The 55,000-nt window shown below is 52.1% G+C and overlaps 2 protein-coding genes and 1 long non-coding RNA gene across 3 annotated transcripts; 1 reads left to right on the top strand and 2 right to left on the bottom strand.

The window, feature by feature from the left end:
• Positions 1-10,757: 10,757 nt before the first annotated feature.
• Positions 10,758-18,394, top strand: LOC144954327 (uncharacterized). The gene is made up of 4 exons (XR_013641143.1): positions 10,758-10,921; positions 12,418-12,498; positions 13,967-14,006; positions 18,042-18,394. It is a non-coding gene; the product is annotated as an uncharacterized LOC144954327 (long non-coding RNA).
• Positions 18,395-25,718: 7,324 nt separating this feature from the next.
• Positions 25,719-27,539, bottom strand: LOC144954328 (zinc finger E-box-binding homeobox 1-like). The gene is made up of 2 exons (XM_078884847.1): positions 27,428-27,539; positions 25,719-26,117 (listed from the first exon to the last, which is right to left on the bottom strand). Exons 1-2 carry the CDS (start codon positions 27,537-27,539, stop codon positions 25,741-25,743), a joined length of 489 nt encoding a protein of 162 aa, XP_078740973.1. The 3' UTR covers positions 25,719-25,740.
• A 7,533-nt stretch (positions 27,540-35,072) lies between these two features.
• LOC144954326 (uncharacterized) lies at positions 35,073-46,057 on the bottom strand. The gene is made up of 3 exons (XM_078884846.1): positions 46,023-46,057; positions 40,020-41,569; positions 35,073-37,542 (listed from the first exon to the last, which is right to left on the bottom strand). Exons 2-3 carry the CDS (start codon positions 40,675-40,677, stop codon positions 37,088-37,090), a joined length of 1,113 nt encoding a protein of 370 aa, XP_078740972.1. The 5' UTR covers positions 40,678-41,569; positions 46,023-46,057; the 3' UTR covers positions 35,073-37,087.
• Positions 46,058-55,000: the final 8,943 nt, after the last annotated feature.

Genomic DNA, 55,000 nt, shown 5'->3' with positions numbered 1-55,000 from the left:
GTGGTTGGTGGTGGTGGTGATGTGGTGGTGGTGGTGGTGGCGGCGGTGGTGGTGGCGGTGGTGGTGGTCTATGGGTCTCTGTGAGTAGTCTGTGGGTGTCTGTGTGAGGAGTCTATGAGTCTGTGTGAGTCTCTGTGTGAGTTGTCTATGGGTCTCATAGAGACCCATAGACATACAGACCCACACTCAGAGACCCACACTCATAGAGACCCATAGACACCCACAGAGACCCATAGACACCCACAGACCCACACTCATAGAGACCCATAGACACCCACAGAGACCCATAGACACCCACAGACCCACACAGACTCACAGAGACCCATAGACACCCACAGAGCCCCACACTCAGACACCCATAGACATCCACAGAGACCCATAGACATCCACAGAGACCCACAGAGACCCATAGACACCCACAGAGCCCCACACTCAGACACCCATAGACACCCACAGAGACCCATAGACACCCACAGAGACCCACACAGACCTACACAGACCCACAGAGACCCACTCACAGAGACCCAAAGACACCCACAGAGCCCCACACAGACCTACACAGACCCACAGAGACCCACACAGACCCACAGAGACCCACTCACAGAGACCCATAGACACCCACAGACCCACACAGACTCACAGAGACCCATAGACACCCACAGAGCCCCACACTCAGACACCCATAGACATCCACAGAGACCCATCGACACCCACAGACCCACACAGACTCACAGAGACCCATAGACACCCACAGAGCCCCACACTCAGACACCCATAGACATCCACAGAGACCCATAGACACCCACAGAGACCCACACAGACCCACAGAGACCCACTCACAGAGACACCCACAGAGACACATAGACACCCACAGAGCCCCACACTACAACTAAACTAAGTTTGTGTCACCAGGTGTAAGACTCCACTCAGCTGCTGTGTAGATATTGTATCAGAAGCTCAGTCACGTGACTGATATCATCATCATCACCATGTGCACATTGATAGCAGCAGACACAGACTCTGAGCTCGTGGTGACGTTGATTCTAAACGTGAGGGGAGAAACCGGAGGACCCGGAGAGAAAAATCCACACGGCGACCACCACGGGGAGAGAGACGCTGACTCCTAATACACAGCAGCGTCATCGCCAGGGTCTGGGATTGAACCCACGACCTCCTGTACACCAGGCGAGGTAGTCAACATCTCAACATCGAACCCACGACCTCCTGTAGACCAGGCGAGGTAGTCAACATCTCAACATCGAACCCACGACCTCCTGTACACCAGGCGAGGTAGTCAACATCTCAACATCGAACCCACGACCTCCTGTAGACCAGGCGAGGTAGTCAACATCTCAACATCGAACCCACGACCTCCTGTACACCAGGCGAGGTAGTCAACATCTCAGCATCGAACCCACGACCTCCTGTACACCAGGCGAGGTAGTCAACATCTCAGCATCGAACCCACGACCTCCTGTACACCAGGCGAGGTAGTCAACATCTCAGCATCGAACCCACGACCTCCTGTATACCAGGCGAGGTAGTCAACATCTCAACATTGAACCCACGACCTCCTGTACACCAGGCGAGGTAGTCACCATCTCAACATCGAACCCACGACCTCCTGTACACCAGGCGAGGTAGTCAACATCTCGGCATCGAACCCACGACCTCCTGTACACCAGGCGAGGTAGTCAACATCTCAACATTGAACCCACGACCTCCTGTACACCAGGCGAGGTAGTCAACATCTCAGCATCGAACCCACGACCTCCTGTACACCAGGCGAGGTAGTCGACATCTCCCTTGACATCGCAGAGAGTGTTGGCTTTTCTAAGAAAATAAAAGTGATGGATAATTATATTGGTGCTGTTGTGCTTCTGTGAGTGTTTCTCACCCACTCAGTCACCCACTCAGTCAGTCACTCAGTCACCCACTCAGTCACTCAGTTACTCACCCACTCAGTCACTCAGTTACTCACCCACTCAGTCACTCACCCACTCAGTCACTCAGTCACTCAGTCACTCACTCAGTCACTCACCCACTCAGTCACTCACCCACTCAGTCACTCAGTCAGTTACTCACTCAGTCACTCACCCACTCAGTCACTCACCCACTCAGTCACTCAGTCACTCACCCACTCAGTCACTCACTCGGTCACTCAGTCACTCACCCACTCAGTCACTCAGTCACTCACCCACTCAGTCACTCACTCGGTCACTCACTCAGTCACTCAGTCAGTCACTCACCCACTCAGTCACTCAGTCATTCACCCACTCAGTCACTCACTCAGTCACTCACCCACTCAGTCACCCACTCAGTCACTCACCCACTCAAGTCACCCACTCAGTCACTCAGTCAGTCACTCACCTACTCAGTCACTCACCCACTCAGTCACTCAGTCACTCACCCACTCAGTCACTCACTCGGTCACTCACTCAGTCACCCACTCAGTCACTCACCCACTCAGTCACCCACTCAGTCACTCACCCACTCAGTCACCCACTCAGTCACCCACTCAGTCACTCACTCAGTCACCCACTCAGTCACTCACCCACTCAGTCACCCACTCAGTCACTCACCCACTCAAGTCACCCACTCAGTCACTCAGTCAGTCACTCACCCACTCAGTCACTCAACAACAACCGCCACATATATACACACACAGATACACACAGACACATAGATACACACACATACACACACACAGATACACACAGACACACATAGATACACACACATACACAGATACACAGATACACACACAGATACACACACACAGACACATACACAGAGACACATAGATACAGATACACACACACACAGATACACACACAGATACACACACATACACACAGACACACACAGATACACACAGATACACACACAGATACACACACATACACAGATACACACAGATACACACACATACACACAGACACATACACACAGACACATAGATACAGATACACACACAGATACAACAACAACAACCGCCATTCGCCACTAAGTGGCGGTGACGTCACCACGACGCTTGTGCCAGGCCATGTGCACCTTGAGGCTACCACGTGAAGTGTCGAACGCCCGCTGGCAGGAGGAGGTCACGGGGCAGACCCAGCACGACGGACGGACACAATAATCCCCTTTGGGCTGGTGTAACCAGGAGGTTGCTTGCAGTACAATAATATTGACAAAATGAGCATATCAATGAGTGGTCAACAGACCACTCATTGATTGACAAAAAATTTGCATATCGATGAGTGGTCAACAGACCACTCATTGATTGGGACAAAATTAGCATATCAATGAGTGGACAACAGACCACTCATTGATTGACACAAAATGAGCATATCGATGAGTGGTCAACAGATCACTCATTGATTGACACAAAATGAGCATATCGATGAGTGGACAACAGATCACTCATTGATTGACACAAAATGAGCATATCGATGAGTGGACAACAGACCACTCATTGATTGACACAAAATGAGCATATCGATGAGTGGTCAACAGATCACTCATTGATTGACACAAAATGAGCATATCGATGAGTGGTCAACAGATCACTCATCGATTGAGACAAAATGAGCATATCGATGAGTGGTCAACAGACCACTCATTGATTGACACAAAATGAGCATATCGATGAGTGGTCAATAGACCACTCATCGATTGAGACAAAATGAGCATATCGATGAGTGGTCAACAGACCACTCATTGATTGACACAAAATGAGCATATCGATGAGTGGTCAATAGACCACTCATCGATTGAGACAAAATGAGCATATCAATGAGTGGTCAACAGACCACTCATTGATTGAGTCAAAATGAGCATATCAATGAGTGGTCAACAGACCACTCATTGATTGACACAAAATGAGCATATCAATGAGTGGTCAACAGACCACTCATTGATTGAGTCAAAATGAGCATATCGATGAGTGGTCAATAGACCACTCAAAAAATTTGCATATCAATGAGTGGTCAATAGACCACTCATTGATTGAGACAAAATGAGCATATCAATGAGTGGTCAATAGACCACTCAAAAAATTTGCATATCAATGAGTGGTCAATAGACCACTCAAAAAATTTGCATATCAATGAGTGGTCAACAGACCACTCAAAAAATTTGCATATCAATGAGTGGTCAATAGACCACTCATTGATTGACAAAAAATTAGCATATCAATGAGTGGTCAATAGACCACTCATTGATTGAGACAAAATTAGCATATCAATGAGTGGTCAACAGACCACTCATTGATTGAGACAAAATTAGCATATCAATGAGTGGTCAACAGACCACTCATTGATTGAGACAAAATTAGCATATCAATGAGTGGTCAATAGACCACTCAAAAAATTTGCATATCAATGAGTGGTCAATAGACCACTCAAAAAATTTGCATATCAATGAGTGGTCAACAGACCACTCAAAAAATTTGCATATCAATGAGTGGTCAATAGACCACTAAAAAAATTAGCATATCAATGAGTGGTCAATAGACCACTCAAAAAATTTGCATATCAATGAGTGGTCAATAGACCACTCAAAAAATTTGCATATCAATGAGTGGTCAATAGACCACTCAAAAAATTTGCATATCAATGAGTGGTCAATAGACCACTCATAAAATTTGCATATCAATGAGTGGTCAATAGACCACTCAAAAAATTTGCATATCAATGAGTGGTCAATAGACCACTCATTGATTGACAAAAAATTAGCATATCAATGAGTGGTCAATAGACCACTCATTGATTGAGACAAAATTAGCATATCAATGAGTGGTCAACAGACCACTCATTGATTGAGACAAAATTAGCATATCAATGAGTGGTCAACAGACCACTCAAAAAATTAGCATATCAATGAGTGGTCAATAGACCACTCATTGATTGAGACAAAATTAGCATATCAATGAGTGGTCAATAGACCACTCATTGATTGAGACAAAATTAGCATATCAATGAGTGGTCAACAGACCACTCATTGATTGAGACAAAATTAGCATATCAATGAGTGGTCAATAGACCACTCAAAAAATTTGCATATCAATGAGTGGTCAATAGACCACTCAAAAAATTTGCATATCAATGAGTGGTCAACAGACCACTCAAATAATTTGCATATCAATGAGTGGTCAATAGACCACTAAAAAAATTAGCATATCAATGAGTGGTCAATAGACCACTCAAAAAATTAGCATATCAATGAGTGGTCAACAGACCACTCAAAAAATTAGCATATCAATGAGTGGTCAACAACCACTCAAAAAATTAGCATATCAATGAGTGGTCAATAGACCACTCAAAAAATTAGCATATCAATGAGTGGTCAACAGAGCACTCATTGATTGAGACAAAATTAGCATATCAATGAGTGGTCAATAGACCACTCAAAAAATTAGCATATCAATGAGTGGTCAATAGACCACTCAAAAAATTTGCATATCAATGAGTGGTCAATAGACCACTAAAAAAATTAGCATATCAATGAGTGGTCAATAGACCACTCAAAAAATTTGCATATCAATGAGTGGTCAATAGACCACTCAAAAAATTTGCATATCAATGAGTGGTCAATAGACCACTAAAAAAATTAGCATATCAATGAGTGGTCAATAGACCACTCAAAAAATTTGCATATCAATGAGTGGTCAAGAGACCACTCAAAAAATTAGCATATCAATGAGTGGTCAACAACCACTCAAAAAATTAGCATATCAATGAGTGGTCAATAGACCACTCAAAAAATTAGCATATCAATGAGTGGTCAACAGACCACTCAAAAATTAGCATATCAATGAGTGGTCAACAGACCACTCAAAAAATTAGCATATCAATGAGTGGTCAATAGACCACTCAAAAAATTTGCATATCAATGAGTGGTCAACAGACCACTCAAAAATTAGCATATCAATGAGTGGTCAACAGACCACTCAAAAAATTAGCATATCAATGAGTGGTCAAGAGACCACTCAAAAAATTTGCATATCAATGAGTGGTCAACAACCACTCAAAAAATTAGCATATCAATGAGTGGTCAATAGACCACTCAAAAAATTAGCATATCAATGAGTGGTCAACAGACCACTCAAAAATTAGCATATCAATGAGTGGTCAACAGACCACTCAAAAAATTAGCATATCAATGAGTGGTCAATAGACCACTCAAAAAATTAGCATATCAATGAGTGGTCAACAGACCACTCAAAAAATTAGCATATCAATGAGTGGTCAACAGACCACTCAAAAAATTTGCATATCAATGAGTGGTCAACAGACCACTCAAAAAATTTGCATATCAATGAGTGGTCAATAGACCACTCAAAAAATTAGCATATCAATGAGTGGTCAACAGACCACTCAAAAAATTAGCATATCAATGAGTGGTCAACAACCACTCAAAAAATTAGCATATCAATGAGTGGTCAACAACCACTCAAAAAATTAGCATATCAATGAGTGGTCAATAGACCACTCAAAAAATTAGCATATCAATGAGTGGTCAACAACCACTCAAAAAATTAGCATATCAATGAGTGGTCAATAGACCACTCAAAAAATTAGCATATCAATGAGTGGTCAACAGACCACTCATTGATTGGGACAAAATGAGCATATCAATGAGTGGACAACAGACCACTCATTGATTGAGTCAAAATGAGCATATCAATGAGTGGACAACAGACCACTCATTGATTGACACATAATGAGCATATCAATGAGTGGTCAACAGACCACTCATTGATTGACACAAAATGAGCATATCAATGAGTGGTCAACAGACCACTCATTGATTGACAAAAAATTTGCATATCAATGAGTGGACAACAGACCACTCATTGATTGAGACAAAATGAGCATATCAATGAGTGGTCAATAGACCACTCATTGATTGAGACAAAATGAGCATATCGATGAGTGGACAACAGACCACTCATCGATTGAGACAAAATGAGCATATCGATGAGTGGTCAATAGACCACTCATTGATTGACACAAAATGAGCATATCGATGAGTGGTCAACAGACCACTCATCGATTGACACAAAATTAGCATATCAATGAGTGGACAATAGACCACTCATTGATTGACACAAAATGAGCATATCGATGAGTGGTCAATAGACCACTCATTGATTGACACAAAATGAGCATATCAATGAGTGGTCAACAGACCACTCATTGATTGACACAAAATGAGCATATCGATGAGTGGACAATAGACCACTCAAAAAATTAGCATATCAATGAGTGGTCAATAGACCACTCAAAAAATTTGCATATCAATGAGTGGTCAAGAGACCACTCAAAAAATTAGCATATCAATGAGTGGTCAATAGACCACTAAAAAAATTTGCATATCAATGAGTGGTCAATAGACCACTCAAAAAATTAGCATATCAATGAGTGGTCAACAGACCACTCAAAAAATTAGCATATCAATGAGTGGTCAACAGACCACTCAAAAATTTGCATATCAATGAGTGGTCAACAGACCACTCAAAAAATTAGCATATCAATGAGTGGTCAACAGACCACTCAAAAAATTAGCATATCAATGAGTGTTCAATAGACCACTCAAAAATTTGCATATCAATGAGTGGTCAACAGACCACTCAAAAATTTGCATATCAATGAGTGGTCAACAGACCACTCAAAAATTTGCATATCAATGAGTGGTCAACAGACCACTCAAAAATTTGCATATCAATGAGTGGTCAACAGACCACTCAAAAATTTGCATATCAATGAGTGGTCAACAGACCACTCAAAAATTTGCATATCAATGAGTGGTCAACAGACCACTCAAAAATTTGCATATCAATGAGTGGTCAACAGACCACTCAAAAAATTTGCATATCAATGAGTGGTCAATAGACCACTCAAAAATTTGCATATCAATGAGTGGTCAACAGACCACTCAAAAAATTTGCATATCAATGAGTGGTCAATAGACCACTCAAAAAATTAGCATATCAATGAGTGGTCAACAGACCACTCAAAAAATTAGCATATCAATGAGTGGTCAACAGACCACTCAAAAATTTGCATATCAATGAGTGGTCAACAACCACTCAAAAAATTTGCATATCAATGAGTGGTCAACAGACCACTCAAAAATTTGCATATCAATGAGTGGTCAATAGACCACTCAAAAATTAGCATATCAATGAGTGGCCAATAGACCACTCAAAAAATTTGCATATCAATGAGTGGTCAATAGACCACTCAAAAATTAGCATATCAATGAGTGGTCAACAGACCACTAAAAAAATTTGCATATCGATGAGTGGTCAATAGACCACTCAAAAAATTAGCATATCAATGAGTGGTCAACAGACCACTCAAAAATTTGCATATCAATGAGTGGTCAACAACCACTCAAAAAATTTGCATATCAATGAGTGGTCAATAGACCACTCAAAAAATTTGCATATCAATGAGTGGTCAACAACCACTCAAAAAATTTGCATATCAATGAGTGGTCAACAGACCACTCAAAAATTAGCATATCAATGAGTGGTCAACAACCACTCAAAAAATTTGCATATCAATGAGTGGTCAACAGACCACTCAAAAATTTGCATATCAATGAGTGGTCAATAGACCACTCAAAAATTAGCATATCAATGAGTGGCCAATAGACCACTCAAAAAATTTGCATATCAATGAGTGGTCAATAGACCACTCAAAAATTAGCATATCAATGAGTGGTCAACAGACCACTAAAAAAATTTGCATATCGATGAGTGGTCAATAGACCACTCAAAAAATTAGCATATCAATGAGTGGTCAACAGACCACTCAAAAATTTGCATATCAATGAGTGGTCAACAACCACTCAAAAAATTTGCATATCAATGAGTGGTCAATAGACCACTCAAAAAATTTGCATATCAATGAGTGGTCAACAACCACTCAAAAAATTTGCATATCAATGAGTGGTCAACAGACCACTCAAAAATTAGCATATCAATGAGTGGTCAACAGACCACTCAAAAAATTTGCATATCAATGAGTGGTCAACAGACCACTCAAAAATTTGCATATCAATGAGTGGTCAACAACCACTCAAAAAATTTGCATATCAATGAGTGGTCAACAGACCACTCAAAAAATTAGCATATCAATGAGTGGTCAATAGACCACTCAAAAAATTTGCATATCAATGAGTGGTCAATAGACCACTCAAAAAATTTGCATATCAATGAGTGGTCAATAGACCACTCAAAAAATTTGCATATCAATGAGTGGTCAATAGACCACTCAAAAAATTTGCATATCAATGAGTGGTCAACAGACCACTCATTGATTGACAAAAAATTTGCATATCAATGAGTGGTCAACAGACCATTGATTGAGACAAAATTAGCATATCAATGAGTGGTCAACAGACCACTCATTGATTGACAAAAAATTTGCATATCAATGAGTGGTCAACAGACCATTGATTGAGACAAAATTAGCATATCAATGAGTGGACAACAGACCACTCATTGATTGACACAAAATGAGCATATCAATGAGTGGTCAATAGACCACTCAAAAAATTTGCATATCAATGAGTGGTCAATAGACCACTCAAAAAATTTGCATATCAATGAGTGGTCAACAGACCACTCAAAAAATTTGCATATCAATGAGTGGTCAATAGACCACTCAAAAAATTTGCATATCAATGAGTGGTCAATAGACCACTCAAAAAATTTGCATATCGATGAGTGGTCAATAGACCACTCAAAAAATTTGCATATCAATGAGTGGTCAATAGACCACTCAAAAAATTAGCATATCAATGAGTGGTCAACAGACCACTCAAAAAATTTGCATATCAATGAGTGGTCAACAGACCACTCAAAAAATTTGCATATCAATGAGTGGTCAACAGACCACTCAAAAAATTTGCATATCAATGAGTGGTCAATAGACCACTCAAAAAATTTGCATATCAATGAGTGGTCAATAGACCACTCAAAAAATTTGCATATCAATGAGTGGTCAATAGACCACTCAAAAAATTTGCATATCAATGAGTGGTCAATAGACGTGGTGCTGCGAATGCGATGGCACGGCAAGCAAGCCTGAACATCAGGAGAAGGACACATTAAAATTAAATAACCCAGTAAAACATCGAAATGTAATGTAATACAACACAGAGGGTCGGTCAACACACAATTAACGCATCGCCTGGTTGATGACGTAATGTACGCTGCCAAGCCTGGTGGTGTTTCATTCTTCACCTGAGGACGGCTGCTTGCGTTGTGGCCGAAACGTCGTGGGAATTATCTTATTGTGTTTTATTTTTTATTATTTTATTATTTCCCTTCTACGTGACGACTTGACCGAAAGAACCAAGAGGATTTTTTAAATAAATGTTTTCTCCTACGACACATTAAATACGCACTACAATGACAATAGTTTAAAGCGATTTGAAGCATGTTTTTTTTTTGGGGGGGGGGGGCGAGCTTTGTGACGTCATATATGGGGGGGGGGGGGGTCAAAAATCGTTCAAAAAACGCGTGACGTCATTTATGGACGGCCCCAATGAGTAAAATATAACGTTACACACAACCGGTGACGTCATGTCGCCCCAAACGCAGCGCGACGTGACGTCACACGCCTGACTCCTCCCCCCCCCCTTCGCCTCCAAAACAAACCGCACGCGCCTCTTCTTTGCGTCGTCGCAAAACCGAGTTGGGGGCGATGACGTCACCGCAAAAAGCGCGGGAAAAATATGCAAATGAGTTGAGTAAAATAAATAATTAAAAGCGAGCGGCTGTCGCGTTAGGAATATGGCGGCGTCCCTTAGCGGATCGGAGGCGGGCGTCGATCGAGACTCGGAGTTATTCTCTTCCTCCTCGTCGCCGGAGCAGCAGAGCGGCGAGCCGAGCTCGGCGGCAGAGGCGAGGACAGATTCGGCTGCGGCTTCACAAATGAGCGGGGCGAGGGGGGGGGGGAGTTGTGGGTGGGGTTTGGTGGTAGGCCGCAGGCTTTTTGCGGTTTTCCTGAGCGGCTCTGCGGGGTGGTGTGGGGGGGGGGTTCGGAGGTGTGGTGGCGCCGAATGAATGAGCGGGTGGGTGTGTGGGTGAGTGAGGTGGGTGAGTGAGTGGCTGGGTGAGTGAGTGGCTGGGTGAGTGAGTGGGTGGTGAGTGGCTGGGTGGGTGAGTGGCTGGGTGGGTGAGTGGCTGGGTGAGTGAGTGGCTGGCTGGGTGAGTGGCTGAGTGAGTGAGTGGCTGGCTGGGTGAGTGGCTGGGTGAGTGGGTGAGTGGCTGGGTGAGTGAGTGGCTGGGTGGGTGAGTGAGTGGCTGGGTGGGTGAGTGGCTGGGTGAGTGGCTGGGTGAGTGGCTGGGTGGGTCAGTGAGTGGCTGGGTGGGTGAGTGAGTGGGTTCCTGGGTGGGTGAGTGAGTGGCTGGGTGAGTGGCTGGCTGGGTGAGTGAGTGGCTGGGTGAGTGGCTGGGTGAGTGAGTGGCTGGGTGAGTGAGTGAGTGGCTGGGTGAGTGAGTGAGTGGCTGGGTGAGTGAGTGGCTGGGTGAGTGAGTGAGTGGCTGGGTGAGTGAGTGGCTGGGTGAGTGAGTGGCTGGGTGGGTGAGTGAGTGGCTGGGTGGGTGAGTGAGTGGCTGGGTGGGTGAGTGAGTGGTTGAGTGAGTGTGTGGGTGAGTGAGTGGCTGGCTGAGTGAGTGGCTGGCTGAGTGAGTGGCTGGATGAGTGAGTGAGTGGCTGGATGAGTGAGTGAGTGGCTGGCTGAGTGAGTGGCTGGCTGAGTGAGTGAGTGGCTGGCTGAGTGAGTGGCTGGCTGAGTGAGTGAGTGAGTGGCTGGCTGAGTGAGTGAGTGGCTGAGTGAGTGAGTGGCTGGCTGAGTGAGTGGCTGGCTGAGTGAGTGAGTGAGTGGCTGGCTGAGTGAGTGGCTGGGTGAGTGAGTGGCTGGGTGAGTGAGTGGCTGGGTGAGTGAGTGAGTGGCTGAGTGAGTGAGTGTGTGGGTGAGTGAGTGGCTGGCTGAGTGAGTGGCTGGCTGAGTGAGTGAGTGAGTGGCTGGCTGAGTGAGTGGCTGGCTGAGTGAGTGGGTGGCTGAGTGAGTGGGTGGCTGAGTGAGTGGCTGGCTGAGTGAGTGAGTGAGTGGCTGGCTGAGTGAGTGGCTGGCTGAGTGAGTGAGTGAGTGGCTGGCTGAGTGAGTGGGTGGCTGAGTGAGTGAGTGGCTGGCTGAGTGAGTGGCTGGCTGAGTGAGTGAGTGGCTGGCTGGGTGAGTGAGTGGCTGGCTGAGTGGGTGAGTGGCTGGCTGAGTGAGTGAGTGGCTGGCTGAGTTGGTTCCTGGCTGGGTCGATCGATCGGCTAAGTTCACCGACCAAGGCATCTTGACGTGATCCAGCAACCCCACCGTGTGCTCTGTGTCGGTGGGTCGCAGGTGGCAGCCGAGTTGGAGGCTCTGAGAGGCCTCAATCGTTCCATCAGCTCCCTGCATCGCATGGTGGCCTCCATCAACAAGGTAGTCCGCAAGTCGCGACACCCGGAAACCCGGGTTCGATTCCCGCTCGCGGCCAACACCGCCAGTGACGATTGTCTGAGCCCGTCCTGGGCCGCCCCTAGGTCGACTCGGCCTCAAATGAGTACCTGGTGTAGCGGTGTGTAGTGAACATAGCTGGGCAACCCACCCCCTCGTGTGCCGTGCTGGCCTTCATAGGTGCTACTCGCTAACAGCACTTGCCCCTGCAGTCTGTTAGAGGCTACACGGGGGGTCTTTGTGTTGGTCAGTGGGTGAGGGAGTGTATGTGTTGGTGAGTGGGTGGGTGTGTGGGTGAGTGTGTTGGTGAGTGAGTGGGTGAAAGTGTGAGTGAGTGGGTGAGTGTGTGGGTGAGTGAGTGGGTGAGTGTGTTGGTGAGTGAGTGGGTGAAAGTGTGAGTGAGTGGGTGAGCGTGCGGGTGAGTGAGTGGGTGAGCGTGCGGGTGGGTGAGAGTGTGAGCGAGTGGGTGGATAGGGGAGTGGGTGAGTGTGTTGATGAGTGGGTGAGTGTATGGGTGAGTGTATGGGTGTGGGTGTGTTGGTGAGTGGGTGAGGGTGTCAGTGTGTGAGTGAGTGAGTGTGTCAGTGAGTGGGTGAGGGTGTCAGTGTGTGAGTGAGTGTGTCAGTGAGTGGGTGAGGGTGTCAGTGTGTGAGTGAGTGTGTCAGTGAGTGGGTGAGTGTCAGTGTGTTGGTGAGTGAGTGTGTGAGTGAGTGGGTGTGTGAGTGATTGAGTGTGTTGGTGAGTGTGTCAGTGTGTTGGTGAGTGAGTGAGTGGGTGAGTGGGGGAGTGAGTGAGTGGGTGAGAGTGTGAGTGAGTGGGCGGATAGGGGAGTGGGTGAGTGTGTTGATGAGTGGGTGAGTGAGTGGGTGAGTGTGTGGGTGAGCGTGCGGGTGAGTGTGTTGGTGAGTGTGTTGGTGAGTGTGTTGGTGAGTGTGTTGGTGAGTGGGTGAGCGTCTGGGTGAGTGTATGGGTGTTGGTGAGTGGGTGAGGGTGTCTGAGTGGGTGAGTGTCAGTGTGTTGGTGAGTGAGTGGGTGAGTGAGTGTGTCAGTGTGTGGGTGTGTGAGTGATTGAGTCTGTTGGTGAGTGTGTCAGTGTGTGGGTGAGTGAGTGTGTTGGTGGGTGGGTGGGTGAGTGTGTGAGTGGGTGAGTGGGTGAGTGAGTGTGTTGGTGAGTGAGTGGGTGAGAGTGTGAGTGAGTGTGTTGGTGAGTGAGTGGGTGAGAGTGTGAGTGAGTGAGTGGGTGAGTGAGTGGGTGAGAGTGTGAGTGAGTGAGTGGGTGGGTGAGTGTGTGAGTGGGTCAGGGGCGTGGTGGTGCTGGCCACCCACCCCCTCTGTGTGTGTGCCACAGTGCCGGTAGCTTTCATAGGCGCCGCTGCTACCACTACCACAGCACTTGCCCCTACAGCCTGTTAACAGGCTACACGGGGGACCTTTGTCTTTGTGCGCTCTGCAGGACCTTGAGGCGGTGAGGCAGAGTCACGCGCGACTTGCACGTGAGTTCCACGCGGCGGCGGTCAAAAAACTACCAACACTAAACTCGGTCGACGTCACCAGGTGTCAGACCCCCGCTGAGACCCATAGTCAGAGACCCATAAAGACTCAGAGACGCATTCATAGAGACTCACGTAGACCCACAGAGACCCACACTCATAGAGACTCACATAGACCCACAGAGACCCACAGAGACCCACCCTCATAGAGATCCATACAGACCCACACACAGAGACCCACAGAGACCCATAGAGACCCACACTCACAGAGACCCACAGAGACCCACCCTCATAGAGATCCATACAGACCCACACTCAGAGACCCACACTCATAGAGATCCATACAGACCCACACTCAGAGACCCACACTCACAGAGACCCACACAGACCCACACACAGAGACCCACACTCATAGAGATTCATACAGACCCACACTCAGAGACCCACACTCATAGAGATCCATACAGACCCACACAGAGAGACCCACACTTATAGAGATCCATACAGACCCACACTCAGAGACCCACACTCACAGAGACCCACACAGACCCACACACAGAGACCCACACTCATAGAGATCCATACAGACCCACACACAGAGACCCACACTCATAGAGATCCACACAGACCCACACACAGAGACCCACACTCAGAGACCCACACTCATAGAGATCCTTACAGACCCACACTCAGAGACCCACACTCATAGAGATCCACACAGACCCACACACAGAGACCCACACTCATAGAGATCCTTACAGACCCACACACAGAGACCCACACTCAGAGACCCACACTCATAGAGATCCTTACAGACCCACACACAGAGACCCACACTCATAGAGATCCACACAGACCCACACACAGAGACCCACACTCATAGAGATCCTTACAGACCCACACACAGAGACCCACACTCATAGAGATCCTTACAGACCCACACACAGAGACCCACACTCAGAGACCCACACTCATAGAGATCCTTACAGACCCACACACAGAGACCCACACTCATAGAGATCCACACAGACCCACACACAGAGACCCACACTCATAGAGATCCTTACAGACCCACACACAGAGACCCACACTCATAGAGATCCACACAGACCCACACACAGAGACCCACACTCATAGAGATCCTTACAGACCCACACACAGAGACCCACACTCAGAGACCCACACTCATAGAGATCCTTACAGACCCACACACAGAGACCCACACTCATAGAGATCCACACAGACCCACACACAGAGACCCACACTCATAGAGATCCTTACAGACCCACACACAGAGACCCACACTCATAGAGACCCTTACAGACCCACACACAGAGACCCACACTCATAGAGATCCTTACAGACCCACACACAGAGACCCACAGAGACCCACACTCATAGAGACCCACAGAGACCCACACTCATAGAGATCCATACAGACCCACACACAGAGACCCACACTCATAGAGACCCACAGAGACCCACACTCATAGAGACCCTTACAGACCCACACACAGAGACCCATACTCATAGAGATCCTTACAGACCCACACACAGAGACCCACAGAGACCCACACTCATAGAGACCCACAGAGACCCACACTCATAGAGATCCATACAGACCCACACACAGAGACCCACACTCATAGAGATCCTTACAGACCCACACACAGAGACCCACACTCATAGAGACCCATACAGACCCACACACAGAGACCCACACTCATAGAGACCCATACAGACCCACACACAGAGACCCACACTCATAGAGATCCTTACAGACCCACACACAGAGACCCACACTCATAGAGATCCTTACAGACCCACACTCAGAGACCCACAGAGACCCATAGAGACCCACACTCACAGAGACCCACAGAGACCCACCCTCATAGAGATCCATACAGACCCACACTCAGAGACCCACACTCATAGAGATCCATACAGACCCACACAGACCCAAAGAGACCCATAGACACCCACATAGACCCACAGAGACCCACACTCATAGAGACTCATAGAGACCCACATAGACCCACATAGACCCACATAGACCCACAGAGACCCACAGAGACCCACAGAGACCCACAGAGACCCACAGAGACCCACAGAGACCCACACTAATAGAGACCCACAGAGACCCACAGAGACCCACAGAGACCCACAGAGACCCACAGAGACCCACAGAGACCCACAGAGACCCACAGAGACCCACAGAGACCCACAGAGACCCACAGAGACCCACAGACACCCACAGACACCCACAGACACCCACAGACACCAATAGAGACCCACAGAGACCCACAGAGACCCACAGAGACCCACAGACACCCACAGACACCCACAGAGCCCCACACTACAACTAAACTAAGTTTGTGTCACCAGGTGTAAGACCCACTGAGCTGCTGTGTAGATATTGTATCAGAAGCGAGTTGGGACATCACTGATGACAGCAGCTCAGTCACGTGTCTGATATCATCATCATCATCACCACGTGACTGATATCATCATCATCACCACGTGACTGATATCATCATCATCACCACGTGACTGATATCATCATCATCACCACGTGGCTGATATCATCATCATCATCATCATCATCACGTGACTGATATCATCTTATCATCACCATCACGTGACTGATATCATCATCATCATCATCATCACCACGTGGCTGATATCATCATCACCACGTGACTGATATCATCATCATCACGTGACTGATATCATCATCACCACCACCACGTGACTGATATCATCATCATCACCACGTGACTGATATCATCATCACCACGTGACTGATATCATCATCATCACCACGTGACTGATATCATCATCATCACCACGTGACTGATATCATCATCATCACCACGTGGCTGATATCATCATCACCACGTGACTGATATCATCATCATCACCACGTGACTGATATCATCATCATCACCACGTGGCTGATATCATCATCATCACCACGTGACTGATATCATCACCACGTGACTGATATCATCATCACCACGTGACTGATATCATCATCATCACCACCACGTGACTGATATCATCATCATCATCACCACCACGTGACTGATATCATCATCATCACCACCACGTGACTGATATCATCACCACTACGTGACTGATATCATCATCATCATCACCACACAGACTCTGAGCTCGTGGTGACGTTGATTCTAAACGTGGAGAGGGGAGAAACCGGAGGACCCGGAGTGAAAAACTCCAAATACACAGCAGCAGCGTCGTCAGGGTCTGGATTGAACCCACGACCTCCTGTAGACCAGGCGAGGTAGTCAACATCTCTTAGACCACCACGATGACCATGATGATGATGAGAGAGAGACGCAGACTCCAAATACACAGCAGCAGCAGCGTCGTCAGGGTCTGGATTGAACCCACGACCTCCTGTAGACCAGGCGAGGTAGTCAACATCTCTTAGACCACCGCGATGACCATGATGATGAGAGACGCAGACTCCAAATCTACAGCAGCAGCAGCGTCGTCAGGGTCGGGATTGAACCCACGACTTCCTGTAGATCAGGCGAGGTAGTCAACATCTCTTAGACCACCATGATGACCATGATGATGATGATGAGACGCAGACTCCAAATCTACAGCAGCAGCAGCAGCGTCGTCAGGGTCTGGATTGAACTCGCCAACCTCGGTTGCTAATCTCCATCTGTTCCATCTCGCTCCCTTCTACACACCGTGGGTGGGCGGGGCTTTGTTGATGATTGCGTTGTGTTTAGTTTGTTGTTGTTGTGTGGTTTGTGTAGTTTGTTGTTGTGTAGTTGTGTTTGTGTTGTTGTTGTGTAGTTTGTTGTTGTTGTGTAGTTTGTTGTTGTTGTTGTTTAGTTTGTTGTTGTGTAGTGTGGTTTGTTGTTGTGTAGTTGTGTTTGTGTTGTTGTTGTGTAGTTTGTTGTTTAGTTTGTGTAGTTAGTTGTGTGTTTGTGTTGTTGTTGTGTAGTTGTTGTGTTTGTGTAGTTAGTTGTTGTCCGTCCCCCCCCCGTGTCCCCCGCTCAGATCTCAACGAAGGCTGGACGCTCTTCTTCAAGGGAAGCCGAGAGAGCCGCTAGCCACACTCACCACCTCACACTCACCACCTCACACTCACCACCTCACACTCACCACCTCACACTCACCACCTCACACTCACCAGCTCGCACTCACCAGCTCGCACTCACCACCTCGCACTCACCACCTCGCACTCACCAGCTCGCACTCACCAGCTCGCACTCACCAGCTCGCACTCACCAGCTCACACTCGCCCCCTCGCACTCGCCACCTCGCACTCGCCACCTCGCACTCGCCCCCTCGCACTCGCCCCCTCGCACTCGCCCCCTCGCACTCGCCCCCTCGCACTCGCCCCCTCGCACTCGCCCCCTCGCACTCGCCCCCTCGCACTCGCCCCCTCGCACTCGCCCCCTCGCACTCGCCCCCTCGCACTCGCCCCCTCGCACTCGCCCCCTCGCACTCGCCCCCTCGCACTCGCCCCCTCGCACTCGCCCCCTCGCACTCGCCGCCTCGCACTCGCCGCCTCGCACTCGCCCCCTCGCACTCGCCCCCTCGCACTCGCCCCCTCGCACTCGCCCCCTCGCACTCGCCCCCTCGCCCCCTCGCACTCGCCCCCTCGCACTCGCCCCCTCGCACTCGCCCCCTCGCACTCGCCCCCTCGCACTCGCCCCCTCGCACTCGCCCCCTCGCACTCGCCCCCTCGCACTCGCCGCCTCGCACTCGCCGCCTCGCACTCGCCGCCTCGCACTCACCGCCCCACCGCCTCACCGCCCCACCGCCCCACCGCCTCACCACCCCACCGCCTCACCACCCCACCGCCTCACCACCCCACCACCTCACCACCTCACCACCCCACCACCCCCCATCACACTCACCCCCCCTCACCCTGTCACACTCACCACCCCCTCACCCCCCCTTCACCACCCCCCCCCCTCACCACCACCCCCTCACCCTCACCACCCCTCACCTCACCCCCCCCCTCACCCTCACCACCCCCTCACCCCCCCACCAAATTTGTCCAAATATCAAATTAAATTTTTCCTTCCTCCTGTAATGCCCCATTCCTCCATTAGAGGGCGCACTTTCACCGGGAGTGTGGTGTACAGTACAGGGCTCAAGAGGGCACGTGATCTCGCAATGCATTGTGGGCCGTCGGCGCCATTTTCAGTGTTTACATTTTTCTTAGGTTTTTTTGCGGTAAAGTCGCGTAGGTAAAAAAAAATTACAATTAATTAAAGTAAAAAATAAAACAAGTTATAACCCGTAAAAAGAAAGTTTTTCACTATAAATCCTTTATATGCGTGGCGGCTAGAGTCCTCTCGTCCTCTGGCTTGAGATGGCTGCCACCTATGGGTCAGATGATTGCATGGCAGCATTAAGCAATTGGCGATTACATATAATATTTTTGTCCTAAAAAGTGTAAAATTTTGGGGAAAAAAATGTCACGAACATCGATTGTCACGCACAACGAGTCTGTGTGCAAAATGTCAGCTCGATTGGATCAGGGGAAGTGGGTTAAAAAAACGACCGAAAGATTTGCACGGTCCTAAGCAAGCAAGCGAACCTAATATAAAGGATTTTAAAAATAAAGTAAAAATCACGACGTTTCGGAGGCAACACAAGCTTCCGTCTTCAGGTGGAACCGTCACAGCACGATTGCTGTATCAAGTAAAGAGACATTCAAAGAAAACAGTCCTTGTACAAGGACACTTGTAAAGAGAAATTCAAAGAAAACAGTCCTTGTACAAGGACACTTGTAAAGAGAAATTCAAAGAAAACAGTCCTTGTACAAGGACACTTGTAAAGAGAAATTCAAAGAAAACAGTCCTTGTACAAGGACACTTGTAAAGAGAAATTCAAAGAAAACAGTCCTTGTACAAGGACACTTGTAAAGAGAAATTCAAAGAAAACAGTCCTTGTACAAGGACACTTGTAAAGAGAAATTCAAAGAAAACAGTCCTTGTACAAGGACTGTTTTCTTTGAATGTCTCTTTACTTGATACAGCAATCGTGCTGTGACGGTTCCACCTGAAGACGGAAGCTTGTGTTGCCTCGGAAACGTCGTGATTTTTATTTTATCAATTTAAATGTTTTACCTACATGGTGACTTTACCGAAACAACCTAAGAATAAGAATCCTTGCAGTCACGAAAGCTTCAAATCTAGAGTTTGTTTACATTGCCAAGTTAGATGCGGTGCCCAGTCACTTTCTCGCTTTGCCCTGTGAGCCCTTCGGCAAAATGAGCGGATCAAGGAAACGAAAAGTGGACGGTGAGTGCCAAGTGTTTAACACGGAGTGGAGGACGAAATACGTTTTCACCGAAGTCCAATCGACGGCTGTATTTGCCTGATATGCCGAGAAACTGTCACAGTGAAGTCACGTAGAATGTAAATAATAAAATAAAAATAAAACATCAAATACAATTCTCACGACGTTTCGGCCACAACGCAAGCAGCCGTCCTCAGGTGAAGAACAGGTCTGTCGGAATGACAGCGTCATTCACATCATCATCAACATCATCATCAACATCACCTACATCATCAACATCATCTTTTTTTTTTCAATTTAAAGCTTGCGTGACTGCAGGGATTCATCTTCTTGGTTCTTTCGGTAAAGTCGCGTAGAAGGGAAGTAATAAAATAATAAAATAATAAAACGTCAAATACAATTCTCACGACGTTTCGGCCACAACGCAAGCAGCCGTCCTCAGGTGAGGAACAGGTCTGTCGGAAAGACATTCAGACGCTGTCTTTCTGACAGACCTGTTCTTTACACCATTGGAACCTCATTTGCCAGTAAAAAATATGATAATTGGTTTTATACCCTTCTATCTGGCAACAAAACTGACACCTTTTTTACAAGGAGTCATGTTTGCATAGACCACAATACCTGCAGTCATAATGCAAACAAAACACACAACTCTGATGATGTTTGTGCACTGTCCTTGAAGTTGATTGGTCCACACCCGAGACAGCTTTCCTTAGAGCCTAGTCTCACATGGTCCTTGAAGTTGATTGGTCCACACCCGAGACAGCTTTCCTTAGAGCCTAGTCTCACATGGTCCTTGAAGTTGATTGGTCCACACCCGAGACAGCTTTCCTTAGAGCCTAGTCTCCACTGGTGTTGGACCAGATGACGCCAAAAGGCGCACAACTCAAAGACAGCATCACCATCAGAGTATTGAGAGCTCGGGGTAAAGCATTTACACTATGAGACATCTCCTTTACCAGCGGCAAAATACAGTAGTAGGTTTTTACCCTTTCAACTGGTACAAAACTCACACGTTTATACAAGGCATGTAAATGCTTTACCCCGAGCTCTCAATACTCTGATAGTGCGCTGTCTTTGAGTTGTGCGCCTTTTGGCGTCATCTGGTCCAACACCAGTGGAGACTAGGCTCTAAGGAAAGCTGTCTCGGGTGTGGACCAATCAACTTCAAGGACCATGTGAGACTAGGCTCTAAGGAAAGCTGTCTCGGGTGTGGACCAATCAACTTCAAGGACCATGTGAGACTAGGCTCTAAGGAAAGCTGTCTCGGGTGTGGACCAATCAACTTCAAGGACCATGTGAGACTAGGCTCTAAGGAAAGCTGTCTCAGGTGTGGACCAATCAACTTCAAGGACCATGTGAGACTGGGCTCTAAGGAAAGCTGTCTCGGGTGTGGACCAATCAACTTCAAGGACCATGTGAGACTAGGCTCTAAGGAAAGCTGTCTCAGGTGTGGACCAATCAACTTCAAGGACCATGTGAGACTGGGCTCTAAGGAAAGCTGTCTCGGGTGTGGACCAATCAACTTCAAGGACCATGTGAGACTAGGCTCTAAGGAAAGCTGTCTCGGGTGTGGACCAATCAACTTCAAGGACCATGTGAGACTAGGCTCTAAGGAAAGCTGTCTCGGGTGTGGACCAATCAACTTCAAGGACCATGTGAGACTAGGCTCTAAGGAAAGCTGTCTCGGGTGTGGACCAATCAACTTCAAGGACCATGTGAGACTAGGCTCTAAGGAAAGCTGTCTCGGGTGTGGACCAATCAACTTCAAGGACCATGTGAGACTAGGCTCTAAGGAAAGCTGTCTCGGGTGTGGACCAATCAACTTCAAGGACGGTGCAATATCATTATCAGAGTTGTTTCTTTTTGTTTGCATTTTGACTGCTTGTGTTGTGGTTATTGCAAACATGATGCCTCGTATAAAGGTGTCAGTTTTTGTACCAGTTGAAAGGGTAAACACCTACTACTACAACATTTATGCTTACACGATCCAACCCAGACAACAGCATAAAACCTATTCTTACACAACAACAACAACAACATTTATGTTTACACGCTCGCACCCACACAACAGCAACCTCCATCGCGACTGATATGGAGGGATGAGGAGGGATTGGCTGGGTGGGGAATGGGGTGAGCTTCCAGGAAGAGGGGCTCAGGATATAAACGCGTAGTGTATAGTGTAGTGTATTGTGGTGTAGTGTATAGTGTGTAGTGTATTGTAGTGTAGTGTGTAGTGTATAATGTAGTGTAGTGTATAATGTAGAGTATAGTGTAGTGTATTGTGGTGTAGTGTGTAGTGTATAGTGTAGTGTATTGTGGTGTAGTGTGTAGTGTATAGTGTAGTGTATTGTGGTATAGTGTATTGTGGTGTAGTGTATAGTGTAGTGTATTGTGGTGTAGTGTATAGTGTAGTGTATTGTGGTGTAGTGTGTAGTGTATTGTGGTGTAGTGTATAGTGTAGTGTATTGTGGTGTAGTGTGTAGTGTATTGTGGTGTAGTGTATAGTGTAGTGTATTGTGGTGTAGTGTATAGTGTAGTGTATTGTGGTGTAGTGTATAGTGTAGTGTATTGTGGTGTAGTGTATAGTGTAGTGTGTAGTGTATAGTGTAGTGTATAATGTAGTGTATAGTGTAGTGTATTGTGGTGTATAGTGTAGTGTATTGTGGTGTAGTGTGTAGTGTATAGTGTAGTGTATTGTGGTGTAGTGTATAGTGTAGTGTATTGTGGTGTAGTGTGTAGTGTATAGTGTATTGTGGTGTAGTGTGTAGTGTATAGTGTAGTGTATTGTGGTGTAGTGTGTAGTGTATAATGTAGTGTATAGAAGTGTGTGTCATAGCAGTATAGTATGAGTAGTCTATGGGTCTGTGTGAGTAGTCTGTGGGTCTCTGTGTGAGTAGTCTGTGGGTCTCTGTGTGAGTAGTCTATGGGTCTGTGTGAGTCTCTGTGTGAGTAGTCTATGGGTCTCTGTGTGAGTCTCTGTGTGAGTAGTCTATGGGTCTCTGTGTGAGTCTATGGGTCTCTGTGTGAGTAGTCTGTGGGTCTCTGTGTGAGTAGTCTATGGGTCTCTGTGAGTAGTCTATGGGTCTATGTGTGAGTAGTCTATGGGTCTCTGTGTGAGTAGTCTATGGGTCTCTGTGTGAGTAGTCTATGGGTCTCTGTGTGAGTAGTCTATGGGTCTGTGTGTGAGTAGACTATGGGTCTGTGTGAGTAGTCTATGGGTCTCTGTGCGAGTAGTCTGTGGGTCTCTGTGTGAGTAGTCTATGGGTCTCTGTGTGAGTAGTCTATGGGTCTCTGTGTGAGTAGTCTATGGGTCTCTGTGTGAGTAGTCTATGGGTCTCTGTGTGAGTAGTCTGTGGGTCTCTCTGTGAGTAGTCTATGGGTCTCTGTGCGAGTAGTCTATGGGTCTCTGTGTGAGTAGTCTATGGGTCTCTGTGCGAGTAGTCTATGGGTCTCCGTGTGAGTAGTCTGTGGGTCTCTGTGTGAGTAGTCTATGGGTCTCTGTGCGAGTAGTCTGTGGGTCTCTGTGTGAGTAGTCTATGGGTCTCTGTGTGAGTCTCTGTGTGAGTAGTCTGTGGGTCTCTGTGAGTAGTCTATGGGTCTCTGTGAGTAGTCTATGGGTCTCTGTGTGAGTCTCTGTGTGAGTAGTCTATGGGTCTCTGTGTGAGTAGTCTATGGGTCTCTGTGTGAGTAGTCTATGGGTCTCTGTGTGAGTAGTCTATGGGTCTCTGTGTGAGTAGTCTATGGGTCTCTGTGTGAGTAGTCTATGGGTATGTGTGAGTCTCTGTGTGAGTAGTCTGTGGGTCTCTGTGTGAGTAGTCTATGGGTCTCTGTGTGAGTAGTCTATGGGTCTCTGTGTGAGTAGTCTATGGGTCTCTGTGTGAGTAGTCTGTGGGTCTCTTGTGTGAGTAGTCTATGGGCCTCTCACAGGATATGAAAGTTGGCGAGCGACAACCCACCCACACCCCTACAAAGATCCCCCGTGTAGCCTTAACAGGCTGTAGGGGCAAGTGCTGTTAGCGAGCACCTATGAAGGCCGGAACGGCACACGAGGGGGTGGGTGGCCAGCACCACGCCTAGTGGCGATGTTCACTACACACCACCGCTACACCAGGTTACTCATTTGAGGCTGAGTCGACCTAGGGGAGACCCCAGGCCCGGTTCAGATAATCGTCACCGGTGGTGTTGGCTCTGAGCGGGAATCGAACTCGGGTCGCCGGGTTCGTAGCGCAGTGGAGCGCTTACCACTACACCCACCACTCCCCACAACAACAACAACCGCCATTCGCCACTAAGTGGTGGGTGAGTGAGTGGGTGGGTTAGTGGGTGGGTGGGTGAGTGGGTGGGTTAGTGGGTGGGTGAGTGAGTGGGTGGGTGATTGAGTGGGTGAGTGGGTGAGTCAGTGAGTGAGTGCGTGAGTGGGTGGGTGGGTGAGTGAGTGAGTGGGTGGGTGAGTGGGTGGGTGGGTCAGTGAGTGAGTGGGTGGGTCAGTGAGTGGGTGGCGGTGACGTCACCACGACGCTTGTGCCAGGCCAAGTGCACCTTGAGGCTGCCACGTGAAGTGTCGAACGCCCGCTGGCAGGAGGTCACGGGGCAGACCCAGCAGGTGCCACGGGTCGACTGACCGAGATGACCGAGACGACTGGCTGATGCACCACCTGTGCCCCCCTACTGTACCAACTTGCTGTGCTTTAGCCACCCGGCGCTCCGCTCGTTGTTGTGAGCGTCGCTCCTCCGCCCTCCGTTGTTGTTGGAGGGCGACTGCCTCCAACTGCCCAGTAGCGTCCTTCACGAGCCTCCTCCACTGAGGCCGATCTTGACACCGCTGGTACCAGTCATCGGCATCCTACACACCCACACACTGACCCACACACTCCCACCCAAACCCCCCCCCACCCCAACACAAACCACCATCACACCACCACCCCTACACCCCGACACAAACCACCACCCCCCCACCCCTACACCCACCAACCCCTAAACACCCCACCACCACACCACCACCCCCACCCATCACACCACCACCCCCACCAACCCCTACACACCCCACCACCACCCCTACACTCCGACACAAACCACCACCACACCACCACACCCCCACCCATCACACCATCACCCTCCCACCACCACCCCCCCAACAACCCCTACACACCCCACCACCACCCCCCCACCACCCCTACATCCACCAACCCCTACACACCCCACCACCACCCCTACACTCCGACACAAACCACCACCACACCACCACACCCCCACCCATCACACCACCCCCCCAACAACCCCTACACACCCCACCACCACCACACCACCACCACCCCACCAACCCCTACACACCCCACCACCACCACCACACCACCAACCCCTACACACCCCACCACCACACCACCACCACCCATCACCCCACCGCCCCTACACCCCACCACCGCCCCTACACCCACCACTACTTCCCCGGCCCGTGTTTCCCCTCGTGCCTCCTGAGGGTGCCCAGCTGTGTGAAGGCCCGCCCGCAGACCCCGCACACGAAGGGCCTTTCCCCCGTGTGTGTCCGCACGTGCGCCGGCAAGTTCCGCGGGTGAGCGAACGCACGCCCGCAGACCCCGCACACGAAGGGGCGTTCCCCCGTGTGCGTCCGCTGGTGGTCGCGCATGTCTGGCCCTCGGTTCGTGCCGTAGGGGCAGAGGTCGCAGCGGTGACGGGGAGCTGCACCGGCACCCGCCGAGTGGCTACGCCGGACGTGGTTTAGCAGCACGGTGCGGCACAGGAAACGGCGGTCGCACTGAGGGCACGGCACCGTGCGGACTTGGACGTAGGCATCGGCTGTGGGGGGGGGGATGGTGTAGTGTTAGGTGTGCTACATGATATGCTACATGATACACGATACGATACTACACTATACACTACTACACTACACTACTACACTATACACTACACTATACACTACACACGATACACTACACACTACTATACACTAGACTATATACTACACTACTACACACTACACTACTACACTATACACTACACTACACTACTACACTATACACTACACTATACACTACACGATACACTACACACACACTATATACTACACTACACTATACACTACACTATACACTACTACACTATACACTACACTATACACTACACACTACTATACACTATACACTACACTATACACTACACTACTACACTACACTATACTATACACTGCACTATACGATACACTACTACACTACACACTACTATACACTAGACTATACACTACACTATACACTACACTATACACTACACCACTATACACTACACTACATACTACACTATACTACTTTACACTACTACACTATACTACTATACACTACATTATATACTAGGCACTACTATACACTAAATTATACACACTATACACTACACTATACACTACACTATACACTACATACAACACTATACTATACATTACTATACACTATACACTACACTATACACTACTACACACTACACTACACTACACACCACTACACTATACACTACTACACTACACACTACACTACTATACACTACACTATACACTACTATACACTACACTACTACACACTACACTACTACACTATACACTACACTACACACTACACTACACTATACACTACTACACTATACACTACACACTACACTACACTACTACACACTACACTATACACTACACTATACACTACACACTACACTATACACTACACTATACACTACACTACTACACACTACACTATACACTACACTATACACTACACTATACACTACACTACTACACACTACACTACACTATACACTACACTACTACACACTACACTATACACTACTACACTATACACTACACTATACACTACACTATACACTACACACTACACTACACACTACACTATACACTACACTATACACTACACTATACACTACACTATACACTACACTATACACTACACTATACACTACACTACTATACACTACACTACACACTACACTATACACTACACTATACACTACACTATACACTACACACTACACTATACACTACACTATACACTACACACTACACTACACACTACACTACTATACACTATATTTTACACACGGCAGCTCACCCGGTAAGTTGACCACCTCCTCCACCTTCACCACCACCTCCTCCTCGTCCACCACCTCCTCCTTCACCTCGTCCACCTCCTCGTCCACCTCCTCCTGCTCCTGCTCGTCCATATCGGAGTCCACCCTCGGATGGGAAACATCTCCTACTCCACCCCCACCACGTCCACCAACTCCTCCACCTCCTCGTCCTCCACCTCCTTGTCCACCACCTGCTCCACCACCACGTCCACCACCACCTCCACCTCCTTGTCCACCACCACGTCCACCACCACCACCTCCTCTGCAGTCCAAACCTCCCCCGGCCGTCGTGTCCCAGCTCGGAGCGTCCTGCGGTTCTGTTTTGACGGCCAACAGCGTGAACGGTGGTGGAGGTGGTGGTGGAGGTGGTGGTGGAGGTGGTGGTGGAGTTGGTGGTGGAGGTGGTGGACTCCACTCATCGTCCACCTCCTCCACCTTTACGCCGGACCACGTCTCAAAGCTGAGCGTCTCCGCAAGCCCACGGAGAGGACCCTGTTGGTGCTGGTCTTGATGTTGTTGATGTTGTTGTTGATGTGGTTGTTGATGTGGTTGTTGTTGATGTGGTTGTTGTTGATGTGGTTGTTGATGTTGTTGTTGATGTGGCTGTACGCCACTCCCCCGGGGCTCCATGCGGACGCTGAGATCACCGAGACCGCCGTGACTGCAGAGACACAGAGACGGTCAACTAGGCCGAGACCGCCCAGACGATGGTGATGGTGGTGGTGATGGTGGTGGTGATGGTGGTGGTGATGGTGGTGGTGATGGTGGTGGTGATGGTGGTGGTGGTGATGGTGGTGGTGATGGTGGTGGTGCTGGTGAAAGTGGTGGTGCTGGTGATGGTGATGGTGGTGATGGTGGTGGTGATGGTGGTGGTGATGGTGGTGGTGCTGGTGGTGGTGCTGGTGATGGTGGTGGTGATGGAGATGGTGATGGTGGTGATGGTGATGTTTTACCCTCGGGGCTCCTCCAGAAACAACGAAAAGCCACTTCGTGTGGCCACGTGGAATGTTCGAACGCTCACTGCGGAGGAGAGGCTGCCACTCCTCTGTCGGGAGCTGGACCGGTACCGCCTGGATCTCTGCGGCATTCAGGAGGTCCGGTGGACCGGCTCTGGCTCCTGCCACCATGAGGGGTGGACAGTCCTCCACTCGGGGCAGGAGACTGCCAAACAACAGGGTGTGGCTCTTCTTCTGAACAAAAGAATGAAGTGGGCGTGGGAGCGTGGCGGTGAGGTGTGGGAAGCTGTAAGCCCCAGGCTACTTTGGGCTCGCCTTCCCATCAACCGGAGGCGAGGAGTGGTGGTCGTAGTTACTTATGCCCCCACCGAAGACGAACATCCGTGGATGGATGCAGGCAAAGCCGATGAGTCAGATGCCTTCTATGTCCTCCTGTCACAGGTGCTGGCTAAAGTGTCCACTCGGGACAGAGTCATCTTGTTGGGTGACTTCAATGCCCGAGTTGGTCATGATGCTGGCACCTGGTCTGGAGTGATTGGAAGGCATGGGCCAGATCAGCTCAATAACAACGGTAGGAGGCTGCTAGATTTTTGTGCAGCCCATGGGCTTGTAATTACCAACACGCTGTTCCGGCATCGGCGCATCCACACAACATCATGGATGCATGCCGGGTCCAAGCAAGAACATCTGCTGGACTACATAGTGACGGACCAGCGGATGCGAGCCCATGTCTTTGACACCAGGACCTACCGTGGAGCTGATCTGCCCTCCAACTATCGACTAGTCATCTGTAAGATGCGCCTGCCATTCTTCCACTCCGGTGGTGGGTGTATACTCAGGACGCCATTCCAACCTAAAGTGGCCTGGTCTCAGCTGATGAAAGTTGCAAGCGAGAATTTGATCATCGCTTGCGGCTGGGGTTGGCATCGTCCCCCACTCCTCCTGATGTCGAGGGTAAATGGGCGAGGTTTAGGACTGTGGCTCATGAAGCTGCAATGGCTGCTTTGGGTACACGGTCCAGACCTCCCCAGAGACCCTGGCTGACAGAGGAGGTGTTTTGTCTGGCTGAGAAAAAGCGACAGGCCCACTCTCATCGGCTACAGCATCCCACGTCAGAGAATGAGGAGGCTTACCGCAGCCTTCGCTCGGAGGTTCGGAGAGCCGTGAGGCGCTGCAAGGATGGGTGGTGGTCGCGGGTTGCTGAGGAGATGGAGTCTGCCTCAGTGGCCCGCGATCACAAATCAGTTTTTAATTCCATCAAAAAATTAACCTGCAGCGCCACACCTATTACCATCATTAAGGGAAAGAATGGTGATCCAATCTCCGACCCCCAGGAACAGGTTTGCAGATTTGCTGAGCATTTCTGTGAGGTCCTGGGGGAGGGAAAATCTCTCAGCCAGGAAAACATCATGGCACAAAGTGGGGATGACCCTGCTGAGGCTGCGGTGCCTCAAATATTGGATGAAGAAGTCACCCCCTGTGAGTGGCTGGCTGAGGTGCCATCTGTTGAGGAAGTACTGAAGGCGATCCAGAGTCTGAGACCAGGAAAGGCACCGGGCAGAGATGATCTCCCAAGCGAAATGCTGAGGGAGGGTGGCGTTTGTGCACAGACTGCCCTATATGACATCATAACAACAGTCTGGACCACTGGACGGGTTCCGCAGGATTGGAAGGATGCCCTGGTGGTCCCCCTCTTTAAGAAGGGGGACCGCACAGACTGTAACAACTACAGGGGCATCTCACTCCTCAGTGTGCCCGGAAAGGTCCTGGCAAGGATTATTCAACATCGCCTTGCCAGGCACGCTGAGGAGAGGCTTGCGGAGCCCCAATGCGGTTTCAGGAAAGGGCGGTCCTGCACAGATGCCATATTTTCTGTCCGTCTGCTACAGCAGAGGTGTAGGGAATTCCAACAAGACCTACATCTCTGCTTTATTGACCTGGTCAAGGCCTATGATAGGATCAGTAGGCCTGGCCCTGTTGGTGATGGTGGTGATAGTGATGGTGGTGGTGATGGTGATGGTGGTGATGATGGTGGTGGTGGTGATGGTGGTGATGATGGTGGTGGTGATGATGATGATGGTGGTGATGGTGGTGATGATGGTGGTGGTGGTGATGATGATGGTGGTGGTGGTGATGGTGGTGATGATGGTGGTGGTGGTGATAGTGATGGTGGTGGTGATGCTGGTGGTGATGATGGTGATGATGGTGTTGATGGTGTTGATGGTGGTGGTGATGCTGGTGGTGATGATGGTGGTGGTGATGGTGGTGGTGATGATGGTGATGATGGTGGTGGTGATGATGGTGATGGTAGTCATGATGGTGGTCGTGATGGTGGTGGTGATGGTGGTGGTGGTGATGATGGTGGTGATGGTGATGATGGTGGTGATGGTGGTGATGATGGTGGTGATGATGGTGGTGGTGATGGTGGTGATGATGGTGATGGTGGTGATGATGGTGGTGATGGTGGTGATGGTAGTGGTGGTGATGGTGGTGATGATGGTGGTGATGATGGTGGTGGTGATGGTGGTGATGATGGTGGTGGTGATGGTGGTGGTGGTGATGGTGGTGATGATGGTGGTGATGGTGGTGATGGTGGTCGTGATGGTGGTGATGATGGTGATGATGGTGGTGATGGTGGTCGTGATGGTGGTCGTGATGATGATGATGTTGATGGTGATGATGATGGTGGTGATGATGATGTTGATGGTGGTGGTGATGCTGGTGGTGATGATGGTGATGATGGTGTTGATGGTGGTGGTGATGCTGGTGGTGATGGTGTTGATGGTGGTGATGTTGGTGGTGATGGTGATGATTGTGCTGATGATTGTGATGATGGTGTTGATGGTGGTGATGTTGATGGTGTTGATGGTGGTGATGGTGGTGATGATGGTGATAGTGATGATGTTGATGTTGTTGATGATGTTGATGTTGTTGATGATGATGATGTTGATGATGTTGATGTTAATCTGTAGCGCCACTCACCGCGAACTCGGTTCGCACGGGCCGCCGCGTGACGTCACCGACGGGGTGGGAGGGTGCGTGGTGACGTCACCGACGGGGTGGAAAAGTGCGTGGTGACGTCACCAACGGGCTGAGGGTGCGTGGTGACGTCACCAACATGGTTGGAGGGTGCGTGGTGACGTCACCAACAGGCGTAAGGGTGCGTGGTGACGTCACCGACGGGGTGGAAAGGTGCGTGGTGACGTCACCAACGGGCTGAGGGTGCGTGGTGACGTCACCAACATGGTTGGAGGGTGCGTGGTGACGTCACCAACATGCGTAAGGGTGCGTGGTGACGTCACCGACGGGGTGGAAAGGTGCGTGACGTTACCAACGGGGTGGGAGGGTGCGTGTTGACGTCAAATGACGGGTGCGTAGTGACGTCAGGAGTAGGAGGGTGTGTAGTGACGCCACCAGAGGGGAAGAGTGTGATGACGTAATGGATAGCGCGTGACGTCACCGCGGGGAAAGTGTGTATAGTGTAACTCAATTTTAACACACTTCCCAATGAGTTATCGACTGCAAACTTCGTATATCTGTGTCGTACTGATGGTAACACGATATTCTATCATAAAAAAATTCAAAACATTTATTTTTAAATATTTTACACGCTTTTATGTAACTTAATCTGTGAGTTGTCGTGTCCAAAAATCTTGTAACTCAATTTCAACCGTATTCCCAATGTCGTACTGACGGCAAACTTGGTATAGCTGTGTCATACTGATGACAATACCATATTCTGGGTGGGTGAGTGGGTGGGTGAGTGGGTGGGTGAGTGGGTGGGTGGGTGAGTGGGTGGGTGGGTGGATGGGTGAGTGGGTGAGTGGGTGGGTGGGTGAGTGGGTGGGTGGGTGAGTGGGTGGGTGGGTGGGTGAGTGCCAGAGTGAGTGAGTGAGTGGGTGGGTGGGTGAGTGAGTGAGTGGGTGAGTGGGTGGGTGAGTGAGTGGGTGAGTGGGTGGGTGAGTGAGTGGGTGAGTGGTTGGGTGAGTGGGTGGGTGAGTGAGTGGGTGGGTGAGTGGTTGGGTGAGTGAGTGGGTGGGTGAGTGGGTCGGTGAGTGGGTGAGTGAGTGGGTGAGTGGGTGGGTGAGTGGGTGGGTGAGTGGGTGGGTGAGTGGGTGGGTGAGTGAGTGAGTGGGTGGGTGAGTGAGTTGGTCGGTGAGTGGGTGAGTGGGTGGGTGAGTGGGTGAGTGAGTGGGTGGGTGAGTGGGTGAGTGGGTGGGTGAGTGAGTGGGTGAGTGGGTGGGTGAGTGAGTGGGTGAGTGGGTGGGTGAGTGGTTGGGTGAGTGAGTGGGTGGGTGAGTGGGTGGGTGAGTGGGTGAGTGGGTGAGTGGGTGGGTGAGTGGGTGGGTGAGTGGGTGAGTGGGTGGGTGAGTGGGTGGGTGAGTGGATGGGTGGGTGGGTGGGTGAGTGGGTGGGTGGGTGGGTGAGTGGGTGGGTGAGTGGGTGGGTGAGTGGGTGGGTGAGTGGGTGAGTGAGTGGGTGAGTGGGTGGGTGAGTGGGTGAGTGGGTGGGTGAGTGGGTGAGTGGGTGGGTGAGTGGGTGAGTGAGTGGGTGGGTGAGTGAGTGGGTCGGTGAGTGGGTGAGTGGGTGAGTGGGTGAGTGGGTGGGTGAGTGGGTGAGTGGGTGAATGGGTGGGTGGGTGAGTGAGTGGGTGAGTGGGTGGGTGAGTGAGTGGGTGAGTGGGTGGGTGAGTGAGTGGGTGGGTGAGTGGTTGGGTGAGTGAGTGGGTGGGTGAGTGGGTGGGTGGGTGGGTGGGTGGGTGGGTGAGTGAGTGGGTGAGTGGGTGGGTGAGTGGGTGAGTGAGTGGGTGGGTGAGTGAGTGAGTGGGTGGGTGAGTGGGTGGGTGAGTGAGTGGGTGAGTGGGTGGGTGAGTGGTTGAGTGGGTGGGTGAGTGGGTGAGTGGGTGGGTGAGTGGGTGGGTGGGTGAGTGAGTGGGTGGGTGAGTGGGTGAGTGGGTGGGTGAGTGGGTGAGTGAGTGGGTGGGTGAGTGGGTGAGTGGGTGGGTGAGTGAGTGGGTGAGTGGGTGGGTGAGTGAGTGTGTGAGTGGTTGGGTGAGTGGGTGGGTGAGTGAGTGGGTGAGTGGGTGGGTGAGTGGTTGGGTGAGTGAGTGGGTGGGTGAGTGGGTGGGTGAGTGGGTGAGTGAGTGGGTGAGTGGGTGAGTGGGTGGGTGAGAGGGTGGGTGAGTGGGTGGGTGAGTGGGTGAGTGGGTGTGTGAGTGGGTGAGTGGGTGGGTGAGTGAGTGGGTGGGTGAGTGAGTGGGTCGGTGAGTGGGTGAGTGGGTGGGTGAGTGGGTGGGTGAGTGAGTGGGTGGGTGAGTGAGTGGGTGAGTGGGTGGGTGAGTGAGTGGGTGAGTGGGTGGGTGAGTGAGTGGGTGAGTGGGTGGGTGAGTGGTTGGGTGAGTGAGTGGGTGGGTGAGTGGGTGGGTGAGTGAGTGGGTGAGTGGGTGAGTGGGTGAGTGGGTGGGTGAGTGGGTGAGTGGGTGGGTGAGTGGGTGGGTGAGTGGGTGAGTGGGTGAGTGGGTGGGTGGTTGAGTGAGTGGGTGGGTGAGTGGGTGAGTGGGTGAGTGGGTGGGTGAGTGGGTGGGTGAGTGGGTGGGTGAGTGAGTGGGTGGGTGGGTGAGTGGGTGGGTGAGTGGGTGAGTGGGTGAGTGGGTGGGTGAGTGAGTGGGTGGGTGGGTGAGTGGGTGAGTGGGTGGATGAGTGAGTGGGTGAGTGGGTGAGTGGGTGGGTGAGTGGGTGGGTGGGTGGGTGGGTGAGTGAGTGGGTGAGTGGGTGGGTGAGTGGGTGGGTGGGTGAGTGGGTGGGTGGGTGAGTCACGTCGAATGAAAATAATAAAATAATAAAAATAAAACATAATAAAATAATTCTCACGACGTTTCGGCCACAACGCAAGCAGCCGTCCTCAGGTGAAGACCAGGTCTGTTGGAAATGTTCATTCAGACGCTGTCTTTCCGACAGCCCTGTTCTTCACCTGAGGACGGCTGCTTGCGTTGTGGCCGAAACGTCGTGAGAATTGTATTTTATTATGTTTTATTTTTATTATTTTATTATTTCCCTTCTACGTGACTTTACCGAAAGAACCAAGAAGATGAATCCCCGCATTCACGAACGCTTTAAATCGAAAACGACTGGTAGTTTACCAGTACTGTAGTTCTCATTTTTAAATCCTTTATATTAAGTTCACTTGCTTGCTTGCTTGCGCGCTTACGACCGTGCAAATCTTTCGGTCGTTTTTTAACCCACTTCCCGTGATCCAATCGAGCTGACATTTTGCACACAGACTCGTTGTGCGTGACAATTGATTTTCGTGAAAACATTTTTCCAAAATTTTACACTTTCTAGGAAAAATAAATTATATTTAATTGCCAATTGCTTAATGGTGGCAGGCAATCATCTGACCCATAGGTGGCAGCCATCTCAAGCCAGAGGACGAGAGGACTCTAGCCGCCACGCATATAAAGGATTTATAGTGAAAAACTTTGTTTTTACGGGTTAATTTTTTATTTCATCTATATTCTAACCTTTCTCCCCACGTAACGCTTTTACCAAATACCCAAAGAGTTTGAATCCCCGCCGTCACGCAAAGCTTTCAGTCCGAGATCGAAACTCAACAGCAGCATCAAGCAAGCAAGCGAGCCTTCGACACAATTCAATTAAACCCACAATCAAACCGGAACTACCTTTTATTGTGAGCAGTTTAGGCAGAGCAAAAACATCAACCGGTGGAGATCTGACCCTTGGTTTCATGGTTCTTTCGGTAAAGTCACGTAGAATGGAAATAATAAGATAATTAAATATGCTACATTCCTCTTGATATGCAAATTCTTTTGTCAAGGCGCCCTTCCCCCCTCCATCCCAGCTTAAATAGTCGCTCCAAGCCTGGTGGTGTTTCATTCAGACGCTGTCTACACGACAGACCTGTTCTCCACCTGAGGACGGCTGCTTGCGTTGTGGCCGAAACGTCGTGAGAATCGTATTTTATTAAGTTAAATTTTTATTATTTTATTATTTCCCTTCTACGTGACTTTACCGAAAGAACCAAGAAGATGAATCCCTGCAGTCACGAAAGCTTTACATCGAAAAAAGATGATGTTGATGATGTAGATGATGATGTTGATGATGTTGATGTTAATGATGATGATGTTGATGATGTTGATGATGATGATGATGTGAATGACGCTGTCTTCCCGACAGACCTGTTCTTCACCTGAGGACGGCTGCTTGCGTTGTGGCCGAAACGTCGTGAGAATTCTATTTTATTATGTTTTATTTTTATTATTTTATTATTTCCCTTCTACGTGACGACTTTACCGAAAGAACCAAGAAGATGAATCCCTGCAGTCACGAAAGAAGCTTTACATCGAAATTGAATAATATTATATTATTTTATTATAGTATATTATAATATTTTTATTATGTTTTATTTTTTTATTATTTCATTACTTCCCTTCTACGTGACGACTTTACCGAAAGAACCAAGAAGATGAATCCCTGCTGCAGTCACGAAAGAAGCTTTACATCAAAATCTGACCCTTAGTTTCATTCGGTACAAGTCACCAACGGGTAATTCCTGCGGGGCGCGAAAGCTTCGGGTCAAATTTGGGGTGGATATTCAATTGGACAGGCGGAATTGGGACATCGCGGATGATGAACGCGGCCGATATGGTCACCGCCATCACCAGCATCACGCAGAGATTTATAGGAGCCGATAAATGATTTCGATACAGAGAGACCCATAGACACCCATAGAGAGAGCCACAGAGACCCATAGACAGACACCCATAGAGACCTACAGAGACCCATAGACACCCATAGAGAGAGCCACAGAGACCCATAGACACCCATAGAGAGAGCCACAGAGACCCATAGACACCCATAGAGAGAGCCACAGAGACCCATAGACACCCATAGAGAGAGCCACAGAGACCCATAGACACACATAGAGAGAGCCACAGAGACCCATAGACAGACACCCATAGAGAGAGCCACAGAGACCCATAGACACCCATAGAGAGAGCCACAGAGACCCATAGACAGACACCCATAGAGAGAGCCACAGAGACCCATAGACACCCATAGAGAGAGCCACAGAGACCCATACTCATAGAGACCCACACAGACCCACAGAGACCCACACTCATAGAGACCCACACAGACCCACAGAGACCCAGACTCATAGAGACCCACAGAGCCCCACACAGACCTACACAGACCCACAGAGACCCATAGACACCCACAGAGACCCACAGAGACTCATAGAGACTCACAGAGACCCATACAGACCCACAGAGACCCATAGATACCCACAGAGACCCACTCACAGAGGCCCCCACACTACAACTAAACTAAGTTTGTGTCACCAGGTGTAAGACTCCACTCAGCTGCTGTGTAGATATTGTATCAGAAGCTCAGCCACGTGACTGAAATCATCATCATCATCACCATGTGCACATTGATAGCAGCAGACACAGACTCTGAGCTCGTGGTGACGTTGATTCTAAACGTGGAGGGGAAAAACCGGAGGACCCGGAGTGAAATATCCAAATCTACAGCAGCAGCAGCAGCAGCGTCGTCAGGGTCGGGATGGAACCCACGACCTCCTGTAGACCAGGCGAGGTAGTCAACATCTCCGAACACAGCCAATGCTGTCGCCTCGAACACCTTCACCGTCCGTTGTACAACACTCCTATTGCACCCCCTGCCTCTCCACTCCCTCCCCCTCCTGCCCCCCCCTCCTCCCTCCCTCTCCTCCCCCTCCTCTCACGTCCCCGATCCGTGCACCACCTGATGCCTCCTGAGGCCCCCGATCCGCGAGTAGCCCCGTCCGCATGCCGGGCACACGAACGGCTTGGGCCGGGCGTGCGTCCGCTGGTGTCGCCGCAGGTGCCCCGCTCGGGCGAACGACGCCCCGCACGAGCCGCACGCCAACGGCCTTTCGCCCGTGTGGGAGCGGTGATGGATCCGCACGCTCGCCTTGAAGTTGGAGCCGTGGCGCTCTCCAGCACCGACGGGGAGAGCCGGTGGCGCCCGGTGGACGTCGCGAGTGCCTGGAGCGAAGGTGGTTCTGGAGGACCGAGTGGCAGAGGAACTGGCGGGCGCAGAGGGGGCAAGGGACGCGTCGAACTTGGATGTGGACCTCGCCTGGTGACGGTGGTGGTGGCGACGGTGTGGGAGGGAGACACGGGGGGGGGAGAGGGAGACACGGGAGGGAGACACGGGCGGAGAGAGAGGGAGACACGGGGGAGAGACACGGGAGGGAGACACGGGGGGAGAGACACGGGGGAGAGACACGGGGGGGGAGAGAGAGGGAGAGATGGGGGGAGAGACACGGGGGAGAGACACGGGGGGAAAACACGGGAGGGAGACACGGGAGGGAGACACGGGAGGGAGACACGGGGGGGGGGTAGACATGGGGGAGAGAGGGAGACACGGGGGGGAGACACGGCGGGGAGACACGGCGGGGAGACACGGGAGACACGGGAGGGAGACACGGGGGAGAGACACGGGGGGAGAGAGACACGGGGGGAGAGAGAGGGAGACACGGGGGAGAGACACGGGGGGGGGAGAGGGAGACACGGGAGGGAGACACGGGCGGAGAGAGAGGGAGACACGGGCAGAGAGAGAGGGAGACACGGGAGGGAGACACGGGGGGAGAGACACGGGGGGGGGGGGGGAGACACGGGGGGAGAGACACGGGGGGGGGGGGAAGAGACACGGGGGGGGGGGGGGGGAGACACGGGGGGAGAGACACGGGGGGGTGGGGGGGGAGACACGGGGGGAGAGAGAGGGAGACACGGGAGGGAGACACGGGGGGAGACACGGGGGGAGAGACACGGGCGGAGAGAGAGGGAGACACGGGGGGAGAGACAAGGGGGGGTGGGGGGGGAGACACGGGGGGAGAGACACGGGCGGAGAGAGAGGGAGACACGGGGGGAGAGACACGGGGGGGTGGGGGGGAGAGACACGGGAGGGAGACACGGGAGGGCGACACGGGGAGAGAGTTGACAAAGGGGGGTTTGTGTCGCGTCAAAAAACAACCCAACGACAGAAGACTCACGTGGACTCTCACCGCCATGTCCTTCAGGAACGCGACAACAACGACTACCACCACATTCACCATCGGAACCTCCTTTGCCAGTAGCAAAATATGATAATAGGTTCACTATGAGACATCTCCTATAACAGTAGCAAAATATGATAATAGGTTCACTATGAGACATCTCCTATAACAGTAGCAAAATATGATAATAGGTTCACTATGAGACATCTCCTATAACAGTAGCAAAATATGATAATAGGTTCACTATGAGACATCTCCTATAACAGTAGCAAAATATGATAATAGGTTCACTATGAGACATCTCCTATAACAGTGGCAAAATATGATAATAGGTTCACTATGAGACATCTCCTATAACAGTAGCAAAATATGAGAATAGGTTCACTATGAGACATCTCCTATAACAGTAGCAAAATATGATAATAGGTTCACTATGAGACATCTCCTATAACAGTAGCAAAATATGATGATAGGTTTTTACCCTTCCAACTGGTACAAAAACTGACACCTTTATACGAGGCATCATGTTTGCAATAACCACAACACAAGCAGTCAAAATGCAAACAAAAAGAAACAACTCTGATGATGATAATAATGATATGCACTGTCCTTGAAGTTGATTGGTCCACACCCGAGACAGCTTTCCTTAGAGCCTAGTCTCACATGGTCCTTGAAGTTGATTGGTCCACACCCGAGACAGCTTTCCTTAGAGCCTAGTCTCACACGGTCCTTGAAGTTGATTGGTCCACACCCGAGACAGCTTTCCTTAGAGCCTAGTCTCACACGGTCCTTGAAGTTGATTGGTCCACACCCGAGACAGCTTTTCTTAGAGCCTAGTCTCACACGGTCCTTGAAGTTGATTGGTCCACACCCGAGACAGCTTTTCTTAGAGCCTAGTCTCCACTGGTGTTGGACCAGATGACGCCAAAAGGCGCACAACTCAAAGACCGCTGCTTTAAGGGACGCGGTTCTGGCCCTCCTATCAGGCGCGAGTTGGTGGTGGTGGTCATTTTTTTGGTTCTTTCGGTAAAGTGACGTAAATAGAAAGCAAAAAAATTTGAACTAATTTTAAATGATAAAATAGAAATAATAAATTGAAAAGAATAAAAGAAAAACAACCCAAGACGTTTCGATCGCAACGCAAGCGATCTTAATCAGGCGGAGAGAAAACTTACGTAAATTTTTGGCGTCATCTGGTCCAACACCATGTGAGACTAGGCTCTAAGGAAAGCTGTCTCGGGTGTGGACCAATCAACTTCAAGGACCATGTGAGACTAGGCTCTAAGGAAAGCTGTCTCGGGTGTGGACCAATCAACTTCAAGGACCATGTGAGACTAGGCTCTAAGAAAAGCTGTCTCGGGTGTGGACCAATCAACTTCAAGGACAGTGGAGCCCTGTCTTAAGGGGACCCTGTCTTAAGGGGACCCTGTCTTAAGGGACCCCTGTCTTAAGGGGACCCTGTCTTAAGGGACCCTGTCTTAAGGGGACCCTGTCTTAAGGGACCCTGTCTTAAGGGGACCCCTGTCTTAAGGGAGGCAACGTTTCCCGCGGGACTCACCGTCCGTGTAGTCGTTGTCCTGCCGGTTGCTCATGGACTGCTGCCCATCCTCCTCCTCCTCATCCTCCTCCTCCTCCACCATCACGTCCACCTCGACGGGACGGGGCAGTCCCCGCTCGTCCCAGATGTCCGACGCCTCTTCCAGCTTGACGTGGCGTCCGTCGCCGGTCCGCCCGGCGCCCGCTGCCGAACCGGAACCGCCGTCGTCACCGCCGTCACCACCGTCACCACCGTCACCACCGTCACCGCCGTCACCGCCACCCGGCCCGGCCTGCGGCCACCACGTCCCGTGGCCGAAGGCGTCTTCGCGCTCCTGCTTGATGGCAACGGGCCGATGACAGCCGTCCCGGCTCCCCTCCGCCTTCATTCCTGGCCACGCCCCGAAGAAGTTGGGGGGGGGTCCTCCACCTCCTCCTCCTCCCTCTCCTGCTCCACCTCCTGCTCCACCACCTCCTCCTCCACCCTCCTCGCCTCCTCCACCGAGTTGCTCTTCCGATGGCGGACGTGGGGCAGGCGGAGCGTGAGGAAGCGGCGGCGGCGCCGTCGTCTTGACGGGGACTTTCCCCTTGCGGCTATTTGCCTTCCCCCGCGGCGTGGCGGTCGGCTCGCCCCGAGGGGCCCCAGGGCCTCCCCCTCCCAGGGTCCCGTGCGGCTCCATGAAGCTTGAACCCCCCCCCCCGCTGTACCCCGCCCCAAACCCCCGAGCCGAGAGTGGATCGACCGACGGAACGGCGGCGAGGGGTACGCTGTAGCGGGAGCGAGGGGTACGCTGTAGCGGGAGCGAGGGGTACGCTGTAGCGGGAGCGAGGGGTACGCTGTAGCGGGAGCGAGGGGTACGCTGTAGCGGGAGCGAGGGGTACGCTGTAGCGGGAGCGAGGGGTACGCTGTAGCGGGAGCGAGGGGTACGCTGTAGCGGGCGCGAGGGGTACGCTGTAGCGGGAGCGAGGGGTACGCTGTAGCGGGAGCGAGGGGTACGCTGTAGCGGGAGCGAGGGGTACGCTGTAGCGGGAGCGAGGGTACGCTGTAGCGGGAGCGAGGGGCACGCTGTAGCGGGAGCGAGGGGTACGCTGTAGCGGGAGCGAGGGGTACGCTGTAGCGGGAGCGAGGGGTACGCTGTAGCGGGCGCGAGGGGTACGCTGTAGCGGGAGCGAGGGGTACGCTGTAGCGGGAGCGAGGGGTACGCTGTAGCGGGCGCGAGGGGTACGCTGTAGCGGGAGCGAGGGGTACGCTGTAGCGGGAGCGAGGGGTACGCTGTAGCGGGAGCGAGGGGTACGCTGTAGCGGGAGCGAGGGTACGCTGTAGCGGGAGCGAGGGGCACGCTGTAGCGGGAGCGAGGGGTACGCTGTAGCGGGAGCGAGGGGTACGCTGTAGCGGGAGCGAGGGGTACGCTGTAGCGGGCGCGAGGGGTACGCTGTAGCGGGAGCGAGGGGTACGCTGTAGCGGGAGCGAGGAGTACGCTGTAGCGGGAGCGAGGGGTACGCTGTAGCGGGCGCTCGTGAGGGGGTTGCGTGCGGGCGACAGGCCTCTCCGTCTCTCGTTTCGGGGCGTTTCTGTATTGACGCAGAGTAGGGGGAGCACATCGGGATCAAGACGAACCCAAAACAAAAAAAAACATCGCAGAGTAAATGTGGCGTTGAGCCCGACACTTAGCCAATTACACCATTGGAACCTCATTTGCCAGTAAAAAATATGATAATTGTTTTTTTACCCTTCTATCTGGCAACAAAACTGACACCTTTTTTTGCATAGACCACAATACCTGCAGCCATAATGCAAACAAAAAACACAACTCTGATAATGTGTATGCACTGTCCTTGAAGTTGATTGGTCCACACCATTGTTTTATAACACTGGTCAACAACAACAAAAAAAGCATTTTTTTCTGGCCTGGACTTTTGCAGCTGTTCTAGACTCATTTCAGGGTGCCGATTCCAAATCTGATCTCAGATTTGCTCCGTCACATCTCATTTTTATGCCATCGGCATACCCCGTTTTCATTGATTTTACCCGAAATTAACTCCGTCGCTTACGATTGCAAGTTGTTGCGAGTCAGTGACTTCTTTGGTGTTAAAATATGGTGCTGTGTGAGACTAGGCTCTAAGGAAAGCTGTCTCGGGTGTGGACCAATCAACTTCAAGGACCATGTGAGACTAGGCTCTAAGGAAAGCTGTCTCGGGTGTGGACCAATCAACTTCAAGGACCATGTGAGACTAGGCTCTAAGGAAAGCTGTCTCGGGTGTGGACCAATCAACTTCAAGGACCATGTGAGACTAGGCTCTAAGGAAAGCTGTCTCGGGTGTGGACCAATCAACTTCAAGGACCATGTGAGACTAGGCTCTAAGGAAAGCTGTCTCGGGTGTGGACCAATCAACTTCAAGGACCATGTGAGACTAGGCTCTAAGGAAAGCTGTCTCGGGTGTGGACCAATCAACTTCAAGGACCATGTGAGACTAGGCTCTAAGGAAAGCTGTCTCGGGTGTGGACCAATCAACTTCAAGGACCATGTGAGACTAGGCTCTAAGGAAAGCTGTCTCGGGTGTGGACCAATCAACTTCAAGGACCATGTGAGACTAGGCTCTAAGGAAAGCTGTCTCGGGTGTGGACCAATCAACTTCAAGGACCATGTGAGACTAGGCTCTAAGGAAAGCTGTCTCGGGTGTGGACCAATCAACTTCAAGGACCATGTGAGACTAGGCTCTAAGGAAAGCTGTCTCTGGTGTGGACCAATCAACTTCAAGGACCATGTGAGACTAGGCTCTAAGGAAAGCTGTCTCTGGTGTGGACCAATCAACTTCAAGGACCATGTGAGACTAGGCTCTAAGGAAAGCTGTCTCGGGTGTGGACCAATCAACTTCAAGGACCATGTGAGACTAGGCTCTAAGGAAAGCTGTCTCGGGTGTGGACCAATCAACTTCAAGGACCATGTGAGACTAGGCTCTAAGGAAAGCTGTCTCGGGTGTGGACCAATCAACTTCAAGGACCATGTGAGACTAGGCTCTAAGGAAAGCTGTCTCGGGTGTGGACCAATCAACTTCAAGTGCATTCATTATCAGAGTTGTGTTTTTTGTTTGCATTATGGCTGCAGGTATTGCGGTCGATGCAAACATGACTCCTTGTAAAAAAAAGTGTCAGTTTTGTTGCCAGATAAAAGGGTAAAAAAACAATCATCATATTTTGCTACTGGCAAATGAGGTACCAATGGTGTAAATGCTTCACCCCGAGCTCTCATACTCTGATGGTGCATTGTCTTTGAGTTGTGCGCCTTTTGGCGTCATCTGGTCCAACACCATGTGAGACTAGGCTCTAAGGAAAGCTGTCTCGGGTGTGGACCAATCAACTTCAAGGACCATGTGAGACTAGGCTCTAAGAAAAGCTGTCTCGGGTGTGGACCAATCAACTTCAAGGACCATGTGAGACTAGGCTCTAAGGAAAGCTGTCTCGGGTGTGGACCAATCAACTTAAAGGACAGTGCACATACATGATCAAAGTTGTGTTTTTTGTTTGCATTATGACCGCAGGTATTGTGGTCTATGCAAACATGACTCCTCGTAAAAAAGGTGTCAGTTTTGTTGGTGGTGTAGGTGGTGTAGGTGGTGTAGGTGGTGGTGGTGTAGGTGGTGGTGGTGGTGTAGGTGGTGGTGTAGGTGGTGGTAGTGTAGGTGGTGGTGTAGGTGGTGTAGGTGGTGGTGGTGTAGGTGGTGGTGGTGTAGGTGGTGGTGTAGGTGGTGTAGGTGGTGTAGGTGGTGTAGGTAGTGTAGGTGGTGTAGGTGGTGGTGTAGGTGGTGTAGGTGGTGTAGGTGGTGTAGGTGGTGTAGGTGGTGGTGTAGGTGGTGTAGGTGGTGTAGGTGGTGTAGGTGGTGTAGGTGGTGGTGGTGTAGGTGGTGTAGGTGGTGGTGGTGTAGGTGGTGTAGGTGGTGGTGGTGTAGGTTGTGTAGGTGGTGGTGGTGTAGGTGGTTGTTGTTGTAGGTGGTGGTGTAGGTGGTGTAGGTGGTGGTGGTGTAGGTGGTGTAGGTGGTGGTGTAGGTGGTGGTGTAGGTGGTGGTGGTGTAGGTGGTGTAGGTGGTGGTGTAGGTGGTGGTGGTGTAGGTTGTGTAGGTGGTGGTGGTGTAGGTGGTTGTTGTTGTAGGTGGTGGTGTAGGTGGTGTAGGTGGTGGTGGTGTAGGTGGTGTAGGTGGTGGTGTAGGTGGTGGTGTAGGTGGTGGTGGTGTAGGTGGTGGTGGTGTAGGTGGTGGTGTAGGTGGTGGTGTAGGTGGTGTAGGTGGTGGTGTAGGTGGTGTAGGTGGTGGTGGTGTAGGTGGTGGTGGTGTAGGTGGTTGTTGTTGTAGGTGGTGGTGTAGGTGGTGGTGTAGGTGGTGGTGTAGGTGGTGGTGGTGTAGGTGGTGGTGGTGTAGGTGGTGGTGTAGGTGGTGGTGTAGGTGGTGGTGTAGGTGGTGGTGTAGGTGGTGGTGGTGTAGGTGGTGGTGGTGTAGGTGGTGTAGGTGGTGGTGGTGTAGGTGGTGTAGGTGGTGGTGTAGGTGGTGTAGGTGGTGGTGTAGGTGGTGGTTGTTGTTGGTTGTTGGTAGTGATGATGATGGTGTTGATGGTGGTGGTGTAGGTGGTGGTGTAGGTGGTGGTGTAGGTGGTGGTGGTGTGGATGGTGGTGGTGTAGGTGGTGTAGGTGGTGGTGGTGTAGGTGGTGGTGGTGTGGATGGTGGTGGTGTAGGTGGTGTAGGTGGTGTAGGTGGTGGTGGTGTAGGTGGTGGTGGTGTGGATGGTGGTGGTGTAGGTGGTGTAGGTGGTGGTGGTGTAGGTGGTTGTTGTTGTAGGTGGTGGTGTAGGTGGTGGTGTAGGTGGTGGTGTAGGTGGTGGTGGTGTGGATGGTGGTGGGGTAGGTGGTGTAGGTGGTGGTGGTGTAGGTGGTGTAGGTGGTTGTTGTTGTAGGTGGTGGTGTAGGTGGTGGTGGTGTAGGTGGTGGTGTAGGTGGTGGTGTAGGTGGTGGTGGTGTGGATGGTGGTGGGGTAGGTGGTGTAGGTGGTGGTGGTGTAGGTGGTGGTGATGTAGGTGGTTGTTGTTGTAGGTGGTGATGTAGGTGGTGTAGGTGGTGTAGGTGGTGGTGGTGGTGGTGTAGGTGGTGGTGTAGGTGGTGTAGGTGGTGATGTAGGTGGTGGTGTAGGTGGTGTAGGTGGTGGTGTAGGTGGTGGTGTAGGTGGTGTAGGTGGTGGTGTAGGTGGTGGTGTAGGTGGTGGTGTAGGTGGTGGTGGTGTGGATGGTGGTGGGGTAGGTGGTGTAGGTGGTGGTGGTGTAGGTGGTGTAGGTGGTTGTTGTTGTAGGTGGTGGTGTAGGTGGTGGTGGTGTAGGTGGTGGTGTAGGTGGTGGTGTAGGTGGTGGTGGTGTGGATGGTGGTGGGGTAGGTGGTGTAGGTGGTGGTGGTGTAGGTGGTGGTGATGTAGGTGGTTGTTGTTGTAGGTGGTGATGTAGGTGGTGTAGGTGGTGTAGGTGGTGGTGGTGGTGGTGTAGGTGGTGGTGTAGGTGGTGTAGGTGGTGATGTAGGTGGTGGTGTAGGTGGTGTAGGTGGTGGTGTAGGTGGTGGTGTAGGTGGTGTAGGTGGTGGTGTAGGTGATGTAGGTGGTTGTTGTTGTAGGTGGTGGTGTAGGTGGTGGTTGTTGTTGGTTGTTGGTAGTGATGATGATGGTGTTGATGGTGGTGGTGATGTTGATGTTGTTGTTGATGTTGTTGATGATGTTGGTGGTGATGTTGGTGTTGATGATGTTGATGATGATGTTGTTGATGTTGATGATGTTGGTGTTGATGTTGTTGATGTTGTTGATGATGTTGGTGGTGATGTTGGTGTTGATGATGTTGATGATGATGTTGTTGATGATGATGTTGTTGATGATGTTGGTGTTGATGATGTTGATGATGATGTTGATGATGATGATGTTGTTGATGATGATGATGTTGATGTTGTTGATGGTGATGTTGATGTTGTTGATGTTGTTGATGTTGATCTGCAGCGCCACTCACCGCGAACTCCGTTCGCCCGGGCCGCCGCGTGACGTCACCAACGGGCGGAGAGGGTGCGTGGTGACGTCACCGACGGGGTGGGAGGGTGCGTGGTGACGTCACCAACGGGCGGAGAGGGTGCGTGGTGACGTCACCGACGGGGTGGGAGGGTGCGTGGTGACGTCACCAACGGGCGGAGAGGGTGCGTGGTGACGTCACCGACGGGGTGGGAGGGTGCGTGGTGACGTCACCAACGGGCGGAGAGGGTGCGTGGTGACGTCACCGACGGGGTGGGAGGGTGCGTGGTGACGTCACCGACGGGTGGGAGGGTGCGTGGTGACGTCACCGACGGGGTGGGAGGGTGCGTGGTGACGTCACCGACGGGGTGGGAGGGTGCGTGGTGACGTCACCGACGGGGTGGGAGGGTGCGTGGTGACGTCACCAACGGGCGGAGAGGGTGCGTGGTGACGTCACCGACGGGGTGGGAGGGTGCGTGGTGACGTCACCGACGGGGTGGGAGGGTGCGTGGTGACGTCACCGACGGGGTGGGAGGGTGCGTGGTGACGTCACCGACGGGGTGAGAGGGTGCGTGGTGACGTCACCGACAGGGTGGAAAGGTGCGTGGTGACGTAAACAAAAGGGTGGGAGGGTGCGTGGTGACGTCACCGACGGGGGAGAGGGTGCGTGGTGACGTCACCGACGGGGTGGGAGGGTGCGTGGTGACGTCACCGACCGGGTGGGAGGGTGCGTGGTGACGTCACCGACGGGGTGGGAGGGTGCGTGGTGACGTCACCGACGGGGTGGGAGGGTGCGTGGTGACGTCACCGACAGGGTGGAAAGGTGCGTGGTGACGTAACCAAAAGGGTGGGAGGGTGCGTGGTGACGTCACCGACGGGGGAGAGGGTGCGTGGTGACGTCACCGACGGGGTGGGAGGGTGCGTGGTGACGTCACCGACGGGTGGGAGGGTGCGTGGTGACGTCACCGACGGGGTGGGAGGGTGCGTGGTGACGTCACCGACGGGGTGGGAGGGTGCGTGGTGACGTCACCGACGGGGTGGGAGGGTGCGTGGTGACGTCACCGAGAGGGTGGAAAGGTGCGTGGTGACGTAACCAAAAGGGTGGGAGGGTGCGTGGTGACGTCACCGACGGGGGAGAGGGTGCGTGGTGACGTCACCGACGGGGTGCGAGGGTGCGTGATGACGTCACAGACGGAGTGGGAGGGTGCGTGGTGACGTCACCGACGTGGGGAGAGGGTGCGTGGTGACGTCACCGACGGGGTGGAAAAGTGCGTGATGACGTCACCGACAGGGGGAGAGGGTGCGTGGTGACGTCGCCAACATGGTGAAAGGGTGCGTGATGACGTCACCAACGGGCGTGAGGGTGCGTGGTGACGTCACCAACGGGGTGGAAAGGTGCGTGGTGACGTCACCAACGGGGTGGGAGGGTGCGTGGTGACGTCAAATGACGGGTGCGTAGTGACGTCAAGGAGTAGGAGGGTGTGTAGTGACGTCACCAGAGGGGAAGAGTGTGTGATGACGTAATGGGTAGCGCGTGACGTCACCGCAGGGACAGTGTGTGGTGACGTCACCGATGGGGAAATTGTTAATGCGTGGTGACGTCACCAAACAGAAGGTGCGTGACGTCATCACGCACAGACCCCCCCCCCACCAACTTATCTGGCAGTGAACGAAGCCAATCACTCACTCACCCACCCACCTACACACTCACTCACCCACTCACTCACTCACCCACTCACTCACCCACTCACTCACCCCACCCACCTACACACTCACTCACCCACTCACTCACCCACCCACCTACACACTCACTCACTCACCCACTCACTCACTCACTCACCCACTCACTCACCTACTCACTCACCCCACCTACTCACCCACCCCACCCACTCACCTACCCACTCACCTACTCACTCACCCACTCACTCACCCACTCACTCACCCACTCACCTACTCACTCACCCCACTCACTCACTACCCACCCACCCACCTACACACTCACCCACCCACTCACTCACTCACCCACTCACTCACCTACTCACTCACCCACCTACTCACCCACCCACCTACTCACCTACCCACTCACCTACTCACTCACCCACTCACTCACCCACTCACCTACTCACTCACCCACTCACTCACCCACCCACCCACCTACACACTCACTCACCCACTCACTCACTCACCCACTCACTCACTCACTCACCTACTCACTCACCCACCTACTCACCCACCCACCCACTCACCTACCCACTCACCTACTCACTCACCCACTCACTCACCCCACTCACTCACCCACTCACTCACCCACTCACTCACCCCACTCACTCACTCACCCACCGACCCACTCACTCACCCACTCACTCACCGACCCACTCACCCACCCACCCACTCACTCACCCACTCACTCACCTACTCACTCACCCACTCACTCACCTACTCACTCACCCACCCACTCACTCACCCACCCACCTACACACTCACTCACCCACCCACTCACTCACTCTCCCACTCACTCACTCACCTACTCACTCACCCACCTACTCACCCACCCCACCCACCCACTCACCTACCCACTCACCTCCTCACTCACCCACTCACTCACCCACTCACTCACCCACTCACCTACTCACTCACCCACTCACTCACTCACCGACCCACTCACTCACCCACCCACTCACCCACCCACCCACTCACTCACCCACTCACTCACCTACTCACTCACCCACTCACTCACCTACTCACTCACCCACCCACCCACTCACTCACCCACTCACTCACCTACTCACTCACCCACTCACTCACCTACTCACTCACCCACCCACTCACTCACTCACCCACCCACCTACACACTCACTCACCCACCCACTCACTCACTCTCCCACTCACTCACTCACCTACTCACTCACCCACCTACTCACCCACCCACCCACTCACCTACCCACTCACCTCCTCACTCACCCACTCACTCACCCACTCACTCACCCACTCACCTACCCACTCACCTACTCACTCACCCACTCACTCACTCACCCACCGACCCACTCACTCACCCACTCACCCACCGACCCACTCACTCACCCACTCACTCACCCACTCACTCACCGACCCACTCACTCACCCACCCACTCACCCCACTCACTCACCTACCCACCCACTCACTCACCTACTCATTCACCCCACTCACTCACCTACTCACTCACCCACTCACTCACCTACTCACTCACTCACCCACCCACTCACTCACCCACCCACCTACACACTCACTCACCCACCCACTCACTCACTCACCCACTCACTCACTCACCTACTCACCCACTCACCTACTCACTCACTCACCTACTCACTCACCCACTCACTCACCCACTCACTCACTCACCCACCGACCCACTCACTCACCCACTCACTCACCGACCCACTCACCCACCCCACCCTCACTCACTCACCCACTCACTCACCTACTCACTCACCCACTCACTCACCTACTCACTCACCCACCCACTCACTCACCCACCCACCTACACACTCACTCACCCACCCACTCACTCACTCTCCCACTCACTCACTCACCTACTCACTCACCCACCTACTCACCCACCCACCCACCCACTCAACTACCCACTCACCTCCTCACTCACCCACTCACTCACCCACTCACTCACCCACTCACCTACTCACTCACCCACTCACTCACTCACCGACCCACTCACTCACCCACCCACTCACCCACCCACCCACCCACTCACTCACCCACTCACTCACCTACTCACTCACCCACTCACTCACCTACTCACTCACCCACTCACTCACTCACCCACCCACCTACACACTCACTCACCCACCCACTCACTCACTCTCCCACTCACTCACTCACCTACTCACTCACCCACCTACTCACCCACCCACCCACTCACCTACCCACTCACCTCCTCACTCACCCACTCACTCACCCACTCACTCACCCACTCACCTACCCACTCACCTACTCACTCACTCACTCACCCCACCGACCCACTCACTCACCCACTCACCCACCGACCCACTCACTCACCCACTCACTCACCCACTCACTCACCGACCCACTCACTCACCCACCCACTCACCCCACTCACCCACCTACCCACCCACTCACTCACCTACTCATTCACCCACTCACTCACCTACTCACTCACCCACTCACTCACCTACTCACTCACTCACCCACCCACTCACTCACCCACCCACCTACACACTCACTCACCCACCCACTCACTCACTCACCCACTCACTCACTCACCTACTCACCCACTCACCTACTCACTCACTCACTCACCTACTCACTCACCCACTCACTCACCCACTCACTCACCCACTCACCTACTCACTCACCCACTCACTCACCCACTCACTCACCCACCGACCCACTCACTCACCCACTCACCCACCGACCCACTCACTCACCCACTCACTCACCGACCCACTCACTCACCCACTCACTCACCTACTCACTCACCCACTCACTCATCCACTCACTCACTCACCCATTCACTCACCCACTCACCTACTCACTCACCCACTCACTCACCAACTCACTCACCCCACTCACTCACCCACTCACTCACCCACTCACTCACCCACTCACTCACCCACTCACTCACCCACCTACTCACTCACCCACTCACCTACTCACCCCACCCACCCACTCACCTAGTCACTCACCCACTCACTCACCCACTCACTCACCCACCCACCTACTCACACCACTCACCCACCTACTCACCCACTCACTCACCCACTCACTCACCCACTCACTCACCCACTCACTCACTCACCCACTCACTCACCCACTCACTCACCTACTCACTCACTCACCTACTCACTCACCCACTCACCCACCTACTCACCCACTCACTCACCCACTCACTCACCCACTCACTCACCCACTCACTCACTCACCCACTCACTCACCCACTCACTCACCTACTCACTCACCCACTCACTCACTCACCCATTCACTCACCCACTCACCTACTCACTCACCCACTCACTCACCCACTCACTCACCCACTCACTCACCCACTCACTCACCCACTCACTCACCCACTCACTCACCCACCTACTCACTCACCCACTCACCTACTCACCCACCCACCCACTCACCTAGTCACTCACCCACTCACCCACTCACTCACCCACCCACCTACTCACCCACTCACCCACCTACTCACCCACTCACTCACTCACCCACTCACTCACCCACTCACTCACTCACTCACCCACTCACTCACCCACTCACTCACCTACTCACTCACTCACCTACTCACTCACCCACTCACTCACTCACCCACTCACTCACCCACTCACTCACCCACTCACCCACCTACTCACCCACTCACTCACCCACTCACTCACTCACCCACCTACTCACCCACTCACTCACCCACTCACTCACTCACCTACTCACTCACTCACTCACCCACTCACTCACCCACTCACTCACCCACTCACCTACTCACTCACCCACCTACTCACCCACTCACTCACCCACTCACTCACCCACTCACCTACTCACTCACCCACTCACTCACCCACTCACCTACTCACTCACCCACCGACCCACTCATTCACCCACTCACTGACCCACTCACTCACCCACTCACCTACTCACTCACCTACTCACTAACCCACTCACTCACCCACTCACTCACCCACCGACCCACTCATTCACCCACCCATTCACCCACCCACTCGCTCACTTCACCCACCCATTCGCTCACCCACCCACTCACCCACCCACTCGCTCACCCACCCACTCACCCACCCACCCACCCACTCACCCACTCACTCACCCACTCACTCACCCACTCACTCACTCACCCACTCACTCACTCACCTACTCACTCACCCACTCACTCACCTACTCACTCACTCACCCACTCACTCACTCACCCACTCACTCACCCACTCACCTACTCACTCACCAACTCACCCACCTACTCACCCACTCACTCACCTACTCACTCACCCACTCTCTCACCCACTCACCTACTCACTCACCCACTCACTCACCCACTCACCTACTCACTCACCCACTCACTCACCCACTCACCTACTCACTCACCCACTCACTCACCCACTCACTCACCTACTCACTCACTCACCCACTCACTCACTCACCCACTCACTCACTCACCCACTCACCTACTCACTCACCAACTCACCCACCTACTCACCCACTCACTCACCTACTCACTCACCCACTCTCTCACCCACTCACCTACTCACTCACCCACTCACTCACCCACTCACCTACTCACTCACCCACTCTCTCACCCACTCACTCACCCACTCACTCACCTACTCACTCACCCACTCACTCACCCACTCACTCACTCACCCACTCACTCACCCACTCATTCACCCACTCACCCACTCACTCACCCACTCACCCACTCACCGACCCACTCACTCACCCACTCACCCACCGACCCACTCACTTACCCACTCACTCACTCACCCACTCACCTACTCACTCACCCACTCACTCACCCACTCACCTACTCACTCACCCACTCACTCACCCACTCACCTACTCACTCACCCACTCACCCACCGACCCACTCACTCACTGACCCACTCACTGACCCACTCACTCACTCACCCACTCACTCACCCACTCACCTACTCACTAACCCACTCACTCACCTACTCACTCACCCACTCACCTACTCACTCACCCACTCACTCACCCACCGACCCACTCATTCACCCACCCTTTACCCACCCACTCGCTCACTCACCCACCCATTCGCTCACCCACCCACTCACCCACCCACTCACCCACCGACCCACTCGCTCACCCCACCCACTCGCTCACCCACCCACTCACCCACCCACTCACACACTCACCCACCCACCCACTCACCCACCCACTCACCCACTCACCCACCCACTCACCCACCCACCCACTCGCCCACCCACCCGCCCACTCACTCACTCACTCACCCACCCACCCACCCACTCACTCACCCACCCACTCACCCACTCACACACTCACCCACCCACCCACTCACTCACCCACCCACCCACCCACTCACTCACTCACCCACCCACCCACCCACTCACCCACCCACTCACTCACCCAAAGCATCTGCATGAGCCACAGTCCTAAACCTCGCCCATTTCCCCTCGACATCAGGAGTGGGGGACGATGCCAACCCCAGCCGATGATCAAATTCTCGCTTGCAACTTTCATCAGCTTGCCGAGACCAGGCCACCTTTGGTTTGAATGGGGTCCTGGGTGTACACCCACCACCGGAGTGGAAGAATGGCAGGCGCATCTTACAGATGACTAGTCGATAGTTGGAGGGCAGATCAGCTCCACGGTAGGTCCTGGTGTCAAGGACATGGGCTCGCATCCGCTGGTCCGTCACTATGTAGTCCAGCAGATGTTCTTGCTTGGACCCGGCATGCATCCATGATGTGGTGTGGATGCGCCGATGCCGGAACAGCGTGTTGGTAATTACAAGCCCATGGGCTGCACAAAAATCTAGCAGCCTCCTACCGTTGTTATTGAGCTGATCTGGCCCATGCCTTCCAATCACTCCAGACCAGGTACCAGCATCATGACCAACTCGGGCATTGAAGTCACCCAACAAGATGACTCTGTCCCGAGTGGACACTTTAGCCAGCACCTGTGACAGGAGGTCATAGAAGGCATCTGACTCATCGACTTTGCCTGCATCCCTCCACGGATGTTCGTCTTCAGTGGGGGCATAAGTAGCCACGACCACCACTCCTCGCCTCCGGTTGATGGGAAGGCGAGCCCAAAGTATCCTGGGGCTTACAGCTTCCCACACCTCACCGCCACGCTCCCACGCCCACTTCATTCTTTTGTTCAGAAGAGCCACACCCTGTTGTTTGGCAGTCTCCTGCCCCGAGTAGAGGACTGTCCACCCCTCATGGTGACAGGAGCCAGAGCCGGTCCACCGGACCTCCTGAATGCCGCAGAGATCCAGGCGGTACCGGTCCAGCTCCCGACAGAGGAGTGGCAGCCTCTCCTCTGAGCACACACACACAATGACCAGTACACCGGACCTCCTGAATGCCACAGAGATCCAGGCGGTACCGGTCCACCTCCCGACAGAGGAGTGGCAGCCTCTCCTCTGAGCACACACAGACACCATGACCAGTACACCGGACCTCCTGAATGCCACAGAGATCCAGGCGGTACCGGTCCAGCTCCCGACAGAGGAGTGGCAGCCTCTCCTCTGAGCACACACAGACACCATGACCAGTACACCGGACCTCCTGAATGCCACAGAGATCCAGGCGGTACCGGTCCAGCTCCCGACAGAGGAGTGGCAGCCTCTCCTCTGAGCACACACACACAATGACCAGTACACCGGACCTCCTGAATGCCACAGAGATCCAGGCGGTACCGGTCCACCTCCCGACAGAGGAGTGGCAGCCTCTCCTCTGAGCACACACAGACACCATGACCAGTACACCGGACCTCCTGAATGCCACAGAGATCCAGGCGGTACCGGTCCAGCTCCCGACAGAGGAGTGGCAGCCTCTCCTCTGAGCACACACACACAATGACCAGTACACCGGACCTCCTGAATGCCACAGAGATCCAGGCGGTACCGGTCCACCTCCCGACAGAGGAGTGGCAGCCTCTCCTCTGAGCACACACAGACACCATGACCAGTACACCGGACCTCCTGAATGCCACAGAGATCCAGGCGGTACCGGTCCAGCTCCCGACAGAGGAGTGGCAGCCTCTCCTCTGAGCACACACGACACAATGACCAGTACACCGGACCTCCTGAATGCCACAGAGATCCAGGCGGTACCGGTCCACCTCCCGACAGAGGAGTGGCAGCCTCTCCTCTGAGCACACACACACAATGACCAGTACACCGAACCTCCTGAATGCCGCAGAGATCCAGGCGGTACCGGTCCAGCTCCCGACAGAGGAGTGGCAGCCTCTCCTCCCGC

The sequence above is a fragment of the Lampetra fluviatilis genome, unplaced genomic scaffold (genome assembly GCF_964198595.1).
Source record: "Lampetra fluviatilis unplaced genomic scaffold, kcLamFluv1.1 SCAFFOLD_265, whole genome shotgun sequence".
Lineage (NCBI taxonomy): Eukaryota > Metazoa > Chordata > Hyperoartia > Petromyzontiformes > Petromyzontidae > Lampetra > Lampetra fluviatilis.
The sequence above is the reverse complement of the archived record's forward strand: the minus strand, read 5'-3'. Positions and strand labels throughout refer to the sequence as shown.

What these genes read in the sequence shown, in the direction of transcription:
- LOC144954326 (XM_078884846.1), bottom strand. Translation starts at nt 40,677, where the DNA reads ATGGAGCCGCACGGGACCCTGGGAGGGGGAGGCCCTGGGGCCCCTCGG. An exon ending in GGACAACGACTACACGGACG is followed by an intron (nt 37,543 to 40,019) that starts GTGAGTCCCGCG and finishes CACCGTCACCAG; the next exon opens with GCGAGGTCCACATCCAAGTT.
- LOC144954328 (XM_078884847.1), bottom strand. Translation starts at nt 27,539, where the DNA reads ATGGACGAGCAGGAGCAGGAGGAGGTGGACGAGGAGGTGGACGAGGTG. An exon ending in GGAGGTGGTCAACTTACCGG is followed by an intron (nt 26,118 to 27,427) that starts GTGAGCTGCCGT and finishes CCCCCCCCACAG; the next exon opens with CCGATGCCTACGTCCAAGTC.